Source organism: Tamandua tetradactyla, chromosome 16, assembly GCF_023851605.1.
Source record: "Tamandua tetradactyla isolate mTamTet1 chromosome 16, mTamTet1.pri, whole genome shotgun sequence".
Lineage (NCBI taxonomy): Eukaryota > Metazoa > Chordata > Mammalia > Pilosa > Myrmecophagidae > Tamandua > Tamandua tetradactyla.
Genome location: NC_135342.1, coordinates 35,364,735 through 35,436,823, shown reverse-complemented (window position 1 = coordinate 35,436,823; position 72,089 = coordinate 35,364,735). Strand labels below are relative to the sequence as shown.

The following is a 72,089-nucleotide window of genomic DNA, read 5'->3' as shown; positions in this document are numbered from 1 at the left end:
TGAGTCACTCTGATGTTTCAGACTTTGGATATTGTCAGAAAGTGAAGAGGTGGCAAGACAAGGTTTTGTAGAATTCAAGTAATTACCTTATATACGTTAACGTCTTTAATGCAAAATAATGCAATGTGATATTATTGTGCTTATTTTGTGTTATTGATAATAACTATTCAATTATGGACCTTACTAATAATATTAATTCATGATTCCTTACAGATAATGTGGCTGGTATTGGGGCATCCACTTAAAACTGGGGTAAGGCCCCTCTCAGTAGCCACACGTGTAGACTCAATTGGAAGTCAAGCACAAAGAGCTGTGTGCTGAGCTCTATTTCAATGTAGCATCAAGTCTGGATCTTGTTTCTCCCAGGCCCTAACCCTAACCCTAACCCTAACCCTAACCTTAAAATGATCAGATATCCAAGGGGACAATTGTTGGTTGAAGCGGTGACCATGGGGAGGGGATGCTTCTCTGTCCACATAGTTGAACTGCTTGGCTACCCTGGGTACTTAAATAGTGGCTGCCTTCTTTCCAAAGATATAAGAATTTATTTCAGGATATGAGACAAAGAGTTTATACAGTATCCCGAGAATCACCAAGGTAAAAGTTGTCCATAAACATAAGTCAATCACATCAGTTTCCATGACGTGCTGTGAGGGTGCTCTCTTGGAAGAAGGATGGGCTCTGAACTGGGTTGCTACTCTCCATACTCTACAAGGTGACCCCACAGTACAACTGTATACAGAGCCCTCAAGAAGGTTTTAGCAGAAGAGCCTCAGGGGACCCAGAAGGCCTGGGGAAGAGGCAGTCCAAAGACTCCTGGAGTGTGAGGCAAGAGGACTCAGCGTGTGTTCTCTGGCCTGCCCAGAATTCATTTCCCCTTTCCTGGTCACACAGCACATGTATGTCCTTGGAGAAACACCTCTTCCCTTCTGGTAATCCTCGTGCTTGGATGGGCTGGCATCATTCCAGGCTTGAGGAGAGCAATTCAGAGAATTAAACTTATGTCCCCAAGTCACTGACAGGGTATGCTCTCATCTCAAGAGCTTTTCCTTTAGTGCCCTGTTCTCAGTCAACAGTCCCAGAGGAATAAGAATAAAACATGCTAATTTATACTAAGGCATTAATGACTGAAGACTGAAAGACAATGGAAAGTATTTAATAGCCATAGTGCATGAATTTTTTCATCAGATCATGTCCCAGTTTCACCTCTTCATATCTATATGACCTTGAACAAATTCTTTAACTTCTTTTAGCCCTAGTCCATCCCCTTGCAAAGGATGTTAGTAACATCTACCTCTTCCCTCCTTCTGTGGTTTAGATTATTTATTTGTGAAGATTTCAGCGGAGAGGATGGGGTGGATGAGAGAAGACCTTCATGCATCCGTGAGCACTTGGTGTCTGTGGCAATGCCTGCCAATCCAGGCTGTAAGTAGGCAGTCCTAAACCTGCCGGTGTCACCCAGGGCTCTCATCAGAGTCACTGTTAACATGCTCCTTCCCTGCATGGTGGTCTTTTGAACTTCCTGATCAGTGGAGAAGACCAGTGCTTGAACCAGTACCTGGCAGCCATGGGAAAAGGATTTGATGCAGTAGAGAGAACACTGGACTAGGCGCCCGAGGCCCTGACTGAGCTCCTGCCTCTACCTACATATCCCTGGTTGGCTGTGGCTAGGCCATTCCTCTCTCTGGCTCACTTTCCCCTCACATGGCAATGGAGAATATAAATTCTGCCATTTTTGTAAACTGCAGAGTTTTCACCATAGTCAAGTCAAGGTTGCTGCAGGTCCAGGCTGTGTTTCCCACATGTGGAGACCTACATTTACCATGGTCGGCTTCCAGAGTAATTCATCCAAGAGCACCTGGTGTTAATTCAGGAGTTTGCTGGAATGTGGAAGCTGTGAAGAGAGGTTATCCACTGAGAGCAGATGGTGAAATTTTCCAGAAATCTGAAAAGATCTGAACATTTCCTAGATCTGCAGCATAAGTGGGGGAAGAAGGAGAGAACACCTTTGTCTACATTTAACCTTTCTTTTAGGTTTCACAGAGGGATACTTATTGAATATTATCAGGCCTTCATGAAAGCATGCACATATTAACTTACGTGCATGTATGCAAAGATATACACATGCATTTTCATGCAAACACATGTGGACACATGTAGGTTTGTGCATACACAAGCTCACCTAAGCTACTGGAAGACTTGCTCTCAGAATACAATGGCCTTGCGTACTCCTGTCCACTCCTTGGCTCTCTCTCCTAGATTCTGGGTATCTTTCACCATCTCTCACATTTATCTATCTACAGCTTCAGGCTGCACTGAAGTAGGGATATGTATCAGTTAGTTCTTGCTGTATAACAAGTAACCCCAACATTTAGTAGCTTAAATAAGAACTAATCACCTAGTTTCCAAATCTATGAGCCAGCAATTCATGCTGGGCTCAGATGGACAGTTCTTTGAGACTTGGCGAAGATCACTCTTGTGTCTGCAGTCAGCCACCAGGTCATCTGAAGGCCAGCTGGTGTGTATGATGGCCTCAGCAGGGCTGGCACACCTCATTCTACATGGACCTCAGCCTCCAGCAGACTGGCCTGAACTGGCTGATACAGGATTTGCAGGGCTTTAAGAGGATCAGAGCAGAAGCATGCCAGACCTTTTGAGGCCTGGGTTCAGGACTGTCATATTATTTCTTTTGCTGCATTCTAGATGCCAAAATAAGTCACATGACAAGCCTAGATTCCCAAGGTAAAAAAATTGACTCCAATGATGGATGGAAAGAATGCAAAGTTGCATTGGAAAAGGGGCGTGGATAGCGAAAAAGCAATATATATATAGCCATTTTTGCAAACAATCACAGAATATGTGGTAAAGACTGGGTTTGGGGAATTTTGGGGTGTTCAGATGAAACAAGGCAGGGCCTGGCATTGCCACATCTCCACACCCTCAACCTCCTCCCCTTTGTTACTACAATTACTGCTGTTTCCCCCAAAACATAAGAAAAGCAGTTTGCTCTGTTATGTTCTTCACTGACAGTTGAAAATACTTTTTTACCCATTTATGGGTGCAAATTAATGAGATGACAACAGACTGAAACCAATGACAACTGCTAATCTGTAAGCAAAAACAAGGGATGAGGAGCCGATAGCAGTACAGCTGTTTTATTTTAATTGAGGAATGATTTTATGTTAGAAACACTCAATATTCACAGCAAATTAAAAATAATGAAGTGAATTGATATCAATGATATATATATTTTTTGCTTACTATCCCTTTGTAAATCTATTTCTTCACACAAATTGACAGGTCTAATTGATACATACGCTATTATTCCTCATTAGTAGGCTGAATAAAATAATTCTTGATTAAATTTATTGCAATTTACCAATCCAGCATAATGTTTGCAAGCTATAAAAGTCAATCAACAGGGAACCAGGGGGAAGCCAATGACATTATCACATTTCATGTAACACATAAGCGGCCTCCCCACCCTGGTGAGGGGAAGGCTATCAGAGGATCCCAAGCGGGCAACACACCATAAAGGGGGAGTCCCCACCCAACTCTGGTTTGCACAGACAATAGCAGGGGTTTAGAAACCACCTCTCCCTGGCCTCCAGGGCTGGGGTCAAGCCATCCCTGATCTTCTCAGCCAGTCCACACCAGCAGCCAGCCAGGCCTTCAGGCAGCAATGACTTTGAGCTGCAGTAACACCCAGGAACCCAGGGCTGGCAACAATTCCTGTTACCCACACACACACCTCCCAGAGGGAAGTCAGAAAGCAGGCTTCATAGAGGGAAGACTGTATGACCCTCAAGAGCTTGCCTGCCCAAGCCATCCTTCCCAGGGCATCAGTCAGGGGAGGCCCTGAGTCCAGCTCTCCTCCCAATGTAGTAAGATCTCCACGGAGCATCCACACTTCCCAGTGTCTCAGATATTTCAAACTGGCAGCACTGCATACTGTCTCCAATCCCACGGACATGTTCTATTAGGCCACATGTGGGATTAAAAAAATTAATTAATTAATGCCAGCATTTGGTAAGTTGGAGTTTTCACATAAAGCCCCTGAAGTTTCTGAACCATGCCCCTCAAACTAATGCCATCTTGCCCTAACATTCATTGAGGGGAAAAACGTCAATCTAGTCATAAATATTTCTTAGTCACTTAATATAAAATGCGGTTGTGGGCACAGTGATGGGTAGAAGATTTATCTGAGACACAATCCCTGTCCTTCAGGGAACTTATAATCTATTTAGGGAGATGTCTCATTATTGGCAATAAATTGTGAAATTATTTCAGACAATGATAAAGGAGCTCAGAGAGAGGAAGGTTAGTGAAGGTGGGAATAATCAAAGAAGGTCTCTGGAAAAGAGAAGGCTTTATCTGGGCCCTAAAAAATGAGTAAAATGAGACCCTCCACCCCATCCCACACGCCTGGCATCCTCTGTGCCTCTCCGTCTCCCTCAGCTCCCTCAGCTTTCCTCCCAACCACTAATGGAAGGATGGTCTCTTGTAGTTCTGACAGGCAATAATGGACAACTTGATGGAAGCTACAGGAGATAGATTTGGGTTCAGTATGGAGGAGGAGGAACTTTCCCAGAGTCAGAACTATTTTTAAAGGCAAAAAATGAGACTTTTCCATCATAAGGGGGCTAGGACACGTCTGGTGTCATCTATGAGGGGATCGTGCAGAGAAGATCCAAATGCGCCTGAGGTTTCCTCTCTCTGGTTCTGGGATTCAGGGGTTTCAAGAGGTGCAGAAGGAGCTGAGCTCATCTCAGCAGGTAAACCATGTAAGGCAGACTCCAGGGAATGTCCCGGGGCAGAGAGGAGCTGAGGTGTTGCTCCAGGAGCTTCCCCACATAAGATACCTTGTGCATTAACAAGTGCACCCAAAGGCAGAGTGTGGCAAGGGCTCTGGGTCTCAAAGCGAAGAGAACCACTCTGCTGGAGATCCCCAAGATGAACATGGGCGTGTGCTGTGAACACTGTCAGAGCTGGGAAAGAGCCTGGCCAGCTCCAGTCCAAATCACTCTTCATGTTCCAGTGCTCCGAGTCCAACTGCTGACAGTCAATTCTGTCAGCAAGTTCCAGGTACAAAACCCTGCAGGCCAGGCCCTGTGCCAAACACATATTGTCTTGTTCAATAACAACCACCACCATTGGAACTGCTATCTCAGCCCCCTAACCTTTCTTCTGCCTTGTGTCCCCAGTCCCAGGGAGAGCCTCAATCATAGGCCTTCAAACTGCTCATCTGAGAGACACCCCCAACTTCCTCTTGTCCATAAAGGGTTCTTAAAGCCCTCAGTAGTTCAGGAGTTCATCTGCTGCCTTCCATTCCTACCGCCATGGGCTTACTTCAGGTCACTTTCCTTTCCTGCCCACAAGTACCATGTGAGCCAGTGACTCCTTCTGTTCTATTCATTATTGCTGCCTCAGCACCCAACAAAATGCCTAATACACCATAGTAATAACAACAATAATAGTATAACTCCTTACAGGGACTGACATTTGTGATAAATTTTCAGATGCATAATCTCATGTAACAATTCTCTTGGGGATATTGTTTTATCATGATTTACATACAAGGAAACTTGCCTGTTGTGAGGAATTGTGTCTCCCAAAAAGATATGCTCGAGTCCTAATGCCAGGTCCTGTGAATCTGATATTATTTCCAAACTTGCATCTAGTTATTTGTCTTCAAAGAGATAATTATTCAAGATGAGGCCAAACTGCAGGGAGGTGGGCCTTAATCCAATACGCTGGTGTCCTTATAAGAAAAAGAAATTTAGACACAGAGACAGACAGACTGGAGGGAAGATAGTCAAGTGAAGACAGGGCCTGAGATTTCAGTGCTGCATCTGCAAGCCAAGAAACACCAAGGATTGCCAACAAATACCAGAATCTAGATGAGGCAAGGCAGGATTCTCTCCTATAGTTCAGAGAAGCATAGCCCCATCAATACCTTAATTTCAGACTTCCAGCCTTCAGAATTGTGAGATAAAAAGTTTCTGTCATTTGAAGTCTCCTCATGTGAGGTACTTTGTTATGGTACTCCTAGGACTCTGAGTAAGTAAGTCCCAGAGCCAGGATTTGAAACTAGATCTAATCCATCTGCCCTTCTTCCCAGCCTGGTTTCCTAATCATCAGGTTGTGTTGTCTCAGTAGGAGCTTAATGAATGTTTGTTGAATCGATGAGTGGATTAGTGTAGCATCTAGTTATTCCTCTTGCCTCCAGCCCTGATCCTTCCAAATAATTCTCCAGGCTGGGCCACCAAGGTAGGTCTTAAGGCATGAATCTGTTTTGTCTCCCCTGTTGAAAATCTTCACTACTCCTCAGGGTAAAGTCCAACCCCTGCATCTAGCTCACAAACATCCAACCCCTTCCTCCCTCTTCCTCTTCCTCTTCCGCCAGCCATCCTGAGTTATGTGAGATAGCAAGAGCCTGATATCAAGGCATCTTTGTTTTAATGAGTTGATTCAATAGAGTTATTAATAAACACAGACAAGCTGTACATAGTTTAAGTGGGCTTCGGGTATCAAAGATGAGAAAAACTCATGAATGTTGATGAGGCCATATCTAGACTCACCTGGAGGGCTTATTAAACACACATGGCTGGGCCCCTCCCCATGGTTTCTGACTCAGTAGGTCTGCGGGGTGGGGGTGGGGGTGGGGGGTGGGAGGGTGGGGCTGTGTTGGGAGGTGGTTGAGCAGTTCTGAACATTTTCTTTACTACTAAGTTCCCCGGTAATGCAGATACTGCTGGACCAGGAACCACACTTTGAGAGAGCCATGTTCTAGACGGTTCTGAAAGGGTCCAGCAAAGAAGGTTTGTGCTCAGTAAGACTAGAATGAAATGCAAAAAGAAAAGTGAAAACCCAAGTTTCTGTCCTGTCTCAAGTTTGTAATTCACAAATCCAAAGACAAAGTCTGCTATCTGAACAAAAATCACCAGGGCACCTAGACCCAACCCAAAGTTGAAATGCATGTGAATTCCAGCCTCTCACTGCTGCCATACTGGCTCTCAAGGACAGGCTGATATGGAGTGGTCACATTCGGCCAGGCATCCAAGCACCATGCACAGGTGCTTCTGAGTCAGCCGGGCCATGCTGCCTGACTGGCAGTCCAAACAAGGCCTGACCCCTCCTTGCTGATGGGAGAAGCTCCAGGCAAACCAGTAGCATTCTCCAAACAGCACATACAGCGAGGAAACAAACAGATTCAGCTCTGAAATTTGATACCCGTTCCAGACACAAGTAGCAACAAACTTAGCGACAAAGCTGTCAAAATATGTTCCACAGACTCATTGGCAAGAGATCTGGACACACGAAAGAAATTCAGCAAAACCAAATCAGTTGCCAAACTGGGAGGTTTGACAGCGAGTTCGAGAATACATTTAGATCAAAACAGGAACACGTCCAAAGGAGTGAGTGTCTCCATAAATTATTATGGAATGATTAGAAATAATTAGTCAGTGATTTCAAAATATTACATATATTTTTCAGTGGTTTTGAGGGGACGTGTTATATAACGTGGGATTTTGTTTTTACATGGGGTTTCTCTATTTTTCTTACTGCTCTCCAGCAGTTTTTAAAAATGGGGGCCACAGATGTAATATTCCACCATGCAAATCACTGTGGCTTAAAGAAATATGTTTTTAGGCTCTAGGATTTCTTTGCAAAGCTTCTAATGGAAGGAAAATGGCAGGGGGAGATTTAGACTCCTTTCTTGGGTCTCATTTGTGGAATTTTGCCTCTAATGTTTGTTCCTGAGTTAGAGTTTTTGGATGAATGGACTTAAAGGATTTACATTTCAGAAGGTCTTTAGAGGTTGTAGGGAATGAGGGCCATGCCCAATCACACAGGGAACTCGGAATACTTCCTAGAGTCAGGCCAGGACCCAAGTATCCTGATGCTCAGTCCACTCTCTTTAGTCAGAAGACGACAAGAACCAGAAGCTCCCATGGCTTTCCTGAAGATTCTCATTCTGGGGCTGGGGGTGGGTGTGGGCTGCATGGAGCCTACATAAGAGCTTCTCTCTGGCCAGCATGGAAGAGAAGCTCTTATCTAGGCATTACAGGCTCTGCTCCTTCAGTCAGTCCCAGAGCATCCGGCCAGACCTGAAACAGCCCCCTCAAACCTGGGCACCCCAAAAGCTAGTGATGTTCCTTCAAGCCTTCGAATCCAGGGAAGGCAGGTCTGGAAAGGCCCACTGTCCTCACGGAGCAGAGGCGTGCTGGAAGCCCTGCTCTGGCCTCGTTCCCAGAGCAGGGAGAATATTCCAGCTGCCCATGGAGCCCCACAGGACATGAGGAATGGACTAAAATGCCCGCTGGTCTCATTGCCTGTAGTATTTTCCACTTTCTCTCTAGGAGGTAAGACTTAACATCCAGCTAAGGGGTATTAATTTTAAGTTGCTATAAAATCCAATAATGATATTTATCAATTTGTTTTAATTACGGAGCACAGCTAAGCATATGTATGAGTTAGCCTAAAAAGCCAGCATGCACACCTGCTGTGAGGAGAGCTTTCCAAAATGCGACGTGAGGAAAATATTTGAATTCCATTTCCCTGTTCGAACATCCCATTTGGAAGGGGGAAAAAAGAAGAAGAAGAAGAGAGAGGAAAAGGTAAAACTTCAACCCAGAGCCAGGCCTTTACAGTTAGTCCTTTTACAAGATGATCCTGAGCTATGTTGCTTGTCTCTGAGGAAGGAACCAGCATATAAAATGGTAGTGCATTTGCATTACTTCCAATCCATCATTCTCCGGGTGTGCAGGAAAAACCAGGGGACCCGCTGCAACAAAGCTCAGCCTTCGTGTTGACAGATTCTTATTTAAGTGAGTATGAATACAACAATTCCACAAATAATTTGTCAAGTGTGCGGCTGAACTGGCTGTGAACCCTGATAAATCCCGACTCTCCTCCCGCTACAAAAGCAGCGTGTTCCATGTGCGGATGCCGAGGAACAGGCGCGAAGATTTAACCATCGATGCTGCTGTATTTCTCTCTTCGTTGTGGTTTAACAAAAACGAAACAAAACAAATGCAAAACAACGTGGAAGGGCAGCTTTTCTCCTCGGTGCTAAGGAGCCACGGTGGCGGTGCCTCGCATGGGTCCAGGTGGGTCACCTTCAACCTCGGGTTACCCCAGGTCCTGGCATCACAGGCCGCAGTGTCCGGCTGGTGTCAGCAGGCCTGCGGTTCAAGAGGAACCTAGAGGATGCGGCGACAAGCCTCTTTAACAAAACGTGAATCTAATCATCTTTGAAGACTGCAATATACACCTAAATGTCTCTTGCAGATGTAATTTAGTATGCATTATTAATTTATTTTTCATAAAGCTCCCAGCTCCTGAGAGGGTGAGTGAGAACCCAGAGCCACCCGGATGATAAGGCTCGTTTGTCAGAGGATGGCTGGCGCAGGCATAAAAACAATTTTCCTTCCTAAAACCCCAACCAGGAGAATGCATGGGCTCTTCTTTGGGAAAGAGGCTTCTTGCAAACTAGATCATTCCAGGCGTTTTAATAAAGTGCCGACCTCTAATGGGACATGAACACTCCCGCACCATTTGCAAAGTGAAGCAGTAACTTACCAAGCCGGATGGCCAGGCTTCAGGACGGACGCCTATTTGTCAATTATACTGAAACTTTTGACTCTGGGATACTAATGCCTCTAGAAATAATTAAGAAATAATTAACTCATTCTAACACAAAATGCTAATTATTTATTGTTTATAAAGCAATTTTAAATAATGCAAAAGCTCATGCAGTTGGGCCATCATGATTTTCCAGTCATTAACTTAACCAGGATTTGCATTTTGGGACTCTAGCCAGTGACTTACACACAGTCCTTAAGTCATTTTTCAAACACCCTGTCCTATCCTAATCTATTCATCATTAATCACATTTGGTCACTTTACATAGAGAACACTATTCAGATGAAAGATAAAAGAAATACATTAATAAAACTAAGGCAAGTTGGAATACTTCAAAACATAAGGTAGGGGATGAATATGGTTAGCAAAGCAATTTATACCTCGTGCACTTAGTGTTAAAGGGGGTTGGTGGGCTGTTGCTTATTATTTAAAAGGGATTATAGGGAGGAGTAAGCTTTTATCTCATCTGACACCCTTGTTCACAGTTGTGGAAATGACAGTATGCATCTGAGCTGGTCCCTGGAGCAGCTCTACTCTCCAGACAGTTGGGGGGCAGGGGGTGTCAACAGAGCCTAGAGAAATCCAGGCACATCTCCCATCTAAGTCATCACCTCTGGTGACTACAAGCTGGCCTGGCAGAGGCACCACCCCAAGAGCATTTGAGGTGCCTCCCTAAGGGACTGATTCAGCCCACACTCAGGGCTGATGCTCGGGTTTTCTTGGGGGTCACAGGGCAGTCTTGACCTGGCCCCATTCAATGCTCTGAGCACATTCCTGCTGTATCATGTCCAGGCTATATCTTCTGGAACATAGGATGTGACCCTCTCTGGGCTCCTAGACATTCTGTGCAACATCCACTTCCTGGGTCCAAGATCAGAAACCACAAGATTGCCTCCCAGACCATTGGAGGAGATGAGAAAAGAGTGGAGAAAGGGAATGCCAGAGAAAAGCTGACAGAGGGAGGAGGTGGGAAGGGAAGCTGCTTACTGTCATCTTCCGTTCTGAGCCAGCTTTGCCCAAGGCCTCTTTTCCAAGCTCACCAATCGTCATGTCCTGGCCCAATCTGGTCAAATAAGAATGGTCTTTCTCAAGGATTTCCACTTCCTTAGGTGGTAGGAAGGGAGATGGGATTGTGGCCAGGGCATGGGCTCTTAGGGGGACAGAGGGCCAAGCTGGCATCTTCAGAGGAGGGAGGTTGAGTCCCTGGCTGGGCCATATAGCTGGAAGGTGAGACAGAAGAAAACCAGGTGGAGCTAAGGCTAGGGTCGGCCAACAGCTCTGGGGGATACGTTGAAGGTCGGTTTGGGGCATGCTGGGGCCAAAAGGAGCCAATGTATTCTGTAGGTTGAACTCAAGACTCATAGGGTAGATAGGAGTCAAGTTGGAGAGAATTTTGTAAATCGGATGAAAACGTTTTAAACATACTTTTTTTATATACAACAGAAAAAGAAATAAAATTATAACAGAGGAAAAAAGATACTTTTTAAGGCCATGCGAGCCATGGGCAGTTTCACGGAAAAAGAAGAGTGGCACACAGAGCATGCATGTTCCAAGGTTATACTAAAATGCAGTGTCTTGCGTTAACGATCCTCAACAAAATTAGCAGGGATGTGCCGTTGGCTCTGAGAATTTGGGGACAGCGTCTGTTGCATTCACTGCTGTGTTCTCAACATCTACAACAGCACCCAGCACACAGTAGGTCTCCACAAATGGCTGACCCCTGATGTAATGATGAATAAAACTAAATGCAATGCTAATAAAGGCTTAACAATGCTAAGCATTTATGCTTAGCCATTGATATGGGCCAACCCATATCAGAGGGTTTGAATCTGTGCATCTCAGACAGGCAGAGGAACCCTGAAATAAATAGCCTAGATGGCTGTTTGGTACACTTTGGGCCATCACCTTTATTATTTGACATACATCATGTTCCTGAGCACTCCAATGTGCCAAGCGCCCTCTGAGGCAAGGCCCGTGCCCTGCTGAGAGGGGTCAGGCCACCTGTCAATCGCTAAGGAGGCCACCTGAAGTCTGTCCCCCTACTCCATCCCACTGGAGAGAGGCTGAGGGGCAGCCACCTAGGCAAGGAGAAGGAGGACAGAGGGTGCAGGGGCATGAGGGCCAGTATCACCCAGCCAAGCAGCATGCCTTGAGACAACTGTGCCAGTCCTACTCTTTAAGAGGTGATCACTGTTATGAGGCAGGAGGGCAGGGAGAAGAGTAAGTAGGGGATAGGGAGGTGGATGGCCTGGGAAAAGGAAGTCCAGCCCTGGTGGGGCCCAATGACCCAGCAGAACAACAGACAGACAGACCTTCTCAAGGGTCTCACCTTTGGTGGCCAAAGTGTGCTGGTCAGCTCAGCTCCTCTGGTCCTCAGGAAACACTGAGGCAAAGGGTCCTGGATCCCACCCTTGCTCCAGGTGCCACCCAACTTGGCTAGGGGCAAATGTCCCATTGGAGCTCCCAGAGTGTGGAGAAACAGGGGAACTGGAGATTTAAGTGGCATGCCCCTTTTTGTTGGATCTACCATGCCACTGAAATTCGAAAACAATATCATCTTATGCTTGCTTTTCAGAACAGCAAGGTGTGTGGTGCTGAGACCAGCCACCGGGTGTGAGCAGATCTCACTCTGTAGGTGCACTGTTGTCATTAACTGGTTCGGACCCAGGTCAAATTAATAGAGTAATTTCGTGGGTGCTTTTCAAGCATCTTCCTAAATTTTTTTTTTCTTCTCCTCGTGTAACAAAACTCCTACCAAAAGAAACTGGTCTCTGAAGTCCCAGTCGAAAAGTAGTAATGTTCTATCCACACATTAATGATTCCAAAATTCTCCATTATGAACAATATTTATCAAAAACAGCCCACTATCAGATGAAAGATGTGCCTTATCTTTTCTTGTCAACTAAAACATTATTCACTGAAAGTTTCTTTCATATCGGTTTCAGGAGTTTCAGTGTCATTTTAAATTGCAAATCAATCATATATCTCGCAGCCCTAGTTCTGTAGGAGAGATTAACGCTCTGGCTAAAATTGTTTACAAAGCCATTTGTAAACCTTCTGTGGATGCAGATGAGGCAAGTTTGCCAGTTTAACATTGTTGATCCCAGAGAAAGCCTTAAGCAATGACTTCAGAGGGCAAAAAAATTTGTTCATTTATCATTATTGTCATGGGCTTTCGCAAATGATAACAATTTGTCTTCATCCTATTTTTAGACAATGAGCCACAATAGAGTCCAGAAAGCCATTTTGCCAGATGGGAGAAGGTGCTTTCATTGCAAAATGTTGTCTTTTCTTTCCCTGCCCTACAAAATTGGCTTAAGTGAGAACCAAGGATATGTTTTAATGTCAGGATTCCCAGAAGACATAATGACATACAATAAAGGCACTGCCAGCCCCAGGAAGGATGTGGCTCAAACACATCGAAATAGTGACTTTGGGGATAGATACAAGCATGGTAAAAGCCCGGAAGATAGTTATGGATTTTAGCATGCTTTTTCTTATTCCTTATTAATATTCCTCTTTTTAAAATGAAACACTGCAATAGGAAGCCCAATTACTTCTCATTAAGATGAATAAAAATGTTAGAATAAACTGGACATAAAATAAACATTTAAGGTGATATATGGTTAATTCCACCGAGCTCTAACTACTAATCAGAAACTCTCTATGAAAGAGAAGATAAGAAAATCCAGTTTTCATTAGACATTCCAGATTCTGTTGAATAGCATCAAGCTCCTTGCTTGTCTACCTCAGCTGGCATCCGGCTGCATCCTCACAAGGAGTGGTCCTCTCGTTTCCGTGTGTCGGAATGTGCAGGTCTTTGCTAGCCACCCCTTCCCCATGCAGGTCCCTGCCAGCCACCCCTTCCCCATGCAGGTCCCTGCCAGCCACCCCTTCCCCATGCAGGTCCCTGCCAGCCACCCCTTCCCCAAACAACCTTTCCCACCACCCTGCTCAGGTCAACAGGCCACCTCCTGGGCCTCCAACTGCTTTGCAAATCTATCATTGATAGACACTTTACAGTCAGTCTTCAACATAAAGGAATATTTCACCTGTTTCCCTTCTATTGAGGGCAATAAACAGACAAGCCTCACATGGATCCCACAGTAAAAAATCACCAGGAGTGTAAGTCGGGGTCATTTTTGGTTTGGTCAAGGTGTCGGGGAGAAAGATGGGAGTGCATGAAACGTTATATTCTGAAAGCCTTTATCATGGAACTGATATTTTTTCAAATACTGCTGTTGACTCTCTGGACATAAGCTGAAGAAGGGTGAATTGGTCTGAAAATGCCTTCTGAAAGAACTAGCCTGCACATATACACACTCTCTCACACACACACACACACACGCACATGCACACGTCTTGTAGGTTCTTGAGAGAAAAGGATCTTGTTCGGAGAGCTCGGACCCAGATGGGGGTGTCAGGACATGCAGATAGTAGGCTATCAAGAAAGATGGCCTCTGAGCCTGGTCACCCCAGGGAGACAGGGATGCTGTGGCTGGCCAGTGGAGGCTGCTTGCCTTCTCTGACCCAGCACACTGGGAAATGGCCCAGGTTTTGTACCTTTTCATGCTGGAACCAACTGAATGATAACCACCACTCCTGCCCTGCCAATAGGAGGCTCCTGTTCCACCTGCCATTTTCATAAAAACATACAAGCTGACCTTTTCAGTGTCAGGTCCAACACTGATTTCTCGTTTTTAAACCTAATTGCAGCCCCCACCCCACCCCACCTATTTTCACAACACATAGTGCCCCCCACTTCTGCACACTTGGCCCATTCTCATCTCCCTGATGTTCCTCCAATGCTCCAGCTTACACCCCATTCCAGGGAGCTTTCTCAAACAGCTCCCCAGCTATAGGAATTTCCCTTGTCCCAATTTCCAGCTGCCCTGCTGGTTAGCGCCACCCTCCAATTGTAACAGGGGCAGCTTTATTTCCCAGTGGTTACTGTTTTTGATGCAGTAACCAGTGTTCTTCTCTTCCTGCTTCCCTTTGATTCCCACCCACCCACCCCTACCTCTCCAGCTCATGCCCCCATAGGCTCATTGTCTTGGGAGAAGAGATGGAATTAACAGAGAACAATATATTATCTCATGATTTTCAAATCTCAAAAGTCTAAGCCTAGAAGAGAAGAGAATAAGAATGGAGTCCAGGAAGATTACATGTTGATTCACTATAAGGCATCGTGTTTCAGAGGTTGAGAAGGGAGAAGAGAGCACTTAGATGCTCGTAGATCCCCAACAAGGGCCTGGCACTCTGCCATCTCTGGGGTTGAACCCCAGCAGGACGATCAGAACACCCCCAGGCAGCCCGCTCACTCCGGATGGAGAGATGACAACAGGGCACCACAACCACTTCCATCCCCAATGGCACCTTGTCACTCCAGAAGGCTTCAGAGAAAGCTGGAAAGGCCCCAACTTGGCTAAGATTGTTTTCATCAACCCTGACAAAATGAGGGCTTGTGTTAGAAATGTAGTTGAGTGATAGGAAAAGAATTGTAAGGTTGGTTTTTTTTTGTTTGTTTTTTTTTTTTTTTTTTTGCATACTTGAGCTTGGGCACTGAGGCTCAGAACTGCTTTATTCTATAACCCCCCAACCCTGCCTGCCAGAGACCCTGATGCCAGTCACTATGCCATGCACTATCTTGACACTCCTCTATCTCACTCAGACTTCACACTCAATGGGCATAAGAAGCAGATCTGTTGTGGACTTATTAAACCATGGGGCAGAAAGACAGCAAATTCATTCACTTGTTCAACCAATATTTATTGAGTGCCTACTGTGTGCTGGGCACTGTTTTAAGCAGCTGTGATTTGAGAGTCAAGAAAACAGGTGCAAATCCCTTCCCAAGAGAGTCTATATTCCAAGGGAAGAAGGCAAACTGTCAAGGAGGGAAATGGGCTCAGTGTGAGCTCTGCCTCCTCAGTGGAGGGAAGACTTCTCTCCATGATTCTTTCTTTGTGTCTCCTGCTTTCAACAGATTTACCCATGCCACACCAGCCCATCACCCCCAGTCATAAACACCACGGTCAACTTCAGGAACCAAGCCTCCCCATTAAAGCTGGCAAACTGTGGCCCTTCCTAAAAATAAAACAGGGTTAGTATATAGGAAATGCAGCAAGTCAGGGGCCTGCTCTGCCTGCACGTGATCATTGTACATAAGTTCTGTGGATCTTTTTTCCTTCATGCTTCCTCAACCAGTTAGTATAAAACTGAGGAGAATGGACTACATGACAGATTGCTCTACAGAACTTGCTTTTAAGCAATACGTGGATGACCTCCCCACTCACCCCCACTGCCCAAGCCTGAGGATGCAGGCACAGAGGTACATGTGCACACCCATTGCTTTTGGCCACCCAGCTCCACTCACCTCCTCCTGGAAATTGAACCAGACTTATAGCCATGGTTCCTCCTCTCCCTCCTGCAGCTTACATGCTTCAAGAGATCTCGACACCTTGTTTTCCAGCTCTAAATGTGGGACATGCAGCTCTGAGCTACGTAAAGCAGTATCATCCCATCCACCTGACCAAAGGGATTTGTTCATGGGTAGGTACATGACCTTAGTTGGTCCAATCAGACTGAAGCTCTGGAGACATGTTCTTCCCTGTTCAGCATGACTGAGGGGCCATGAAGCCTGAGAGTTGCTGGCAGGCAGCCATGCTTGAATCACAAGCTGCTGAGAGTGGAATTGTTGTGGTTCTCAAATAAACCTACTCATTCTTTGTCCTGCCTCCCTTCAAAGGATGGAGCTTCACCCCTTTGCCTTGAATGGTCTGGGATTATTGACCTGCTTCTAATGACTAGGATGTGGTGGAAGACATGTCATGTAACTTCCAAAGCTTGGTCATAAAATGGGTAGCTTCCACTGGGTGTTATCTCTCTCTTTCTTTCTCTCCATTTTTTTTGTCTGAGGGAAGCCAGCCACCATGTTGGGAGGACGCCCATGTGGGGAAGAACCACGATGTCTCACTGACAGTAGGCACCAACGCCTGCTAGGCATGTGAGTGAGCTTCTTTGCAGCAGATCTTCCAGGTCCAAAGGCTTCTTTGGACTATCAGCTGATATTTTCACTACCAACTCATGAATGACCTCAAGTCAAAATCACCCAGCTAGCCCATACTTACTCATAATCATTGTGAGATAATAAGTATTTTGTTGTTGTTTTAAGCCACTACATTTTTATGTAACTTGCTGAATCACTAAAACCAAGACAAAATCATTAAATTGCTGGATCAATCCTCACCTGATGCGTAAATATCTCTAAACCTTTCTGTTATGAGTTAAATAAAATTTTATGGTTTAATTAAGTGTAGTTGGATTTTTTGTTATTGCCATCAAAACCATCTTGGCAGAGTATCCCTAATCCTTCTTCCTAGTCTCAGACTTCTGAAAGGAGCCAAAAATGTGGATGTACTTGCCTTTTTTCACTTAAGCTTACGAATCCCCATTCCAGCTTCTCCTGCTTGTAGCCGTGGTATTTACATTAATGGAAGCAGAAGCTGTTGCAATCTTCGTGCAGAGAATTCATTCTCTTGCTTAAGGATGTAATAAATGGAGATGGGAAGGTAGTTTACACTTGAATATACAAACAGTCTATAGGTAATAACCCTTAAATGTAACATCTCTGAAGATATCGGTTGTTACTTGCCTGTCCAAAGCAGCCAAAGAGAAGGCGTGAGGGGAGATGTTAATTCTTACTTGATGGTGGGCCTCTTTGCATTCTTAAAACCCAAATCAAAAGAGAGAGACTTATGCACTGATTATAGCACTTTAGTTGTTGAAAACTCAGATGCACTCTTTCTGTAACTTTTTGGGCCTCTTTGCATTCTTAAAACCCAAATCAAAAGAAAGAGACTTATGCACTGATTATAGCACTTTAGTGGTTGAAAACTCAGATGCACTCTTTCTGTAACTTTTGGATGTAGCCTCTTCCAATTCATAAAGAGTGAGCAAGTCTTTCTTTTAAAGGAGTGAAAACATGATTTTTTTTGTAGGACAAAATGGAACAATCCCAGCAAGAAAGGATAAAACTCCTTCTGGTTGCTAATATTCAGACTGATCTAGAAGGAACGAAAGGTAGACAGTGGGTTCTAGAAGTCATGAAATAAAAAACAAAAGAAGGAACAGGATGAAGTGCATCTCCTAGACCCTTTAGTACATTGTCTACTATAAACTAAACCAAGACTGGCAGATAACAACCATTGCATGTCCTGTGTCAGGTTTGGGCATTGACTCATTGCATATACAGGGCCATGAGAAATCTTACAGATCTGCTGTCTATTCATAACTGATAGGAATGATTAGTAAATTATACCTTTATTAGTGCTTCTATACCACTTTCCTGCACTTTTTAGAATGGCACTGTTTGGATTATTTGCCCCTTATTCTGGAAAAACTTTAGGTTCACTACCATGAATTTTTGCAGCTATTCTTAAGGGTGATTCTATGTTTCATAATAACTTTTGGGGAGGTTAGGATTAATGTTTAATTTTGGAGTCATAAGATCTTGATATGGATCCACCTTTCCTCTTAACTCCTTCTTATGTCTTCCCAGGCAGGTTATTGAGTCTCTCTGAACATCAGCCTTTTCATCTGCAATATTAATAATTTTATTGGTAATGATATAAACAGTGTGCACTTTATAGCACTATGTTTCAGACGTTGTTCTCAGAATTTCCATTTCTCAACTTGTTTAACCATATCATCTAATGTAATTCACTAATCCTAACCTTTGGTACATATGGGAGACTGTAAATGCAATACCTACTTTCAATTAGAAATGAAAATATTAAAATTAATGATTAATAAACACAGCAAAAAAAATCTCTTGTAACATGTCTCACATATCAAGGTGACTCCAATCTAACAAATATTTTTTATGCTCTTACTCTGTGACCAATTTCTTTCAAGTACATACACACACAGTGAAAAAGCCTGCTTCTGGGCGGGCCGCGGTGGCTCAGCGGGCAAGAGTGCTTGCCTGCCGTGCCGGAGGACCTCGGTTCGATTCCCGGCCCCAGCCCATGTAAAAAACAAACAAACAAACAAAATATAATAAAACAAGAAAATGTTTAAAGATGTTTCCCTTTCTTCCTTCCATCCTTCCTTCCTTCTCTGTCTTTCCTTCCTTTCCTCCCTCTCTCTTTAAAAAAAAAAAAAAAAAAAAAAGCCTGCTTCTTAGAAATCAAGGTATACATTACCTTTCTATAATGTCCATTTATATCCTGACCACCTGGCATCACTGGGGACACCAGAGAGACACGGTACTTCAAAGACAAATGCCACCTTAGTTGGGCAGGCCTCTCTTTACCATTTACCATTTAAACATTTACCTAGCTCAAAGCAGTCAATATTGTTTATAAGCAGGGAAAAAAAAAATAAGGTCCCAAAACAACATCTCTAGGTTATTGGTGTGTGCTGGGTACAGCTGTGTTCACATGGGTATAGGGCTACGAGCAGTGATCAGCCACATTAGACACAGGGCTGAGGGTCACATGCACATCAACCAACCCGCATCAGTATGAAGGACCATCCAGTGCAGCCCCATTTAACCACAACCTCACATCATCGCCCATAGCAGTAGGACCCCCAAGTTCATGGGGATGGCCTGGGCTCTGTCCACCCATGCCCAAGTTCTCAGTCAGGACACAGATAGGTGTCTTGCTCCTGCTGATTCAGCTTATGCAAAAAAACTGAGGAAATGCCATGAAATATGCTGCCCTGTCTCCAAATTAAGACCAGTCTCCAAAGAATTGTGATGAACCCCTATAGAGTCAACTTGACTCAGGAGGAAGAGACCTGCATTCAAATGCCAGCTCTACAACAGCAATATAACATCTCCGAGCTGTTTTTCTTGTTGAGATAATACCTATATAGTCCCTGAAACAGTACGCTCTCAACAAATGGCAGAAGAAGCAATAAAGAAATAACAGTCTTTGCCTCTCATTCCTTATCTCTTCCTCTGAGCTCCAAATTTATGAAAAAGACTAACCACTCAGTAATTCTACTGGGTGTCCCACAGAATCACTGAACTCAATATGATAAATCAAAATCACCAGCTATCTACTCCTTAAAATTGCACAACAAGGGTGCACGAGTGGTTCAGTGGTAGAATGCTCGCCTTTCACATTGGAGACCCGGGTTCGATTCCCAGACTGTGCATTCCCCCCAAAAAAATTGCAGAACCAGAAACTGGGGTCATCTCAAAGCTTCCCTTCACACCTATTCAATAACTCCATTAAATCCTTCATTGGGTGTCAGGTTTGAACTTTGCTTCAAAAGGCAGAATTCCTCCCATTCTCCTCCCCAAAATAAACAAAAGCAAAATAGAGAACAGAAAAACATATTTATAAATTTTCAGGGAAATTCAAAAGCAAATATACATGTAAGTTTGTCAAAACAGCTGAGATTAGAAGGAAGCCACAGGAGAGGAAATGAAAAGAAATGCAAAGAAAGCCTGGAGGAATCAGTGGTGAGATTTCTCAGGAAGAACCAACAAAGATATTTCTTAAAGGAAAAAGACAACCTCAAGTTAAAAACTGTCCCTTTTTTTGAGCAGTGGATTCAAGAAATAGAGCAATCAGGGCTGTGCTAGAAGTCGCCTTTGTCCTGATTTGGGACAAATTGTGGTATAAGTGATGCCTGGTTGCAGGAAGCAATCTGCCTCTGAGGCAAATGAGAAGGGGAGCCTTTGGTTTTTGAAATCTGACCCTTAGCCTTCTCTATTGCCCCCCAGCTCCACCCTGCAACTTAAGCTAATACCTAGTAAAGGAAAATCAAATACATCCAATTATGAGTAGTAAAAAGGAGCAATCACAGATACTATGCAAAGATACTAGAAGGAAAAATTGGAAAAGGGTAGCAAAATTTACCCAAATGAAAAGCACTGGCTAGTAGTTATGTTTCTATAGAGCAGATAAAAACTATGGCCAAAATGCCATCATAACGTAAAAAAAACGTGGGGGAAACAATTACATTTCTGAAGGAAGACCACAAAGAAGAAACTACCGTCTCATACTTGCTAACTCTGTTAAAGGATGTTATTCAAAGATGAAAACTCTAGTGATAAAACCATATGCATATATATATATATAAGTACTGAGGTATACACTAACATAATATTACAAACTAAAATAGGCTTGTGGAAAAGAGACAAAGTGAGGGAAAGAAAAAGGAAATGTGGTATTGATCATGGTAGGGAATGAAGAAAATATTGTCTAAAGAAATAAGACATAAGAATTAATATGTAATTATACTTCTATATAATTACAAGAGTCATGTCTAGAACAAAACACAAACCTTAAATATCAGGAAAAGCACTTAAAATAACCAAAGCAAAGAAAATGCATCATACAAGAGAGGACTTAAAGAAAAACAACTAAAAACCCAATATACGCTATTTCAGTGTCATGTCAAAAATAAGTGAGCTCAGCTGATCAATCAGAAAGATTTTCAGGTTGGTCCACAATGCAAAGCTTATTCTGTGCTATTCAAGAGACACACAGCCAAGTTACTCAGAAAAGTGGGAAATAAAAGGGTATTCAAAGACATGCTACAAAGATGTAAGCAAAAGGAAGCAGAGTCTGTACTGCTCCTAAAAAGGTAGAATCCAAGATAATAGCAGAAAGTGAGACATTGAAAGGTACTTTCTAGTGTAACGGAAGAAATTCACCATGATGATATAACAGTTTTGATACCCATGCTTCAGTTTACACAGGAGTAACAATAATAAAGCAGGAATTACAGAAGATTGAGGAATAGCAAGCAGTAACACAGGAAGGAGGAGATAATTCATCACACTCAGCCACTCAGACCATGACAGACAAGTGGACAAAAAACTAGCGACCCTAGATAACATCATAAGACAGACCATATTAAGTCATACAAACTTGTGCCTTGAAAATAGTTCATTATTCCCTTTTTAAATGTCCATAAAATCACTGATCATATTGCAGACCACACAGAAAACCTCAATGAATTCCAAAAGAAAGATAGAGTATAGATGATATTCTCTGATCACCATGTAAAAAAAAAAAAGTAAATGATAAAATCAGAAAAAAAGTCCTTTGTGCTTGAAAATTGAAAACAAGCAAGAATCACTTTTAGCCATACACTTCGGTTAGAGGAATCACAACCCCAAATTTTCAAGAATTTCTAAAAAAAAAATGTGAAAAGTGTATTTCAGAACTTAAGGACACAGCTGAAAAAGCATGCAGAGAAAAAAAGCATAAACTCAAAAAGCTATGTCAATAAAAAATAATGAAAACAAATGAATAAGCATCTGACTCAGAAAGTTAGAAACAAAACAAACAAAAATGAGAACAGAAGTTAATAAGTTAGGAAACTAGAAACCCACTAAACTAAAGAATAAATCCAAAGGCTCTTTCTTTGAGGCAGGGCAGGAGGAAGACACAACAATACAATAGATATTTCATTAACCTAATCAGAAAACTATGAAGAAGAAAATGCAAGAAAATATAAGAAATGGAAAATATAAATAAATTGTTGAAAAAAATGCAGAAAGACATCAAAAAGCTTTTGATAAAAAGGACCCAAAACAGGACCATGTCTGCGGAAATTTTATTAAACTTTTAAAAATTAGATGATCCAATAATATTTGAACATAGTGCTCTGGAGCGTTTAAAAAGAAGGAAATTTTCCAAAATCTTTTATTGATATAAATAAAACATTATGCCCAAACCTGGCATAGATTGGTAAAAACTATAGCCTAACCTTACTTATGCATATTGATTCAAAAATCAGATAAGAATTATCAGTATTCATCAGAACATTAAAAAATACACCATGACTAGGTGGGATTTATTTCAGGAATTTGAGAGTGGGGAAATACTAGGAAATCTACAAAATGGCCCTACTATTAGATGTAAGGAGAAAAATTATATCATCTTATAAACCCAAGGAAAAAATAATTGTTAAACTATAACAATTCTTAATTAAAAACACAAGAGTTTGATAATCAAATTCTCCTAGAAATTAGATTTTTTTAAAAAAGACAATGACAAGGTAAAAGTGGGGAGCAAGAGAGTTCACAGAAAAGGAAATAGAAATGATTCAAGCATAAGAAAAAAGCTCAACTTCACTCTAACAAGGGAAACTCAATTAAAACTACTCCAAGTTGCCATTTTTCACCTATTGGATTGGCAAAAAGCCAAACATTTGATAACACACCCTGCTAGTGAGGTTGTGGGGAAACCAGCACCATATATTGCTGGTGGGAACATGGATTGGTACAATATCTGTGAAGGGCAAATCACACCATCTATCAAAATTACATATGTAGATAGCTTTTGACACATCGACTATACATTTGGGAATTTATTCTCCAGTTACACTTGTATGTATGTAAAATGATGTCTGTGCAAGATTATTCATTAGCACTGCTTATAAAAGCAGAAATGATAAAATATCTCTATGTCCATCTATAGGGAAATGGTTCAAAAAGTTATACTCCATCCATACAATAGAATACCACGAAGCAATAAAAATATGAGGACACTTTCTAAACATGGATATAGAAAGATTGCTGATATATGTCATTACGTTAAAAAAAAAACTGGCAAACTGAGCATATTAAGCTGCCTTCTATGTAAAAATTAAGAACATATATTTGAGTTAGTTTGCATGTGCATAAATAAATTCTAGAAGGATACAAAAATACTGTTGATGGTAGTACACTTGAGGCTGGGGAAACTGGACAGGAGAGAGAATTCTTACTGAGTTCTTCGCACGTTTGCTTTTATAAAAGCATCTGAAGTGATTCATTATTCAAATCCTTATTTTAAGAAAGAAGTTGGGAAAATATGTAAGTCTCACCAATTCTACCTACTAATTATGACTTAGATTTTGGCTGTCTTTCCGCTGTGATATCATGGCTTTGGTACGGGCTTCCAACTTCTTTTGCTTAAATCACTTCAATTTGCCGCTGAACTGATCTTTCAGGCTCTAATCTCTTCCTTCTCTGAACTGTCAACCTTCTGCAGTAGGAGGACCAGGTGCCTTGACTATTGACGTCACTTGTTTACTTAAAGGTAGTTCCCTATAGTCTTAAGAAACAGTCCTCAAATATTGACCCCAGCATATTTTTCCAGGTTGGTCACCACCCTTAATCCCTACAACAAACAGCCCATTCCAACTACACAAACTAGACTGTAGCTACATTGGGCCACTTAATAGTCTCTGGTCACCTTTGTGCATATAGTGTTCCCTCTGTGAAAAGCACCAAGATGCCCCTCCTCTGCCTGACGAGTTACTCATCCATTCATCCACAAGAAGACTCAGACCCATTAATATTTCTGTGCTAGGGTGGGAGAGAGTGTCTCCCTTCTGTAGGGTCCTACACACTTCTGCTGGAGAGGTTATCAACTTGTACTGAAATTCTCTGCTCAGATATATAAGTCCCCAAGAAGACCAGGAGAGACCCAGGGACGGCGGCAGTGTATTATATTCACCTTTGCATACCATCACATACCTGGCCCAGATTATGCATGCAATAAATGTACTCTGAATGGGGAAATCCTAGGAATCCTTCAGATAGAAAGTCTTTCCTCTCAAGAACAATCCCATATCCTATTCCTTAAGATGGTAAATATTGCGCACCGTTTTTTTGTTCATCTGCCCAATCAATTCTACCCGTTAGAATGCTTTCTTCTAGGACTTAATTGAAAGTTGTAAATGAATGGCCACTAAGGCTTTGGTAAATATGCTAAACCATTCATTTGTCAATAAATATCGATGACCCCCTAGGTGGCAGACACCAGGTGCTGGAGATATAGAGATGAGAAGAAGGACAGACATCTTTTCCTCCCCTCAATGAGCTTATCATAGAACACTACATCTCCAGACCCATCACTCCAGTACATTTTAGTCTTGCGGTCACCCTTTCACTGTCCCCCTGTCCTCTCAACTTTGCCTGGTAGTTTTGCTGAGGATTCCATGTGTCTGTTAATGTTCCACACTAGAGAACCAATTCTCTTAAGTAAATAAAGCACAAGAAGTTTATGAAATATATTGTTCGGGAAGAAAAGCAATGCTCATTTTTATGTTTTATTTTCGAGTTGGTTATTGCTAGGGTAGAGAAGTGCTATTGATTTTTGCATGTTGATCTTGAATCCAGCAATCTCACTGAACTCTATTATTAGTTCTAATAGTCTCTGTGTTGATTCCTCTGGTTACTCTGGGTAGATGATCGTATCATTTGCAGATAATGTTGTTTTATCTCTTCCCTTCCAATCCTTAAAATTCTGATTTCTTCTCATTCCCTCATGGAATTGGCCATGACCTCCTAAATAAGGTTTCAAAAACAAGCCCCATAAAGCAACAAAAAAGTGGATTAATTTTATTATATTGAAAATCAAGAATTTCTGCTCTAAAGTACCATGAACAAAGTTACTACATGATAGAACGGAGAAGATATTTGCAATATCTAAAACAACAAAGGTTTATTGTTTCTAAAATTTATAAAGAATTTCTGCTTATCAATAAGGAGAAACTATCAACCCAGTGGAAAGACCGTCAAAACATATAAAAATTTATAGATGGCAAAAATCTAATGCCAGCAAGCACATTGAAGAAATGCTTAAAAATAATTAATAATCAGAGAAATGCAAATTGAAACAATGATGCATTTATGTATATGAGGCTGGCTGAATTAGAAAACTGGGAAATGCCAAATGTTGGAGGGGATGTGGGGATATAAGAAATAATTCACTGTTTGAAGGAAAGTCTTTGGTTTAGCAATTCTGGAGAGCAACCAGGAAGCTCTTATAATATATATGCATCTGCCACAGGATATGTACCCCCCAAACTTCCACACATGTCCATAAAATGGACATGCATTAGGATGTTCTTGCTAGCATTGTTTGAGGTTTTGAGGAGGTGGAGCCTTGGCTTGTCCATCACCAAGTTACTGGCTAGATGAAATGTGGTGGGTGCAAACCATGGGTCTCTGGGCAGTTATCAGAAGCAACAGTCTGGATGTGCAAATATCAATGTGGGTGGTTCTTAAAATATATATAGTGGTGAGTGAGAGAAGGTCAAGAAGAGAATATGATGAACATTCAGGATCACTTACATAAAATTGTGCACCCACAGAAATCCAGAGTACACATTTTGCGAGGACATAGATGAGCGACAAAGACAAGTACAGGTCAAGTACATCAAAATATCTGCCTGGGGGGCAGGAAGTGAAGATAAAGAGAATGAATAAGTCGAACAAGAGCTCACAGAGCAAGAATGGTAAAGCTCCTGTATGGACGAGTGAGAATAACTCTGCACCTGAAATTAAATAAATAAACAAACAAACAAACAAAAGAAGTGAATGCTTTTATTTGCTGGAGGACAGAGGCTTCCAGAGAGAAAAGACAGAAGTCAGACTATTGTCTCGAAAGGGTCATATGGAGCTTCTGGGCCATCCAGATGTTCATCTCAAAAACGTTCAGCATCTGAAAAATCCCAGAAGAAGCAGCACGACCCACCCCTTCCCACCTGGTACCAAAAGGACGCAGTCCCAATGAAGCAGGCAGGGAGGAGGATGGGAAGCCACTCACCCCACCTACCACCCTTGAACCTCTGCCTACCTCCTGTGGCCTTGAGCACGAGCAGGGGAGGAATCAGAGAAAAGGAGCCTTGCCTACCAGTCTGGCCAGACTCCAGGACCCCTTGGGACAAACAGACCTGAGAGCCGAGATCCCAGTCCCATACCATCACATGCTGGAACCACCTGGTTCTCAAAGCTCTGACATATAGGAAATAAATATTTGCCTTCAGAAGTCCATTCGTCAGGCACCTAATACAGCCAGCTCTTGCTCTGTGGCTTTTCCAGTTGCATCATTCGACTCTGCTGCAGAAGCAGGGTTGCCCTCATGTCATTTGTGGTCCTCCAGAAAGCTAGGGGCAGCAGGAGCCGGACCCTGATGGAAACCATGGTTTTATTAATGTCTGTCAAGAAACCTCACAGTGTAATGAGCAGACAGGGATTATTTATTGGCCTGGCGTCTTGAATTTATTCTCTAACCATTACGGATTGTTACATATCATTAAATTCCCAGTGAAGTTAAGCAGACTGCTGCTCTGTTCAGGTTGGATGGGTTGGGGGAGATATCCCTGTCTTTGGGCAATTTTGTCAGCAGTAGCTAGAAAGGAAAGGAAAGTTGGTGACAATGCAGGGAGTGGGTTTGTCTGGGTCCTCTCTACTGAGTTTGGGATCAGGGGCTGATAATGGATTCAGAATAAGACCCTCTAAACACCACAGAAAGCATGGTGTGAGCAACATAATTTAGGGGAGTTCTTTTGCTTAGTCAGTCCCAGGCAAGTTCCAAGGGAGTCCAAGTGCAGCTGAAGGGAACAGGTTTGGTGCCCAAAGCTAAGTGATTATGCGTTATCATTAGGCAAAGACTCAGCCCCAGAGGTGGATCCTGACTGCTCCTACCTGTGACACTCACTGGAATAGGACAGGGAGCTGGGGGGCAGTCAACCTGCCTGCAGGCTTGTGCAGCATGCAGGGGCCATGATGCCAGGGCAGGCTGGGCCACGGACAAGCTTAGGAGCAAACCACCATGCTGGATGGGGGTAAAATCCTAAAATTCATGATTTCTTCAAATATGTACCTTCATAAGAATTTTGAAAGAAATTCATGTTAAAAGCTAGGCAAGCAACCCAAATCCAAAACCCACTCATAAGCACTGAGTGGAAGGAGCAACTATTTTTTGCTGTCACAGGCCCACGACTGTCAACTTCAAGAGGCAACTACCAAGCTTTCAAAGCACACAGGAGGAAATCTGCATGGTTTTCATGGATCCCCACACCCCCCGCCCCAGGGCCAAAGTGTCCCGGGGCAGAGAAAGATGAAGCACCTATCATGGCTTCCAGATTCCCACAATTCGGGGGCCAGGGGGCGGGGGTCTTCTCTGCAGTGGTCCGTGAAATGCAATCAGAAGACAGCCACCCCAAAGGGAATCAAATGTTTGGGGCATCTTGTTCTGTAGGAGAATGAATGAAAAATGTGTCTTTAAACTTGCCCTGAAACGCACTTGCATGAATAGCCTACAGTTGAGCTGTTCTTAAGATGTAGTATAATTCCCCTGGGCAGGAGAATATGGCTGCTCATCCTGCAAGTTTTCCCTCCCCATTTTCCTCCCTCACTCCCAGTGCATTGTCTATACCTCAAAGCTCCCAAATATCAAATATATTTCATGCACAGATGCAATAATTAGAAAGACATTGCCTGAGTGGCCTGAAAGGAATGGTGACACCCCTGAAATGCCAAACTCGTATGCAGGGCTTGACTTTGACTCCTGAAGAATCAAAGTCAATATATGTCTGGGCACCAAATCAGAGAGAACTGTCAACTCTTTCAACCTGTCAGTTGTGTGGTACCGAAATTTCTTTGTTAAAACAGTATCCAATTTCAAGTATAAAAGAAGGCAATGAATAATACAGATATTTCATGGAGTTTGAAGTACCAAGAGTTTAAACCTATCACTTTTATTTTATCATTCACCTCTGAAAAGTCCAAAGCATTTCTCATGAGCATTTTTATGCAGAATTTCACAATAGATTGGGTAGACACTATTCTCATTTTATGGGGGAAAAAAAATGAATGGACTATTTCTGACTCCTATTCTCTTTCCGCTATGGATCCCTCCTGAAACCCAATAGTAACGGCCACATTTTGAAAAGCCACGTCCACATGTTCCCAGCCTGCTCTGGATCTTCCAAAACTAAAAGGCAAATATATGCCCATAGGCAGGTGAAGGAAAGGGCTGGCTGTCTTATGCCCGGAGGAGGCCCTGGCAGACCAGAAGGCTCTCGGACCCTTAGAAGGCTAGCTGATCCAATCTTTGCCATGCAATAACATGGGCCTCAGTGCTGCCTGATAATCTGATTTTAAAAGAGAAGATGCAATTTTTTGTGAGTGTGTGAAAGTTATTGATTTTTAAATATCAGCTTGTTTTTTAAAAAATATTCACTTCAAGCCAAATAAATCACATATGTGAGCCAGACATTGCCCAAGGCAGCTGGTTTATAACCACAGTCCAAAGATATCACCATTGATAGCAATTTCTCTCTATGTTTAAGGTAGAGGAAAACAACAATAACAAAAAACACACTTATTTTTAAACCAAAAATGACTGTAGTAGCCACACCTGCCTGCTGGGGGCAGGGTGCATTGCTTTTATCCAGTCTGGAATATTTTCTAAGCAAAACGTGGTGACCAGCCTGGACGTTGAACCTCACCCATTCCAATCCCTAGACATGGTCTGGAAGGAGAGAGTTGATTTTCTTTGCTTAGAGAAGGTGCCCAAATGTTCAAATAAATACCATCTATTCCTATCTCACCATCTTCAGTAAATGTGTACCACCCATTTGCAAGCAGAGCTTGGGGATGAAGGAGAAGGGGTGATGTTCCATGCCTGGAAGGATGCTGTTACGGAAACGAGCAGCCTCAAGGGCCAAGTTTCCAGATGCGTCAATAAGTCTGTATGAAGGTGACATGGAAGAAATGAGACGAGAGTCATGCCGAAATTCCCCAGAGGTAGTGGAAAGATTTCTGGGCTTCCCATAGTATGTGGGCCTGAAGTAGAGGTATTTTCATTTAAACTTTAAAGGTCAGCTTCCAGGACTTAGGGACATGTTTCATAGGCAGTCAATAATCTTTGATTCCCCAAAATTCAAAGCACATACTGTGATTGCTCAACAGTGGCCATGAGGAGATTCCCAGAACCCCTGCTGAGATCCCTGGGCCTACCCACTCAAGAAAAGCAGGTGTGGGGCTCACAGCAAAGGTCTGCAATGCAGAAGCCTGTGACCTCACTGCACTCAATCACCAAATGACAAGGACTTGTTCCTGATCTATCCACTTCTCAGTTCCACCAGAAGAGTTCCCTGGGAGATACCGTGTGGGTGTCACCTCGTGAGCATAGAACAAAGCCTGGGCGGCTACGGGCAGGGCATTTGCTCCTTCCCTGGACCCCTGGGAATGCTGCCTGCACACCCAATCCTGGTAGTGGTGGAGGTGGCCTCGGGTAGACAGACATGCCCACAGGACCCCTCAGAACATGTCCAGACACTAAAGCAGCTACCGTGTTTGTCAAACACAACAGCAGAGAGGAACTGTTCTGTGGCTTACCTTAGAAGTAACTTTTTCTTCTCTGGAGACTGGAAGGCCTCTGCCTACACCCATTCCCACTCTCCCTTCCCCCAGAATCTACATAGACGCAATCTGGCAAAAGTTATTTATTTATTTATTTTAGCTCAGATTTAAGGAAAGTGACATCACCAGGCCTGGTCTAGGAACCCTGTTATTCTCAGGTCCTTCTAGGAACATCCCCTTGTCTACTTTCCATGGATTTTCAAGCCACTTCATGAGTCCCCATGGAGAGGTGCATTTCCCTTACATCTGTTATTTAGTGAATTAGTGGTAGGCCTTGTTTTTCTAAAAAGTAAAACTGCCAAGGGGGACCCATGGCCTGATAACGTTGTCTCACATACCCAGATCAGTTTATTTGGTTACAGCAAAATTTACTGTAACCCCAAGCAATTGCTAGAACTATTGAGCCACTTGGAAGATAATTGATGCTTGAGCTTAGTTTTGCATATTTAAGCTGGATAGAAGGGTGTCAGCAAGATCTCAACCTCTAGACATGGAAACAGCAGTAGAGCAGCTGACAAGCTTTATCATAACACATGTGCACATAAAGCATTTCTAACTGGCCTCTGTCTTTGGCAATGCCTTGGCGACATCCCCATCCCACCCCAAATGGGCCCTATGGTAGAGGAGGAAGGGGATCCCTGTCAAAATGAAAGGGTCTCCCACAGGCACAGGAGATGGAGCACAGGGAAGGCTTCTCATCCATGTCATAGAGCATCTTGACAATGACCTGAACGAAAAGCTGGTGGAATAGTGGGGTTAGCTTCTTTGGTACAGGGAAGGGCACGGTGAGCTCTCTCTGCTCTGTGCCCTGATGAGACAACATCTGGAGCATCCTGCACACATCTGGGCACATATGGAAACCAAACTGACAATTAACATATGGAGAAGGAATTTCAACCTCAGAAGAAGTCTCAAGACTGCTCACTTTTTCCCTTGGCTTATAATTTTTTAAGACTATTTTTATTACACAAGTATTTGAATACATATACTACAGTAACCAACTAGGGAAAATACAGATAAGTAGAAGAGAAGAACAAAATGAAAAGAGGTACACATCCCTTCAAATTCTTACTTATTGAATCACATTATAAATTGTTTATAAAATGAAAATCATATGATTTCACAATCTATTTTTTCAATGAACAATACATAGTCACATTATTATATATAAAAACATTTTCAATATACATATCTACTGTGTCCATAAAGTACATGTATGAAATTACTTTTAATGGCCACATGGTATTCTTGTACTGACACTTACTAATGAGTGAAGGTTGATTTGTATTTTTCATGATTATAAACGAGGCTGGATATGATAATAACTGGGGAGATTTAACCTAAGAAGACACATTTTCTGCCTTATCTCTTCTAATCCTAATAACTCTCATAAGGAGATAATGTTAATTTCTCTATGTTAGAGATGAACAAAATGATTTGAAGAGAATTTAAGTAACTAACTAGCTGTGACATTCTGGGCAAGGAACAGAGCTGGAATTTAAACCCAGGTCTGTCTGATGCCACAGCCAAAACTCATAATTATCACAATCTAATGCTGTCTACACATATCTATTGAATTTTTTTCCCGACTACTTCTTTAGGATAAATTCCTGGAAGTATACTTGCTGGCACAAAGGAAATTAAAAAAAATTTTAAACTAGGAAACAGGAAAAATAGGTCCCTGTGTTCAAATATCTGCAGGCTCATCAGATGGCTGCCAGATCAGTTACATTTGGGGCTAACCTACAAGGCCCGGCTAGTACAGAGATTGAGGGTGATGACATGGAGCAGGAAGAACTTTTTAACAATCCCATGTGCTCCAAGGTGGAATTGCCTCCTGGTGAGGTGGTGAATGCCCCATCTCCAAAAGCATCCCAGCAAAGTTTGGGGAGGTCCCTGGCAGAGGGAGGGTCAGGTAAAGCCAGGCCTGGGAAGGTGACTGAAGGAGATGCCGGTGCCCTCTCTGAATCTCCTGTTCATCCAGCTGTGCGGTGCTGCTGTTATGATATGACATCTGGGGAGTCTTTGTTTATGTGCCACGCTTAATAAATCAGTGTTTCAAAACTGGTTATGGAAAAGGGAAATCATCTTTGATCTCTAAAATGTAAGGGAGTAGGTGGTAGAGGAGGAAATCTCGAACCCATATATGGAAATACATTCAGTAGGGGCAGACGAGGATTCTGTTTCCGATTATGACCCTCCATTCCCTGGCAGTGGCCATTCTTGCCTCGCCTGAGCCTTCGGCCCATTCTTGTTTTATTTGTGGGAGCTGTTATCATTTTGATAACATAAAATGCATATTTACCTGAAGAAAGCTGTGACACATGTACCAAAAGAGACCCAGACTGCTTAGCTTAAGTTGGCCTTTTTTCTCCATCTAGTCTAATAGGTTTTTTTTTTTTTTTCATTTTGTCACTCAAAATGAGTGTCTGATGTACTAGCATAAATTGTTAAAAGCAGTTTTAGGTAAAGGAAGAGAAAGTAAAGTGGAGTTTTGTTTTTTTTTTCCACAAAAGCCAACCTCAATTTATGTCAAAGAGGGTTAAAAGACCCTGGGATTAAAGCAATAAACTTGCTGCTGTCAAAGCTAAAACCCGCTAACAATTTAGTGCCAAACGCATGTTGTTCAATATCATTTCATATTATATTATGTCACAAAGAGCTGACGGTTCTGCATCACCCTGACAAGGCTGATTTACTCTGAAGAATTCATCGACATTTTGCACAGTCAAAGCTAACTTCATTCTGTTTGGATGGACGGTGGGAAATATCTCTGTACTCGAGTTTGAATATTAGTCTGAAAATCCATCTCAGATTAAAAATTCAGAACCATTGGTCCACAGCTTTGCAAAATCAGGTCCTTAAAAGGCAGGTATAGACTTTTCATTGTTCTCGTTGAGAAGGTACGTAGGCCGAAGACTCTTTAAAAAATCAACAGAGGTTAAATTTGATGTTCTGTGGCATCCCTTAAAGTGTGTGAAATGTTAGAGAACCTTCTTGAGACTAGTTATCAAACACTTTAAAAAATCCTTAAGAGATACGAATCACCTTGTTTTCATAATCATGTGCACACACGATTTCCTTTATTCACTGTCTTTCTTACCAATAAAATGCATAGGGGCAGTGGGCACGTATCAGGATGCCTCCTGGCTCAAATGTGATAGGAAAATAGATACATAGGAGACAAGCTCAGTGAGACAAAAAAGATTTTTCTTGGGGCAATTAAAATGTGGAAAATGTGGCCCCAAATTATTGGATCTGTGCCCTGAAGAGCTGGGCGCAAATCAAGCTGTTTTTAAAATAAAAAAACACATATAGCCTGACTTATATAAATGTTCATCAGACATGAAATATGTATGTATTGAAATACTTAAACTTGAGAGACTTTACAACAAAATATTAGGAGTGATTATCTCAGGATAACATCAGTAAAGGTAATGAGTGATTTTGAGTTTCATCATTATTTTCAAAATTTTCTAAAATGCACGTCTTGCTTTTGCTTAGAAAAATAAATCATAAAAGTTATTATAAACTACACTGAAGGAATTTACATCCAAAGCAATGGGGGAATGTGGTTTGTAACGTATGATTCTGTTCTTTAAATCAGAGTAAGAAATCCCTAACTTAACAGGGTTCTAAATTGAAGTTTTCAAACCTTCAGTTCTCTGAGATACGGCTTGTACTGTGGCCAACGCTATGATGTACAGGAAGGGGAATGAATAAACTGGCCTCGTGTTGCTTCCCATTTACATTGCTTCCCAGATGCTATGTCTCAGGACTGCTGTGTGCGTTCTGACTGATGGCTTGATTGACAAGCTAGAAGAAGGCAGACCTCCACCACCAAAGGATGCTGAGAGACCTTGCCAGGTGGTCAGAACAATGCCAGATGACAGTCAGAACTGACTGGACGTGTGTGTGTGTGTGTGTGTGTGTGTGTGTGTGTTGTCTCTTCTACAACTTGGAAGGGAGACTGCTCCCAGCATTGCCCACCTCCTTCATTTCCCTGACTGGTCCTCCAGGCCAGCTGTCTCTCACCAGAGCTCCTGCCACTGCCTCGTTATTCACAAGGGTGCACGCTGCAGAGGCCACTTTCTACCAACAGCATTTGGCTTATTCTGTTCATCATAAGCAAAATTATTAACAATTATTCCCCAACTGTTAAGTCTATAAAAGGTGTTATGTGTGCATAGAACTCTAGGTTCCTCGAGTCACAGAATGATTTTAGGCAGGGCCAAGGGAAGCAGCAGCTTGCTCTGTTGGAAAGCTAACCTGGCCGTGGTTTGGAGATGGGCGGGTCGTAGGTGGACAGCAGGACACCAGCGAGAAGGATGCAGTGGATATCGCATGGCACGGTTCTCTCTCACTGAACCCCGGCCTATGGACACCCTCCTCAGCCTTCCAGGGACAAGTGCAGGCTCTGCATGTTCAGTAAGAGAGCAGTTCACCCAGGCTTTATCATGAGACCAATTCTCAGGGAATGATGCCAAGCCCATCTCCTGGAAGAATGCAGCACTCCTGATGCATCCATGTCAAGAGTCCCGTAACACTCCCAGAGTACCTTCAGGAAACCTGCACGAAAAGCCTCAGAACGTCTGCTCCTTCCCTTCCCAACAACCCCGACCTCCCCCACAGAGCATACAGCATTTTTTATCCCTTGGCCATTTACCTTTCTTTCATGTGCCCAGTGTGAACATCTAGTCTTTTATATATATATAAAAGCTAAATTGACGTATAATACATACTCTAAAGTTTACCCATTTAGTGTGTAAAATTCAGTGGCTTTTCATATATTCACAAATTGGCCAATTATCACCACAATCGAATTTAGAGCATTCCGTTTAGAAAATTTAAAGCAGGCGCTCCTTATTTTCTTCACCAGCCTCCTCACCCCAAACCCAAGCAACCACTAATCTACTTTGTTCCTATAGATTTTCCTATTATGGATATTTCATATAAATCGTACAATTGTTATCTCTCGTGACTGGCTTCTTTCAAGGTTCACCCACATTGTAGCACACATCGCTTCTTCATTCCTTCTTATCGCCAGATAATATTCCGTTTTATAGATATACCCCATTTGTTGACTCATCATTTGACAGACTTTGGGGTTATGTTTATTTTTCATCTTTTGTGATTGATGAAATCGATCTGCTGCTATATACATCCATATCTGTGTGGGGTTTTTTTGGGGGGGGGTGGACATATGTTTTATTACTCTCGGGTAGATACGTAGGAGTGGAGCCTCCGGCCTATATGGTAACTCTATGTTTTAACAATTTGAAGAACTTCCAGAGTATTTTCTAAAGTGGCCATGCCATTTTATTTTCCAATCACCAATTTCTCCACATCTTCACCAACACTTTTTATTATTATCTGTATTTTTTCTTATAACCATCCTAATGGATGTGAAGTGAAATCTTATTGTAATTCTTATTTTCATTTCCCCAATGAGGAATACGTTGAGCATCTTTTTATGTGCTCATCAGCCATTTGTATATCTTCTTCAGAGAAATATCTACTCAGATACTTTGCCCATTTTTTACTGGGTTATTTATCTTTTCATTATTGAGCTATGCAAGTTCTTCATATATTTTGTATATTACTCCTTGATAAGCTATATGATCCACAAGTATTGTCTTCCATTTGCTTTTCATCTTGACTATTGCAGCAGCCTTCTACTGGTCTCCTTCCTTCTGTTCCATTGCAATAGCCAGATCAATCTTTCAAAATATAATTCACGTCCTACTGCTCCCCTGTAATATGATCATTTAAAAATGCTACTCTGATCCACTCATTCCCCTGCTTTACAAAAATAGTTACAAAAAAATCAAGTCTTTCTCTGGCTTCCCATCACTATTGGAATAAAGTCCAGAATCCTTCCCCTGGCCACTTCTCTTCCCATCACTCCCTGTGCACTCACCATCCCTCAACCACAGCGACCTGCCTCCAAAATCCCCACTCTTCTCCATGCCCTTTACCCTTCGCCTTCCGGAAGACTCCCCTGGGACAACTTCCTTGAACTTTTATCAAGTTAAATGCTGCCTCCTCACAGGTGCCTCAGTCTAAATTAGATACCCCTTGATACAAAAAGGCCAGTGCTCATCAAAGTCATTGAACATGGGTTGACAGGAACCACTGATCGGCATCTGGTAGACTAGAAGTTGCAAAAGCTTGGGGCCATGTGCTTTGTTTCCAGCGCCCAGCAGAGCACCTGCTGAGGAAAGTCGGAGAATGGGGGTCACCATCCCATGGACAGCCACCTTGACTCCCATGGATGAGCCATCTTCCCAAAGGATGGCAAGCCAGAGAAGGTGTTTTTAAAAAGAACATTCATTATGTTTCTGTCCTGTTCCACATGATCTGGACACCATTTCTCTCAACAGGCTTGGAAATAAAATTTACAGTTTCCCCCGAAGTCCATGCTGATTTTTGGTGTTGAAGAAACTGTCACCAAAACCATGCTACAATTCATCAGTACTCAATCAGGCTATTTTTTTTTTAATCAAAGGGCAAAGGGGCATGCTTCCCAGAGTTTGGGTGAAATCCATTCCCTTTTTTATTTTATGTTATTTTTATTTTAAAGATGACTTTCTAAAAGGCCTTCAAAGTATGCTGTAACCACCTTTGCTAAATTAATGTTCTTGTGAGTTTTCACCTTGGATCTGACAGGGAATCAGAGCTGGAGGGATATCAGCGATCATCCCGGTCCTAGGAGGGGAAATACTTCCAGAGGGTGACTGAGATTGGGACAGACATTTTGTGACATAGCTGACACTGCAGCAAGACTGTGGACCCACTACTTGCACTTCTTCTTTCGTGTCTCATTGTGGCAGATGGCCTATTTTTGTAGCTCTTTTCACATTCACCTTTTTGCTTGGTAACTAGATGTCAGTTTTCCAGTTTGCAGTTCTGGGAAACCGTCTTTTCCAGTTCTCTTGGTCCTTCTCATTAGGCCATCCCATCCCTACCTCAAAGGTAGACTGTGTGCCCCTATTTAAGCCAGCCAGCAATTCATATTCCTCTGCCCACAGTGATTAGTTTAGAATTAGACATGTGACCCAATGAGACCCAGTGAGATGCAAAAGGGTTGTTTGGGGGAATACTGGGTCAGAGGCTCTCCTGCTTCCCCAGGCTATACTTGAAGGTGGTTGAAGATGCTGGAGCTGCTGGAGCCATTCTGTGAACAGAGCAGAGAGAGGACAGGGGCAGGTGTGAGAACTTCAAGTCAGCCCTGAGGCAGCTGGACCTGTCAATTTAGTTATGAATGTTGATGAATTTCCTTTAGTTTAGATTCCTGCCACTTGCACAGAAAGGGTGCTGGACCCCATCCTTCGTAGCACCTCCCTTCCAGGACCGTGACAGGCTTCAGGGCATGTAGTCATAAGCATATGGAGGGCTCTCTACAAAAAAGGCACCAATTCTCATGCTCCTCGTCACTTACCTGCAGCCATTTGGTAATGTAGCCACCTGTGTCCCTCAGCTGGGATGCTCTTGGTGTTTGGGGTGAATTGATTGTGCCTCCTGTGGGGCTCTTCCATGTACTGTAATGTATCTAGCAATTATGGCCTCCCTGGCTTTCTCACCGTGACAGAAATTATCCCCACCCCACCCTCACATTCAATGGGACCACTGGAACATGACCCTGTATCCCCTCTCTTACCCTGCCCTCCTGAGCCCTGCCTGGAATTCATGGGGAGAGAGATTGCTGCTGGCCACAGCTGCCTCCATCCCCTGCTGTCCTCCCTGAGGTTTCACTTCCTCCACCTGGGGACACTGCCCTAGGCAGTTCAAAGGAAGACACATTCACTTGTGTCCCCTCCCCACAGCCACAAAACGAGGCTTTCACTCTCCCAGCAACAGCCACCTGACAGCGCTGCCCAGGCAGCCGGTCTCCATCTCCTGCTGGAGGCTTTCCAACCACTTAACACAGTTTTTCAATTTCCACTGCTTATGCACATACATCTCCATGCCTGCGGATGGATTGCCATGGGAACTTTCCTCTCCAAAATTCTGATGGACGGCATTTTTACCTTAGAATGATGTTGAAGTTAAAATGATCTTCACCAATATTCATTATGCGGTAATGGTGTAGAGCCCCAGATCAAAAATTCATGGCAGGCACACGCTGCAACGTTCTCCTCCTTGCAGGTGTGTACAGCAAATCTAGGGTTCCATGTATATGTATGCATACATACCCACCACGTAGCTGTTTTACACAGCCTAAGCGTACATACACACTCAAGCACAGGCACGCCCAGCATGTCATATCCTCACCCCCGCCCCCAGCCCCAGCTCAGCCCGGTGGCACTGAAATAGCTAACAATTCCAGGAACAGGGCCAGGGTAACGGGATTTGTCGGCCAAGAGGTGGGTACAGGGGCAGGGGTTTAGTTTCTCCCATTCTACTACCAGCTAAGAGCTAATGTGTCCATTCCATGGCTCGTTTCAATGGCACAGCATGACTCAGGCAGGGAGCACACATGGCCTCCAAGGGCCTGCCGGGCCTGCGGAGGCAAGTTGGGAGGATGGAGGGTCAAAGCCAAATCTGGGCAGGACACAAAGCCCAAGAGCACAGGCCCAAGCCAGGACTGAGTGACAAGCTCCTCACAGCCCATCCCCCAGCCCTAGGTTATCCGTCTTTAGGCCAAGAACATTTGTTGAAATCAAAAAGGCTCTTCCCCTGCCAAGGCAAAGATCCTGACTCCTCATTCCCACAGGTAGCAAGAGAAGAGGGGCTTCTCCACTGTCTCCCAAACCTCGTCACCCCCTCCTCTGCCTTCTCTGGACCTCTCTTCTTTGTTTCTTCTCATACCTACCCAGCCTCTATAACAATCCCAAGAAATGGCTTCATTTCTTCTTTTCCTCTCCTCATGCCCAGAACCTGGTTTTATTTTATCATTACAGTGCCTAGGAACTCCAATTCAGTATTAAATAGAAGTGGATGGAGAGCCAGAGACAAAGTCCCTTCTTTCTGAACACCTTTGAGCCATTATCATCCATCATCCCCTGTTGCTGTGTAGCCACCATGGTCCATGGAAAGAAGGCAAAACACCTGTTTGCAACGCTGTGGGAACATTTGGTTTCAATTTGTTGAGAGAGAGAGAGAGAGAGAGAGAGAGAGAGAGAGAGAGAGACTTGTTTCCCTTTTCTTCCTCCCTTCTTTTGACCCACAGGAAAGAGGATCTTAAATCCCCACACTTTGCCACTACATAAATCTTCTGCCTCTAATTGTGTCTCTGGAGTCACAAAGGAAATACTACCTGATGTCCCACGGCTTAGTTCATCACCACAACTGCTTTCTGCCATGTCTGCTCTATCACAAGTGCAATTCCTTTAAGGACCCAGAGTTGGTTCCTATGGGAGAAGGAGGGTGTTGAAAATCTGAGCTCAGTCTTCTTGTGTATCTTTTTTGGGGGGGTTGGGGGTTACAGAATACAAGACATATCTGCCCTCCCCCGTTCCTAAACATTCCTCAGGAAGGAGTTCTCCGATTCCCCTGGTGGCTGCCTGGATGGGTGTCCGAGTACCACTGTCAGAGCATGGACCTCAGACAGATGGCACGGATGGTGAGGCAGTCCCCTCCTGAGGTTCCTGCTGCTGAGGTGCAAGAGGAAGGACAGAGCGACCCCGGAGTTGGACAACTGCAGGTCCCCATTCACTAAGGACACCCCTGGGGGAACCCACTCTTACCATGAGCTTACAACTTGAAGATCCGCCATCCTTGGCAGGTGTGCCTGTTTGATCTTTCAAGGACAGAGCAGAGGCCAAACTGCATTCCAGAAGTATTGAGGATCCAGTTGAGGGCATGTAATTAGTCTGAAGGAGTGGAAAAGTGAAAGGGTAGAAGAGCATCTTGTGGGGTGATGGGGCAGTCCTGGGAACTATAAGCACTTAGAGGAAGACTCCCTGTGTGGAGAGGGGAAGTGGGGGCAAAGAAACTCAGATTTTGCAGTCCAGGTATGGGGACAGCCCACTTCCCCATCTGTCACCCCGTAGCCCTACTTCCAAGCAGAGCACCCTTGGGTGTAATGAAAGCATGCTGCATGAGCACAGAGGGAGAAACAAAGCTGAAAACCACAAAATCTGACTCAAGATGAATCTGTGGCAGCTTGCATACACCCCCCAACCGGAATAACGGGGTTTGAAAATGAGGGGTTGGACTAGGGTTCTTACATAAAATACAGAGCATCCAGTTAAATTTGAGATTCAGATACATAAGGAATCATTCTTCAAAGAAATATGTCCCAAATATTTCATGGGATATATTTATACACTAAAGATTTATTCCTTGTGCATCTGAAACTCAATTTTAATCGGGCATCTCATTTCTTCTTTTTCTTTTTCTAATTCTTGCCAGATTTATGTTGGACAAAATGTCCAACGCTTCCTTTAGTTCTGCTATTCTTGGCTTTGTCTCCTATTCCCAAGGGGAGCTGCAGGAGAGGGCCCCATGGCCTTGGGAAAGGGTGCATGGAGGCTGAATGAGAAGACTTCTCCAGGAAGGGGCTGTTAAAACCTGTGAAGCCAAGTGTTTCAAGGTTGGTTAAAATACCCGGTTTATTGGCAGTGATGCTGGCCTGTTAAATGTGGACATCACAACCAGCTGGAGAGACGGGACCACCGAGCTCCCAGGGAGCAACTGGGAAAACATGAATTCATCTTTAAAAAGATAAAATTCTGTGTAATCTGTCTTGGTAACCCCAGAAACTGACACGCATGCTTTAAAAAAGGCTAATACTCTCTGTGACAAATTGTATTCTTTTTTTTTTTTTTTTTTTTGGTCTAAACCACTAATTATTTTACCTGTATGAAATTCCTCTATTATTTTCACTGCTGGAAAATCACAGGGTGGTAAGTGCTGCTAGAACCTGTCACAGACAAGGCGCAAACAATGCCACACAACAAAACCTCATACAGCGCAGCGCACACAATAGTGGCTGGCCAGGTAAAGCAAAACATCAACACTCGAGCATTAACCGAAGGTAGCCTGCAAGGAGGAGTGTCGCAAGTGAGCTTGAGGACGGAATTCCTAACAGCCCTGGATAATTAGCAGTTAGGATCCGACCAGGAGCACCTCCTCTCCCCAGTGCCTTGGATTGCAAGGGTCGTGTTGCTCACAGTCCTGCACATCTAGCACTTCACAGTTTGCAAATTCTTCACAAAATTCATTGGCTCAACCAGTTCTCCCCCAAATCTCGAAAATAGCACCAAACCCAGCTATTTCTGCAGGAACAGACTCTTGGAGAGATGAGATTTTTGGCTAATGGTACTAAGATTTGGGGCAGGAGAAGTGGAGACTCTCTATATAAATAGTGACCCCATCTAAAAAAAAAAAAAAAGGTTTTTGGAGTATAGAGTCTAGTTGGGAAGATATCCACTTACCAAATTACCATACTAATGAATATTTTATAGAGTTAAAGAAAAGGACTTGGATTTATGAAAGCATATAGCAAGAGAAACTGACTTAGATGTGAGGAATCAGGGGAGGCTCCCTTGAGGAGGTGACACTGGAACTGTGACCCAAGTTACATAGGATGTGAGAAAAATGCCTTCCAGGTAGAAGGCAGAAGCCTGACCAGGGAAAGACTGGTGACTCACTCAGAGAATCAAATGAGCCAACTGTGGCGGATGCTGAGAAAGCAAGGAAAAGAAAGGGGCAAGCAAAGAGGGACAACCATCAGGGCCAAATCACACAGGGTCTCATAAGCCATGCTAAGGGATTGGGAAGTCTCAGAAGGGTGTTTAACAAGGGAGTGATGTTCCCTTTTGTCACAGTTCTATGTAATGCTGTCTTCTCTGCCTCTCCACCATGGTACAGGCTCCAGAGCCCCACTTCATTCCAGGGAGTTTTCATTTTGTGGGTCACTATTTTATCGTAGTCTCCATCCCTTTGACCCCAAATCTTAGTACCTCCATTAAATCACGAACCTCTCCAAGAGTCATTTCCAGGAGAATAGCACAGATTCGTTTAAATTTACATATTTGGGGGAAGATAGGATGAGACAGTGAATGCATAAATGACTATAAACTGTAAAGTGCTAACCAGGTGTGGAGGATGTTGCAATTTGACTATGCATTGAACCCTGTGAACCAAGATACTGAGGAGAGGACCTGATCCTGGTCAGTTCCTGACTGCTAATCATCAGTCCCCCTCTACAAGACCTTAGGACTTTCTTGGATCATCAAAAGAAGGTGTAACATCAAGAGGGGGTCAGATGTGGCTTAGAAAAGCCTCCACCCAAAGAGTGTCCCTCCTGTTGGTGGTCAAAATGCCACAGTGACTTTTATGGGATGGAGGCCATCAGTGAATGCCAGTAACAGGACAACAGGTGTGGTCCCACCTCAAGGTGGGACAACTTTGGTCCTTCTTTGGATGGGGGCTGGAGGGTCTCTTGCTCCCTATTCCTGGGCCCTAAAAATCTGGTACCTTTGTCCCAAGCCCCAGCAACCTCTTTCTCTTGTCACATCACCTTCATCTCTACCCATCTTCTCAATTTCTATAATTCTTTCCAGTTTGGAATGGGAGGAATTTTTCTTTTATTTATAGGTATCCTCCTAAATCTGCTGTCTCGGTATATAAATCCTTTCCATCCCTCTAAGAACTAACTTTAGATTCTCAACAGCTAGAACTCATTTTTGTTCTCTGCACTTGGCCACACTATCCTACCTGTGACTTTCTTTCCCTAAGTCATTGAACATACAAATCTTGGCTGACTAAATGGGCAAAGACCAGGGGGCAGAAGGAAATAGTTATTTGTCACAGTAAGATTTTCCATTGGCGAAATCACACTGGTCCTGGTGTGGAGAAAGGTAGAATGAGATTAGGTCAGTTGGTAGTTACTGCCTAGACCAAGGGAAAACACATGATTGCTTGGGCCTTGGTGATTGTGCAGGACCTGAAAAGAGCAGTCCAGATTCCATATAAATTGGGAGGTGAAATACTGAGATTAGGTGATATTTTGGATTTGGAGACTAGAGAGAGACAGATGTCAGGGAGAACTTAACAGTTCTTTTACATATTTCTTTCATCACCGGAAATGGGAAAATTTAGAGAACAGTCAGATTTGGGAAGAAAGATCATAAGTTTGATCTTGAACACTTGATCTTGAGTCTGAGATCCCTTTGAAACATTTAAGAAAAAGTGTAATGAGCCAGAAATATGGCTCAGTGGAAAGATGTTCACTCTAGGTAAAAATGAGGAAGTTGCTGATGTGTAGCTGTTAAGAGGTACCATAAAGAGATTCCCTAAGGAAAAAGAAGGGGTAGGACCAAACCCTGGGTGACTCTAGCATTTAACGGTTGGATAGAAGAGGCTGAACCTGCATAGAGACAGAAAATGAATTGATCGAGTGGAAGAAGGAGAACAGAGGGTGTGCCACGCAGAATCCAAGGGAAGAGATGGTTTCAATGATGATGCAGTAGCTGCCAGTGTCCAAAGCTGCTAAGGGTGAAGGGAATGAGGGTTTAAGAACAGTAATTGGATTTAGGGGCACAGAGGTCATTGATGACCTAATAATGCTATTGAGGGAGTGATGTGGGCAGATAACAGAACTTACAACCTGCATGCAAATGGGAGGTGAGGAAATAGAAAAAAAAAAAGCATATGGACCATTCTTTACCAATGTAGAGACCATTCTTTCTAGCAGTTTGGCTGTGGTGGAGAGAAGGATGATAGGATAGCAGCTGGAGGAGATATGGAATCCGGGAAGGTGTACCTAGTGGCTTGCTGACTTGTTAGATTTAGGATGACAATTTGACTATGTTCACAAATCAGCAGAAATGTCCCTGTGTGGAAAGATCAGTTACATATAGATGAAAAAGAAAAGGGATGATATATAGCACTGGGTTCCTGGAAAGGCAGGAGGGGTAGGATCTAAAGCTCAGTTGGCAGTGGTGGGGAGAATTCACCTCAGTGAAAGAGACCCTCCTCTATCCAGGGGTAGAGGAAGGAAGCCAGAAGGGATTAGTGCAGGAGTAGAATGTTTGGGGCTTGGCACCTGGAAGTGGTCTGGGAAGCTGCCATTTTTTGGGTGGAGTAAGCCAAATATTTGACTGGGATAGGTATGTTTTGAAACAAGTCTCTAAGAGTGCCAAAAGAAAGTTCATTTGAGAAACTTAGTAGAAGAAATGGACGATTTGAGAGACCCTTTGGGATTGGTGATCGTGGGTTTAGAGCGGAAATAGAGAAGCCTGTGATCCAAGAGCAGGTGGGTTGAATTGATCGCCATCTGTTTACCTGCCAGATAGAAGTATATGTACTTTCCTGACCCTTGGACATGTACCAGGCTAAATAAGATGACAGTTTTATAAATGGTTACACACAGCTAGTTCGTCTCCCCAACTGAAATGCCCACTCTTTTAGAACATCTCTGTCATTTGTCGCGTTTCTCTTCTACTGTCTTCCTTTCCAGTTTCAGACAGAGAGTAGGCCAGGGGTGTTCCAACAAAATATGAGGTAGAAATGGTAAAATATTGTGAAAGTTTTGAAGTGTACAAGGCAAACTAAATATTTAAATTGTTACTGTATCACTAGAGAAATTTAAAATGGATGTTGATATTAGCGCTTTTTGAGGGTTTTATTTTTTTCAAATTGCATCTTATTATTCTCTCATTTGCTCCTAAAATCACTGAGGTAGGTATGATTAGCTCCATTTTCAGTCCAGAAAATGGGGTGGGGTGTGGAGTGGGGCAGGAAGGGCCAGTTTAAAGTCAGAGAGTATCAGAACCAAAGGAGGAATCCAGGTATTAGGACACCGAGAAGGGAGCTCATCACATCACTGCCCAAAGATGCCACAACTGGAGAATAGCCAGTGTGAATTAATTCTCTTCAGGGATGATAAAAAAAGGATGAATCTCCAGACTCACATTCTGGATGCAGAACATAGCTTTTGAATTTCCAGGACTCTTCTCAGCACAAGCAGTCACACCTCTAAAATCAACGGGTACAAAGGGCAGCCACTAACTACAGAGAACCAGTTTCACCTGCTCCCCTACCTCCTTCCAGGAGAAAAACTGCTTTAGGTTGCTTTTGTCCAAAGTCGTTTCATCATCTAATTGCTGTTGGGATGACCGTGTTGGAAAAAAACCCTGCTTCGGGGAAAGAACATTTTGCTTCACATGTAGAAGCCAGAACTACATGGTCAATGCCTGGCCTGGCCACAGCCTATGAATCTAAAATTAATCTCAGGGAATTTGACATGGGTCGGAGTAATCCAGTAAATATGTCACATTTTTTTCTGGGGACAACCGTGAGTTAAACGCGTCATGCACACTTCCCCCGTGCACTTGCCACGTGCATTCATGTTTTGGCTACATTGGGAAAGAAAGAAATATCCAAATAACTTTCAAGAGGGGAAAAAAGGATACTAAATAGTAAAACCACCATCAGATGAAGAGGAATAAAGTACCAAGGACCTGACAAGGCTGCTTTTTAGAGACGAGTTAGGAAGAAGGTAGCCACTTGGAAATTGGCGTATTTGATATTGCATGGGGAAAACAAGTCTTGTTTGCCCTTAAAGAAACTCTTTTGTATCAACGTGAAAACAAGTCTTGTTTGCCTTTAAAGAAACTCTTTTGTATCAACATGAATCTATGAATCCACATGTGCTTTAGAAGATGCCCTTGAGTTTCGGGGGAAAATTAGTTATGGGCATTCTAAGCTGGAATATGACTGAGTCTATTTCATTTCTTAAATGTCTAAGAAATAGCAAGAGGATCTATTAAGCTAAAGGACCCATGTTAATGCAACATTAAAGAACTTGATTAGAGCCCAGCACTCAGGGAAATCATTTTCAGCTTCGCACATGCTACATTGCACATGTAATATGTTGTGTTTGATGTTATTTGTCATTTATTAAATGTGTATGCTAATATGAAGTGTTCCATTTCCTGACTGGAATGTGGAAAAAAAAAAAGTTCAATCTTACTTCACATTCATGCCCAAGAAACCTGATTTCCAACCCTTCCATGAACCAAGGCGGAGAATCAAAGTCTCGTTCCCTAAAATCCTGTTTATTGCATGTCTACTGCAACTGAGGTATTGGGCTGTAAAGTATGTCAGGGAGACCATAACTTAATAAGAGTCAGCCTCTGGCCTCCAGAGGCTTAAAGTTTATTGGAGAGAAAAAGACTCGCAGAGCAAATTAACTACAACATGTCAAATACAATAATAAAGGCATACCAAATGCACCAAGAGGCAATAGAGATTCTTGATGACGGGGTTTGGAGACTTGTGGAGTGGGCAGCACATAAACTGGGAGTGTGGAGCAGTGATTCTGATTTACCAAAAGAAGAAAACTGGGGAGAATGGTCCTCAACATTTTAAAAAAGTAACAGATTGCTAGAGTGAGTTTCTTCTGGACTTGGTGTCATCTGGGCACAAACTTCTCGGTATTAGAATACCAAGATGAGGGTGTACAGGTAGTTTAGTGGTTAGAATGCCTGCCTTTCATGTGGGAGACCCCGGTTCGATTCCCGGACCGTGCACCCCCCCAAAAAAAAAGTATACCAAGATGAGTGGGAAAATGAAGAATTTGCAATAAAATAAAATGTATTCCACACCTCCTGAACCCCTTCATGCATCTGGAGAATGTTATCAAAAGGTTTGGGAGAAGAGAGTGAAAGGTTCATAAAGAGATTTTCTTTGGAAATAGCTGTTTTCCTAAATAAATCCCGTTACACCCGTCCCCTGTCCCCCCTCTCTTATGAATACATAGAGAAACCAGAAGCCTGCTGTCATTTTCAACCAGGAGTGAAGGGAAAATTACCCCCACTGAGCAGAGTTTAAAGGTATGGTAGTTAACAAATAAGGAGACCTTTTGATTATGTCACAAGTCATGCTCGTTTAATATACCAGCTAACAAAACAAGAAAAGACTTTTATTGACATTAAAATTCTGGTGTAACATTTCACTCTATGGTTTATTTAACAACTTCCCTATAGAATTAATCTATTTAGGCTTTTTCTTTTTTTCTATTTACAAATGATGTTTCGATTAATATGTTTGTTTATGTCTTCTAGACTAATTTACTAACATCTCTCTGTGATAGATTATGAGAAGTGAAATATCATGGGCAAAGTTTGTTCTTAGCCTTCCAAATGGATTAAGTCTCTTTTCAACTGTACATATCCTTTTCGATTTTTTTTCTGTTGAATTGCTTGGATTTTCTTAATGATTTAAATAATTCTTATATTTTGGAGGATTATCCTATGATATGTATGGCAAATCTTTTCTCCCAATGTCACCTTTAACTTGTGATGTTTCCTGATAATACATATTTTTCTAAATTTGGTCATCTCAAATATATCCATTTTTTCTGTTTTTTTAATGAGTATTAAAGTTAATTTTGTAATACCTTTTGACAGTTGAAAGTTCTCTCTTGCTCTCTCTCTCTGTTTCTGTCTCTCTCTGTCAGGTTTTAATAGATCTTAACTGCATTTCGTGAATTTTCTAAATTAAATATCTACCATGTAGGACCAGTTCTCCTAATTTCTTTAACACACCTTTCCTTTCCACTAATTTCAAGCATCAGTATGTCAACTTGTAATTCCAATATATATATATGGGTCTATGTCTGGAGTTTTAGTATATTCCACCTATGTATTTTGATATTCTAATGCAACACCTCACTTCTTTAATAAATTGAGCTTCGTAAGTCTGATATCAGATAGGAAAAGTCCATTCTTTTTATCATTTTTCTTGGTTACTATAGGTATATAGGAAAGCTTTTGACTTTAGTACATTAAATTTGTATCCAGCCACTTTGTTGAAATCTTTTATGAACATTAATAGATTGTTGACTGGTTACCTTGATTGTTGATAGATTCTCTTGGATTTTTAAAGTAGGTAAGCACTCCATCTTCAAGTAAGGACTGTTTTGTTTCTTTCAACCTTATCTTCTCCTATTTTTCCTTTATTAATTAGCTAAGACATCCAGTAAAGTATTAAATATGGCAAACATTTTTGTGTGTCCTAACCTTAATGGAATGCTTATGGTTAACCAATACTTTAGTTATTTTCTGTATTTTGTGATATCCCTTCTATCGGTAGTTTACTATTTTTATCTTGATATGATGCTAAATTTTAAAATTTCTTTAGATAGCTATTAAATAAGTGGTTTTACTACTTTACTATTAATGTAGTAAACTTCATTAATAGATTTTGCCATGTGGAAACTCACAAATTGACATTTCCAGCCCTGAATTTTCCCTTGATCTCCAGACTTCAATAACCAACTGTTTCTTGACAGCTCCACATGAATGTACAATAAGTTTGTCAAGCTTTTAAGATGGCTGAAACCCAACTTTTAAATTTCTTACCCAAAACTCTTTTTCCCTCTGTAATTCCAGTCACTATAAATGGCAACTCTATCCATCCAGTTACTCAGGGCAAAACAAAAGAAACTTGGTACCTTTCTTTCTCTACTACATCATACTCAGTCCATTAGTAAAGCCTGTCCCAGCTTGCAAAATTTATCTGGAGTCGTAACAACATCACTGCTCTCTCTCTTGTCCAAACCACCAGCAGTTCTCACCTGAGGGACTGCAATCACTTCCGGCTGGTTTTGTATTTCTTTTTTCTTTTTTTTTTTTTAAATGCAATTGTATTGAGATATATCCAAAGTATATAATGAACGGTTCACAGTACCATCATATAGTTGTGCATTCATCATCACTGTTAATTTCAAACATTATTACTCCAAAAACAATAAAAATAAGAATAAACATAAAAATACAAGTAAAAAAGAACACCCTAAACATCCCATATCCCCCACCCCCTAATATTTATTTTTTGTCCTTATCTTCTTATTTATTCATCTGTCCATACACTGGATAAAGGGAATGTCTTTTTTTTTTTTTTACACATGCAGGCACCAGGAATCGAACCTGGGTCCTCTGGCATGGCAAGCGTTCTTGCCTGCTGAGCCACCGTGGCCCACCTGCTGGTTTTATATTTCTACTCTGGCTCCTTCATTCTGTTCCCAAACCAGTGGCCATAGTGGTTCTCATAGAGTCTACTCAAAATGTTCACTCACTTCCCATCACACTTAACATTCTTTCCATGGCCTACAAAGTGCAACGCAGTCGGGACCATGACAGCTGCCGCCTTCTCCTACCACCACTTTCCCCTGGCTCCCTGAACTTCTGGCACATCAGCCACCTTTCAATTCCTTCATCTTACCCAGCACACCCCCAATCCAGGGCCTCTGCATTTGCTGCTGCCCTACATGGAAAACTCTTCCCTCACTTCATTCAGGTCTTGGCTGAAATATGACTCTATCAGAGAAGTCTTCTTTAACCGCTCAGTCTTAGCTGGCTCATATTCATTGCTCTCTTTCCCTTGATCCTGCTTTGATTTGCATCATCACCTGACAGGATACATTTTTAATCTATATTTTCCATTGCTTCTATCTTGAGTAATAACGAAAATTCCATAATAGCATAATCTGTGTCTGTTTTATCCTCTGCTCTATTCCCACTGACTAGAACAATCAAAATATATCCAGACTTTGCCAAATGTCTCTGGGGGAAGAGAGGGGCAACAAAATCATCCCCATTTAAGAACAACTGCATTAAATTCTTATATTAGTAAAGAAAAGTCACAAATCTGTAATCTAACTGGCAACCTTAAAAACCAGGAAAAGAAAGGAAATTACACCCAAAAGAAGAGAAGAAAAATAAAGATCTGAATGGCATTGAAAAGAAACAACATCATCAGAAAAACAATAGGAAAAAGCCATGAATCCAAAAATTGATTCTTTGACAAAAAAAGAACAATAAAAGAAATGAACCTCTAGCAACACCGAACAAGAAAAAAAAAGAGAGAGAAGATGTAAATGACCAATATTGGGAAAGGAGTATCACTACAAACTTGAAAATAATGCTGAAGTGAGTGGCTACATTATTCTTATTGTTGTTGTTATTATTATTTAAAAAATAGATTTCAGAACAAATAATGTTATTAGGGATAAAGAGGGATTGAGAAGACATAACAATCCCAAACATTTATGTACATAATAATCAAGTTTCAAAATACAAAATTAAACACTGACAACCTGAAAAGAGAAACAGACAGATCCAAAATTGTAGTTGGGAATTTTAACCCTCTGGTCTCAGTACTTGATAGAACAAGGAGACAGAAAATTAGTAACAACTTAGAATACATGAACAGCACTATCAACCACTTGGCTTGACATTTTTTAGACACTCTCTCCGACATCAGAATACACGGATTTTTCAACCACTCTGAGAGTTATCACTAAGACAGACCACATGATGGATCACAAGAGAGCTTCTTATTAAACTTTTAGGTAGTTTAAAAGTATTGAAATAAGACAGCGTAGGCTCTATGACTTCAGCAGAGTTAAATTAATAATTAATAATTCTGCTATAAAATGGAAATAATTTCTGGGGAATCCCCAAATATGTGGAAACTAATAAAACATTCTTCTATAACCCATGGGTCAAAGCAAAAGTTATGAGAAAGTTAGAAAATATTTTAACTGAATGGAAATCAAATTACAACATATGAAAATGTGTGAGATACAGTTAAAGGAGTGCTTTGAAGGAACTTTATAGCATTCAGAGGAAAGTTCTAAAATCAATGCTCTAAGTTCTCACCTTAAAAATTTAGGAAAAGAAAAGCAAATTAAAGTGAGAGTAAGGAGAAGAAAAGAATGAATAAAGATAGAGCCAAAAGAACTCAATGAATAATCAACAATAAAGAAAACATGATGAAACCCAAAGCTTATTTTTGGAAAAAATCAATAAATTTGGTAAAGGTCTAGATACATTGATCACAAAAACAAAAGATTAACAAAAAAAAAAAGATTAATAACTGGAGGAAGGAAAGAGGGAACACCACGACATACTTCCAGGCATTAAAAGAATAATAAGGGAATACTACCAATAACTTTATGAAAGATATAAAGTAATATCCATTAAAAACATCAAACCTATAATTAAAATCCTAAACAAAGAAAACTCCAGGCTCATGGGCTCCTCTGGTGAATTCTTTTAAACATTTAAGAAAGAATACCAATCCTACACTAATTTTTTACAGAAATTAGAAGAGGAGGAAACAAAACCAACTCATTTTTTAGGCCAACGCTACTCAGATACCAAAACCAAACAAAAATAATACAAGAAAAGAACACTAGAGACCATTTAGAATTTAAAATCCTTAGCAAAATATTAGCAAATTGAACCCAGCAGTATGTAAAAATTATGAAATACCGTGACCAAATGGATTTATCCTGCTGTAGGTAAGAATTTGTAGAGGGGCCCTTTTCTGGTGATGATAATACACTTTATGCAACACCTCCCCTCCCTTGGGCCTTATACCTGCCCCAGCCAGGCAACTTTTTTGTCCTCCCTTTGACTGAGGGTTGTTGCAGCTCAGCCCCACCTGGGTCACTCCCAAATCCCCAACTTGATTTTTGCACTTTTGCACAGCAGTAAGGTTACATTAATACTTCCTAACCTGTGCATAAATGGTCCTTAAAGGTTCAAGGACAGCCTTTTTCAAGAAAGCAATAGCTTATATTCCACAATGTATTTAATCAGAGCTGTCCTTGTTCTCTGCCCCACATCAATACACTCTGCCTCCATCCTCTTTTAACTTTATTTCTCCTCAAAAAAAAAAACATGCACAAGGCAAAAAGTTTACAAAATTAAAGAGCTCAAAGAAAAAAATAACTCATGGTCCTAACAACCAGAGGTAACCACTGATTATATTTTGTGTGTAATGCTGTTGAAAGAAATTTTAATTTTTATGCAATCATATTTATCTTATGTTCTGACTTTTATATTATGCTTGCAAGGCCTTTGATACCACCGACAGATGAAGTACTCATTTGTTTTTGCTAATAAACAAGTATATAAGAACCATTTATTTCATAAATAACCTTACCTGTGTCATACATTGTGCCACATAATAAACCGTTTTATTTATTTTTATTTCTGATTCTTACTATTCTCTTCCACTGACCTATTTTTGTGCCATTTGTTTTTTTGTATGCTGTATGGTGAGATCACGGTTCATTCTTTATCCATGTGAGTATCCTGTTATTGCAGCACTATTTGTTGAATTTTTGTTTGTTTCCTTGTTTTTAGAGGGAAGTGCATGGGCCCGGAACCTGGGTCTCCTGCAAGGCACAGGTAAGAATTCTACCACTGAATACCCTAGCATCCCCTGTGCCATTTTTGGTTTTTTGCCTCTTCCTCATTTCTTTTTTCTTTGTTTTTGCATGGGCATGCATCAGAAATTGAACCCAGGTCTTCTGCATGGCACTGAGCCACCATCACACCTCCCCTGTGCCATCTGTTTTAAAACACTGTGACTTACAATATGTTATAATATTTGGTGGTACAAGATTACTCTAACTATTCTTTTGCTCATTTAACATGTTTATTCTTCTGGATGAAAAATATGAAAAAAATTCAAGTTTCAGAAAGTAATTGGGAAGGCTGAATGGGATTGCATTGCATTTATAGATTCAATTGAGGAAGAAATAGAGTTTTCCAATCATGTATCCCCATTTTTTAAGTGTTCATTCATTTTTCTCAGTTATATTTTGCATTTTTACTTCCTTATAGATACTCCATACTTTAAAAAATTATTCCTATTCAATATTTTTATTTAATAATTGTGTTTGTTTATAATACTTTGAAAGTCAACTAAAATTGATCAAAAAGACCTATCACTGGCTGTACCACAATACACAGTCATTCCCAGACAGTGAAAGAGAGCAATTATTCTCTGTGGAACTCAGAACTTTCTCAATCTCCTGGGATTTCACAATCTCTCTTATATGGGGTCTTTTTGCTTCATAGCATTGCGAAGTTGACTTCTATTATATTAACTGCTTTATACCAAGAGCCATAGAGAGATACCTGCACTTAGCCAATGGAAGTTGCAAAGTGCTACAGCTCTTTGTGGACTAATTTCCAAGCTACTGACACAGTATCATATTTTACATGGATTTTCTTCACATCAATATTAAATGCTATGGACTATTGATTATCCGTCTTTTGTAAATGATGAAACTGAGGTTTATAGGGGTTATGTTGTTTTCCCAACCCAAGTGGTAGAAGAATCTGACTCAAGAACCCATTCACTTAAAACCCCCTTTCAAAATAAAGAATGCAAAGCCTAAAGTGGACTTTCCCCACACCATCCCTCTTCAGCAGTGTTAGGGAGCCAGAGCTGCTTCAGTGCCCTCTCATGCCTCTTCAATATCTTCACTCTCTTTCCCTCCATAAGCTCTAAGCCTCCCCCCAGAGATGTAGATGAGAAGTCTATATGGCTAAAGACTAAGATAATGAAGATGGTAACACCTCCCTGGAGTCACAAAAGTCCCTATCGCGGGCGGGCCGTGGTGGCTCAGCGGGCAAAGTGCTTGCCTGCTATGCCGGAGGACCTCGGTTCGATTCCCGGCCCCAGCCCATGTAACAAAAACGGAGAAACGGAATGCAATAAAACAAGAGGATGTTTAAAAATGTCTCCCTTTCTTCCTTCCTTCCTTCCTTCTATCCTTCCTTCCTTCTCTCTGTCTTTCCTTTAAAAAAAAAAAAAAAAAAAAAAAAAAAAAAAGTCCCTATCGCCTCTTTCATTAATAATTAATTCTTTAAAGATGACTTTTTTTGACAGATCTGTTCTTATACTGTATCTGTTAGGACTCAAACCCAGAACTCTTTGTGTGTAAGCATTTGGCTACACTTCCTTTCACAGATGAAGCTGTTCTCTTTCCCAATATTCATGCCCTTATTTCTTTTTCTTGCCTAATTGCATGAGTTATATCTCCAATTGATACCAAATAATAATCTGACAGATGTTATTCTTTATTACTCTCAGACTTAGACATGATTTCAATGTTTTACAATTATATATGAGTTTGGTGAATAAAACAAAGCATGCTTTTATACATTTCAGAATTTAATTATTTAAACAGAAATGTTTTTAAATTTTATCAATTGCCTTTTCAGTAGTTGAAGAAATAATATTTTCCTTTCCTCCCATCTTATTAATGCAATTAAATTTATTAATATATTTCCTAATATTAAGTCCCTTTGTTTTCTAATAATAAAAAGTGTCTTTGGCTGTGGAGCATTTTTATTACAATACTGAATTCGATGCTAGTATTTTAACGTTTAATAATTTAAGTCAATATTCATAAGTGAGATGACCTCTGGTTTTAATTTTTTACTTTTGTGGTCTAAAGTTTGGTTTTAATATCAAAATTTGCTAGCTTTCTTAAATAAATTATAGAGCACTTAACATAGATACATTCTGCTCATTAACTTTTTAAAAGAACGTGCCCATGTTTGAATCTTGTGCATTTTTAGAGGAAAGGCTTCTATGGGTTGTTTATTTATCTTTCATTTCTTTTTAACATTGAGTGTATTTAGGGCTATGAATTCTGCCTAAGTGTTGCTTTGGCTGCACCTCATGAGTTTGAATTTGTACTGATACCATTATATTAATTTATTAAATAGTCAGAAATTAGAGAACATTGGACCTTTTGGTAGCTATTTCTTCTCCAAATTATACAGCATAGTTAAAGTTTTGGCAGGATCCACATAATTGCATCCATTTTCTTAATTAGAAGTGTCTACATTCAGTCAGAACGATTTCTAGAATAAATTCCTCAAACTTTGTGACATACACCTTTAAACTCTGATAGTCCTCTGATCATTTTTTTTTAACATGGGCAGGCACTGGGAATCGAACCCAGGTCCTCTGGCATGGCAGGCAAGCATTCTTGCCTGCTGAGCCACCATGGCCTGCCCTCCTCTGATCATTTTATTGATCTACTAGAAGAGAGAATCAGAAGACTATATCTAAATCATCATGGATTCTAAGACTCTTCCTTAGAGGCAACTTTTGACAGTGCCCAATGTGTTTGTTGATATGACATCCCAATTAGGCTACTCTTCGACTGAGTCTCAACTCAACCCCCATTTCCTTGGTGAAAACTTCCTTAGTACCCACTATGAGTTCAGTTTCTCCTAGTATACCCTCCCTCACATCCCAAAAATCTTTATGATATTCATTACACTCATTATCATTTGATAATCTGCCTTTCCCTCTAGAGTGTAAACTCCATGGGATACAGTACTACATCTATATTGTCTGCTACCACATCTCCAAGGCACTTGGATATACTTGGTTTTTAGTGGCCTCTCAGACAGTATCATTACCTGATTCCTCAAGGGCAGGGATCTTTCCATCTCTTATTTCAGTTCCCTCCGTGGAGTTCTGGAAGCACACCAGGTCTCAATAAATACCACATTTCAGAACAGGACATGGAGTGATTCGTTTTCCATTTTCCAGTGACTCCAATCTGTTTCAGCGGTCTTTGGAAACTGGGCTTTCATTTTCTGTTCTTTAGAACACAAGACTCAATGCTAAAACTTAGCTAACCTCGGCCTTTGACAATAATATTTTAATGATAATTCAGGCATATAAATATTTAATTTGTTTTTAAGTAATTCCCAGGAAATTTATTTCCCTTGTTTCCTTGAGTTCTCCTCAATTTTCACATAGCTCTTTGAAACAAGAATTTTTCCTTAGAGCTAAGCCTATTCCTACTTGTTGCAATATCAGGATGTTGCTTTTTACCTTCTCCCTAGATACTTGCAGCTATTCCTGCAGTAATTACCTCTTGGCCTGCTGCAATTCTTCCTGACAGTGAGACAGACGGAAACACAGACAATATGCTCAACTCTAAACTCAAGGAAATATTCTTTTCTCTCACAAACAATTCTTTGTAAAGGCCAGAGGATCAAAGACAAATGCTGCATCACAAAAACGTTTCCTGAAGCCATATCATCTCCCTTTCCCACTCCCACCTCTGAACATTCAAAAGCCAAGTAGGCAATTGCCTACATGGCAAGGGGAATTTCTGGCAGACTTCTTACTCCAAGATCAATTCTCTTCTCTCCAAGGTCAATTCCAGGCCTTGCTATTGTATCTAAGTCCTTGATTTACAGTCCTTAAAACTTCCATCATTATGTCCATATTAACTATCATGGCATTGTAAGACACATTAGCTCCTGACAGCTTATCCTGATTTAGCAAAGTTCTCAGTGGATGGCACTTGAATAATAAATTTTGAAGAGGAAGAGCAGAACATATCTGGAGCTTAGAATGCTCTATTCTGAGGTAGAACAGGTGTCTTGGTGGGAGAATATATGTCACCATGAAGTATAAAGAAACCAATTTCTTGGAAATAGAATGGGGGTCCATACAGAGTAATTGAATGCCCAAAATTGACACAGATGACCTGGAAGAGTCAAAATCTCTGAAGGATGTTTACATGGAGGTATTTATCGTGTTCTAAGGTTGAGATAGCTGCCCAACTGTGCATTAAGACATTTTATAAGGCAATGCCTTCCTAGTCTCTGAAAGTCTAGTGAACATCTGAAATGGTTTGGTCCTGAAGAGTTCTGCACTGGCAATGAAATAGACAAGGAACTCATTGATATTCCTTCTGACCCAATTATTTCTGAATGACTGTGTCCAGGATGACCCAAATATTAAGAAAACATCACTCACCAAAATGATTTGGAGAGAACCTTTTAGAGTATGTGGTGACCATCAGTAAGTTCCTTCCTTGGCATCCATTTCCCCCTTGTTCTTTCCCAACAACCCATCATTTCTACTTGGGTTCTTATGGTTCTAATGAAATCTATTCCAACCCAGCTCCAGGGACAGAGCACACGACCCTAGCTGACACATTCAGGATGTTCCCCTGCCCTAACCAAAGCAATTGTTTTAATGATTGGAACTAATTTTATAGTCCATCCCATCAGGAAATGGGAGAAGAAAGTAGCCCTGAAAACCAGTGGCAACCACTGGTTGCCATCACAACAGAAGCCCAACAAGGGATAAACCCAATCTGTAGAAGGCAGAGGCAAGAGTTCTTGAGCAATGTCCTTGAGCCTCTAGATCAAGCCTGGGTTGAGTCCTGCCTAACCCCTGGATAATATACCAAAAACTTAGTTTAAAAATACATCTTCTTCAATTTCAAGCCAGGTGGAATGGGTTTCTCCACCTGTGCTTGCATGTGTTCTAACTGATGAATATTTCTCGGATTCCATGGGTTCCCATACTAAGTCATTACATGATTTTGCTGGACATTTATTTCAGAGTTTGATCAGGGACCTCCTCTCTCCTGAGAAATGCAGGCAGACAGACCTAGTGTGTGAGCACTGCTTGGTGGCAGGAACCATGCCTTGCACCAGAAAACTTCTCCTGTAGGTAAGCAGAGGGCCTGGAGATGGCAGACCCAGCTTCCTGGGAACTGATCATGTACCTCTGCCCACCACCTCATCTGGCCACCAGCAACCCTGTCATTTCCCTGCCACTGTACTAGCTCACATAAGGCTCTGGTTAAGATTACAAGCAGATGCTCTGGCACAATTCAGAGACCCCATGAAAGGAAAGCAGTCAGATTTTCCTGTAAGTGACAGCCATCATTTCTGAAAGGCAGGATAATTGCAGGTTTACTCCTTCACCATACAAGCTATCTGAAGGTAAAACAATGGTGCACAGTGATGTGCCCACCTCAAGGACAGAAGGGAGTGAAGGGAACAGAAGGACTCCATCTCTTTATTTTAATAAAGAATGGATTTTCCCATAGTTGAGATTTGACAACAGCTTCCCCTAATCTTTTTCCCCATAATTCAATCAAAGGTGCAGACGGAAGTACTCAGCTGGCATCTTCAATTTTTTGGCCCCTTCTGAATCTTTCCTCTCTCACTCTGTTAACTGAAGAGAAAGGCTCACTGCCCCTGACAAGCATGCCTCCTCCTCTTTTCTCCATACCACTGAACTCCTGTGAAGTTCACCTTCTCTCTCCCTGTACAACCTTTTCTGGGCTATTCAGAAATGGTGGAGCAATTATTCCCAATGAACTCACTTTGCCAAGAAGCCACTCTCAAGAGGTTATGCCTAACTTTCTCTCCTTCTGAGATGCAACAGGCCTATCACAGAACCATGCACCCCAACTAGTGGTCATGCACGAAGGAGCAAAGTACCCAATTGAACTATTTTTGAGGAAGACACAGTCTTGGAATGGCTGCGGAAAAATAAAACCCTACCATTTCCATCCTTTCCGGTCGGTAATAAAACTCTCATTTCTAAGTCCTGAACCCCAGGCACTGTTTGCCAGAATAGCCCTGTGCTCCCCATTGTTGCCAGCCATCACTCCAGGAATCTGGAATTTTCTTCAGGAAGTTTCCTCTCTTCATCTTTCACCACACGTTGCCTCCAAATCTCAAAGGCCAGAAAAACAAATACCATCTTATTGGCTTTTCCCTAAGAGTTGAAATAGCAAAAATTAAGAGAAGCAGTACACCACAGGGAAGGGATTTGGGCTCCTTTGTAGCAAATGGATGGGCTAATTTTTCTACCTGGGGCTGTGGAAAATGAGTTCCCTAGTAAACAAATCTCTGCTGTCATACAGAGGCAGTCCTTTGCTTGCTTTCTCTCATCAACAAAGAACAATTGAAGCCCTGTCCCTTCTTTCCTCCTGATGGAGCTTTAACCCTGACTTCTCACTCCTGTCAGAAAATTTCAGTGAAAGTTAGAGCTACAGATTGCACAGCTGACCACACACCTTGACTCCAAGCTCTCCTCTGGGGCACACCGGGCATTTAGAATGAGAAGGTAAGTTCTGGAAGCCTCCTATATTCTGGCTTCCCATTCTGGCTCCAGCAGCAGAGCTTGGGTTCTTTCTCTATTAGCTAGAGACCCCCTTGACTCCCCATGTGCACCTGCTCCTTGCTTGGGGCCAAGAATACTGACCATTGGTGTGCTTATGAAGGCCTCTCTTCCTTCCAATGCTTTCCTCCCCAAAAGTCTGGGCCATGTTCTGGTGCCTCACAGAGAGGCAAAAACTTGACTGGATTTGAAGAAAGGAGCTGCCCACCTCCACAATCTCATTCAGTGAGGCTTCCTTCCTAGCCACCATGCCTTCTCAACTTTCAGTCTTCCTGTATCTCCCAATATCCCTTGATCAGATATGCTGGACTTTCTCTAGATGGGCCTAGAGCCAGAGGCTCTCCTTGCCGGGCTGCCATACCTGTGTCTCTCCATTTATGTGCCTTGGGCCCCCCTTTAGCCATGGCTGAAATGTCTACTTCTGAGGATCTCAGATACCTAAGTTGTATGTGTCTCATCATGTTCCATACGGGCAGAAAGTACCACCTTGGATCATCCAGAATGGACTTATTTTGAAAAATCAAAGGGATGGTCCAAGTGTGCCCTACCCCTCAACCTGGTTTTTGAGAAATGTCTTCCCTTAAAGGAGTCAGATCATGTGATAATGCCAGGAAGGCCTCTCAGGCTACCAAAGACCCATAGTAGGTCATGTGTAAAAGCAGCAGGGCATTCCAGAGTGGCAGCCTGGGGGCTGGAGACTTCAGACTCTCTAAATGAATCCATCCCAAGTACTTCTTTCTTTATGCTTAACCACACTTATGCTTCAGAGGAAATTGGGTCCATATGCACCAATTTCTTTAATCCCCAGGCAACCACATGTTTTCTACCAGGCCTGTTTAATTGCCCGTGAAACCTCAGAGTTGTCTGTAACATGGAGGGCGCCCAGAAGAACTGTCACCATCACTGCTACAAACCATACTTTGGCCTGGCCAGCCACCTTACTAGGCATGTGGGTGGACAGGCTGACCTGGTTGGCCAAGGACATGCTGTGAGTAGTGTTGGCTCACATGTGTGTCCTGCTGGCATCTAGTCCACAATAAGATGGGTCATCATCGGCTGCAATTACTGCTTCCAGACCTTATTTGTAAAGGTGAAGTTACTATATATGCTGGGACTAGGAAACCGAAGACCTGGTGTCAGATCCAGCTGTGAAGTCACCCAACCTCCCTAATCTCAGCTTGTCCCTTCCTCAAATGGGGTAAGTTATTCCTGCCTCATCTACTTCAACAGAACATTCAGATGAAGAGGGTAAAAGGGATTTATGAATGTGAAGCATGTAGCACATGGAAAGCTGAATAGGAGAAGGCATACTTCCATCTGTGCCAATGAGGGTAGAAGCTAACTTGGTTCCCTGCCTGTCTCTCCCCCTAAGACCTACTGGTCAGGAGAGTTGTAGCCATCATTTGATATAACAACCACTACCATTTCATTTACAGTCTACTTGCCGCTTTCACCCACATTATCTCATTTTTTTTCTTTACAACACACAAGGGAAGGCAGAACTGATTGAAATTCCCACTGAAGAGTTTCATGGGGACTCAGTGATGTGCTCAAGACCCTGCAGTCTGTAAGGCATGTCACCTCTGAAGCCAGGCACACATAGCCTACTCCTTCCACTCCGCTTTTGGTCTCCATGCAGCCCAAGCCTCACCTCGGAGACAGCAAGGTGCCCAGCTACTTCAGTTGATGCCACACGTGCTTCATTAACTCAAGCATCCCACCTCACTCACTGCTGCAGATCAATGCTCTGGCCCCTTCAATTCTTGGAAGGCACAACCAGTCCATTGTGGTTTTGTGACCAACTCAAGTGTTGGATGCCTGGTTCAGGGCTGGTGGGTCCCTCCAGCCAGCTCTGCGGCTGTGAGCAGACATTCCTAGCCATTCCTCAGGGATCAGCAGGCTGGTGTCAATTGGACCCTTACTGTAAGGGCATATATCACACAAATATAGTCCAATAACTACAGCAACACAGATTCAAGCAAAAATTCAAGGGATTAACCAGACAAGGGCCAAGGACATCGTATCTGTCTTGACTAAGTGACCAGTTCTGGTGCCCTTATTGCATCCCTCATGGTTGGCAATGACTGCAGCTGCTTCCCCCCCACAAGCTCTTTTTCACATCTCACAGGAGAAGGGGATGCTTCTCTCCCAGAAGCCTCAAGTCAGGCTTTACTGGTCCAGTTGAGTCAAGTGATCACCTTGAAACAATCACTCTGCTGGGCAGGGCCTGGGGACTAGGGCAGAGCAATGTGCTGCAGCCTAAGTCATGGGCTCCACCTGTGGTTCAGACTGGGAGGAGATCAAATCCATCCAAACAGGTGGACTGAAGGTGGAGGAGGGAGATTCCCCTGGAAGAACTAAAATGTGAGTTGGTATAGGGCAGGCACCCAAAAATCCAATATCCACTACACGGTTCTTCAATATTCATGCAAGCTTGATGCTCCCTGCTCCCTTTGAGGGACAAGCAAACTCTCATCCTTCCTCTAAAGTTGGGATTGGCAAACTTTTTCCTATATATACATATTTTATTATTTATTTTAGGCTTTGCAGGGCACAAGGCCTCTGCTACAATTACTCAATTCCATCATTGTAGCATGACAATACAGAAATTAATGAGTGTGGCTGTGTTCCAATGAAACTTCATTTAGGAAATTTGAACTTCATATGATTTTCACGCATCACAAAGTATTATTTTTCCTTCGAGTGTTTCAACCATTCGAAAATTAAAACTCTAGTCTTAACTCCCAGGCTATACAAGAAAACAAAACAACCCAGACAAAAAACAAACAAATGGAGGCTTAATTCTGGTTTATGGTCCCTGGTATGCCTATCCCTGCTGTAAAAAGATGATTATCAGGAGACAGGAAGGAAGTAGAGGGCTGTTACACTGTCAAAGGGCCCAGGGTCTTGGTGAAATTTGGTGTCTAAGGAATATGAATAAGAAACAGCTCTAAGAAATCTTTGGAACAAAGTGAAATCCTCAGGTTTGGTTACTGATTTACCTATACTCTCTCATACTAATTTACAGAGAGAAGTCTATTAATCATTCTGGGTGCAGAAAGGAAATCGCATCCTCAGCGTAAACATAAATTATCAGCCTAAAACTCAAATTCCTTCAGAGGGATGGGACAAGTTAAAAGTTTTGAATAGCTCAAACAGAACAAATGGATGAGAGGAGATAATGCATCTTTTGAAATACAAACCTGAAAAGATGTTATGCTCAATTACACTGACAAAAGATTTGGGATCCAGCAATATCCTCCGTGGAATTCTGCAGCTAAACAGGAATGCTAAATCACAGAGTCTAACTTAAGCAAGAGTAATATAGCATGAGCCACATTACACGCGCATCCGCTGGGAGTTTGAATCTGCTCTGATGTTTACAAAATGCCTTTCTCCAACTGTATAAGAAAATGGGCTTGTCTGCTAAGAACCCCTGCATCTACAAGCTGCCAAGTTCCAGATTGAGCATTGGGGTATCCTGGAAAGAGATGGAGGTCAAGAGAGGTCATGGTGAGGCTTGAGATGTTAAGGGGCAGAGTTTGGACCCCTCATAAAGGGAGCCCCAGTTCCAAGCAAACAATGCTAAAGATCCTGGGGGAAAAAATGAGGGGGGTGACCAGGAAGAAAGGGAATGATTTTGGCTGGGAAGTCCTTCTACCACCCTGGCACAGACAAGGTGAGCCATGGCACTTTGTTCATGTCATGCCCCTCCACCCAGTAAAGAGTCCTCCCTGACCACCTCCCATGCCCCTCCCCAGCTCCTAGAGCTAATAGGAGATTTCATAGGCCCGTGAAATGTCTAACTTGCTCCCTTTATTGCTTATCTTTTTCTGGGTGCAAGTTCTGCCCTCCTCTGAATTTCTGAAGGGGCAGGTCCTATCACTTGTACTTCTTGGTATTCCTCAGCAGAGCTGATGCACAGTAGGTATCTGTTTAATCCCCAGGAGGGGATGACCCAATAAGAACAGGTTTGTTAGGCCACCAGAAGAATAGAAAAGGGTGGCTGGAGCCTGGAAGCTAGCGCTGCCACTGCCACACGTTCATGGAAGGCAGGCTGAGATTCCAGGTGAATTGTTGGTCTTTGCCATGACAAGTATGAAAGGCTGACCCTTGAAATTTGTACCCTAAGTATCCTGGGAGCCAGACAGATAGGTAAAGGGAAACAAAGAAAAAGAGGATTATGAAAAAAATGTAAACATGGTCCTGCTTCAAACCAAATTATGCTTCCTAATGCCCCAGCTCCAAGTCCAAACTCAAAAACCTTGGCTGGGGGTGTGGGTGTGCAGGGCAGACAGACACCCAGCTGGTATAAGGGGAGCAGGTGCCTGCCTCTCACTCCTTGAGGCTCAATGATCCAAGAACCCTGGAGGTGGATCCCCAGACCTGCCTCTTTAGAAAGCAGGCTGCACCTTCCTCACAACAACTCCCCATATGGTTGCAGGAGAGCACCCAGGTTTCAGAGAAGTCCCACCACACCCATGAGTGCGGACAAAGCAATGTAGATGGGACAAGGAGGGGGAAAGCAGAAGCTGCTTCCCTATCCTGAGCTCAGGAAACTCAGGGGGAAGGGAAAGGCATTTCTCCCCAACCCAGCAAGACCTCTGGGGGGGATCACAGGAAATCAGATGCTTTCCCCCAGGCCTTGGTCCATGGGATGGGTGGAAGAAGTGCTAATCTCTAGGTGCTGGGAGAGAGGACACCAACCAATAGCTTCTTAGCCATCTGCTGAGGAAATACCAGGGTAAATTAAAACGAGAGTGGATTTGTGACTTCTGTCTTTTCCAAAAAGATAGTGTTGGCAGGTTTATGAGAAAACCATTCCCAAACACCTTGAATTTATATGGCATGCTTATTTCAAAAGCTCTTCCACATCTGTTAGCTCTTTGAAGCCCCTGGAGGCAGGTGGGGCTGGGAAGGAGAGCTGGGTGCAGGAGGGGAGACACAGAGAGTCTGGGCAGCTTGCCGAAGACTGCAGGTCTCCCAAGGGAGGGGTCAGAGTGACACCAGCACCCTGACCTCTCACACATACTCCAGAGGCTTCTCGTCCTCAGAGAGCTCCGGCCAAGGGCAGTATGTAACACAGCTGGAAGTGAAGCAACCACTTAAGAGCTGGGCAGTCAAGTCGGAGCTGAGGATACACACACGCGTGCAGGCACACATACACGCGCCTGGCCCTGCACCTATGCACATTGTAAATTCACCAAGGTTTAGAGGTAAAGGAATAATGATTCCTCAAACAGAAATACCAGAGGCTGATTGACAAGGAGGCCCCTCATAATCAGTGCTGCCGTAAACTATACTAATTATGGTGTCAATTGGTAACATTATAAAGGTTGAAGCTACATAATGAAAAAAGAACATACACACTGGCAGCGCTAGTTCAGCAAATGTAATTACAGGGTGACATTATTGGCAAATAGTATTTTATGAGGTATTCACGGGATCGTGGCATAAACACATTCCGAAGTTATAGGCTCCACAGAGGTGGCTGAACCCAGAACTGGCCAAAATCTCTTGGAGGAGGCCCTGAAGATGATTCTCCCAGCTGAGCCACCTCTTGGCTTCTCCAGACGGACCACCACCTTGCACTCTTGTTTCTGCTTTGTACATAATATCCTTGTTCCTGGTCCATCCAAGCTCTTCAGTCCTCAAAGCACAGTGGAGGTCCTGGTCTGCCGTGAATGTGACATGGAAAGCAGACACCCACCCATGCACTCATGCAATTTTTATCAATGGTTAACAAGAGTCATAGAACTCTGTGCCAGGCAGTGTTCTAGAAGCTTAGGACACAGTCGTGAGTGAGACTGCTGTCATTGTGCTCACAATCCGTGGCAGTCTCAGGCTGAATAGACTTCTTATGTTTGGGCTGACTTCTTCCAGGGTCAGATTTATCAAAGGTCCAAGAGGAAGCCGCCAGGTTTCTCAGAACATAGCTTTGTAAGGGTCAGAGCTTACCTCTACCATTCTCTACAGATCAGGCAAGTCACTGAGGCCATCTCAGATTCAAAAGCAGGGAAGTTAGACTCAATAGAGGGAGCAGCAAAGAATAATCACCCATTTTTAAACTACTACACTCAAGCCTCAGAAACACAGCCTCTACCAAAGTCCTGCTTAGCCTCTTGACAGCTTAATAAACATTTTTCGTGCACAGTCAAATTGTCTTCATTGTCTCTTAATCAAAGGAATTAGCCCCTGTTTACTGAGGGCCTACCATGCATGCACAGCCTCTTTGTACCACATATAATGTACAGTGCTCACAGCCTTTTCTCCAGGAACTTGCAGACAAGAGAAGATGCTGCACACTTCCAATTGTAACAGTTGAACTAATTTTTAAAGTGAAATCTGACAGGAAGCCCAAGTCTATTAAAGAGATCAAAGTAGAATTCTTCTGACTCAACTGAGAGCCCCAAGCCACCTCTGCAGAAGCCCTAGCTCAGTGACTCACCATGCACCAGGGAGCTGGGGAAGTGAAATAGCCCCTCTCCATATAAGAAGTTTTTCTGATGATAAGATATGGACTGGTCTTTATGGGATAAGTAGCGTCTTAATGAAAATTTTGTTTTATTGTAAATCTATGTCAAATTGCCTTAAAGAGAAGGGGAAGAAAGGGAGCAAGATAGTTCTAGGGCTGGAGAAGGCTTCAGATAGGGCTGGATCCAGGGGCTCACATGATGTCCTATGTTAATTAACACGTAATATATTAGTTAGCACAGGATTGGTTCTCTCCAGTTTTCACCCATACTGACTTTATTCCTAGGAACATTTTTTATATACCCTTGTGACAGTAAGGCAGCCACCAGCAGATCCAAGTTTACTTCTGCACAACTGTTTCCACAAAATCCAATCCAACGGACCTGACTTGGGTCTGGTGCCTAAATCTGCAGTCAGAGTGGTTAGTTGATGTTCTATTACTACTGTCAAAATTCAAGGACTTGTATGCACCCTGGAGCCTGGGGTCGGTTGGTAAGATCACTTGTTCTGAGAGTGCAAGAGCAGTGGCACCCAAAGACAACTAGAGTCCTCTTACCAAAAGAAAACAGCCTGCAAGCTGGGCAGGCACCTACTCAGAAAGGAAGGGGCATCAAAGAACTGGGAGACAAGGGGCCATGTCTTGAAAAACTTGGCAATGACTGGTCTCACCCCACAAGGTAATTACAGAGGTCTGCTCTCTCGGTCATGGCCATTAATACATGGTCTTCTTACAAATGTGGTCCCTGTGTCCCTGGGAGGTCACTCAAGAGGTCAGGACCTTGCTTTGGAGCCTGGGCCTCACTCTGCCCTCTGTTCTGTGCCTGTCACTTAGGGCTCATACACCAAGATGTCCTCTGAGCTTGAAGAGTCCTTCAGTGAGTGTTTTGACCTCAAATAAAGCCAGAAAAAAGGAAGACAAGGCTGCCATGTGGCATTATGAAACATTGCCATTACGTTGAATGCCTCCATAACAAAGAATACCATCTTTATTATCACCAATAAAGGCATCAGGCTTTAGACTTTATTTTTCCATATAAAATAAATACACGCTAGAGTATAAGATTATAGCTGCACCATTATTTTCAAAAACTATTTAATTTAAGTGCAGCCTAACTGACCCATGCTGGAAAATCTGGAAACAGTGAGGGACCACCCCACTCTCAGAACACTTGCCCCACTGACTACAACAGCCCACAAGGTAGGCTTCTCTGAGAAACCTCTGGGTTTCATCACTGTTTAATGAATTGTTGCACTCTTTATAGGATAAACAATAAATTGCACATGATTTATCATATTACCCAATAAATCATGTGACAAATCATTAGGCAGAGTGATAAAATCAAGTGTTTTAGAAATAAGTTAATCTATGATGCCAATGTGTAAACTAAACAGTTGCTTAAAAACCCTATTTACTAATCATTTTTACATAAAGAAAGATTAATGATGATGTAGATGACATGTGTACTTATTCCTATAAACATCAGACAGTCGGGTGCCCCATTGGCCTTATAGTTTTAGCAAAGGCTCCCCCAAAGCCTCCCTTCTGTGGCATAATTGGGTTTGCCTCCTTCCTGCCTGCATTTGCCTTGACTGGGAAAGGAGGCTGGGGAAGTGAGGGCAAAAGAGAAAGAAATGGTTAATTAAGAGCATGTCACTGGAGGGGTCTGGTGGAGAGGCTGTTCTCACCATAAATTCTGTAATACGCTAATTAACACTTTCATTAGGGCTTGGAGACAGGTTCCGATGCTGCCCGCTTCCCCAGTCTCTGTCCGACCCGGCGCTCTTTCTCACTTGTGACAACTATGTTTATAGCTTCTCTGCCCATCGAGCCGGCTGGCACATCGAATTACCCTCAAGAGTACATGGGCATCACGTCACATTTGCGTGCCCAATATCATACGTGACGAGCTGTGCCACCGCCAGGGCCTTTAAAGCACATCCCACAGGCGGCCGGCCCCTGGAATGCATAGGCAGATATTAAGCTAAATCTTTTTGGAGTCAAGCTTGCTTCACATCAGTTACACGAACATATTGGTTCCTTTAAAAGAACAAATGCTTTGTGAGTAAGGAAACGACTCCATGACTGAAACCTGAGAAACCCTTCCTTCTGAGGGTTTTTCTCTGAGCAGGATGAGGGGAGAAACTATTTGGTTTCCAGGATATGAGTCTCAAATTAAATTCATTATGTATTTGGAATATTTGTCTTCTTCATTTTCCAGAGCCATCTTGACAAATACCACACAATGGGCTGGCTTAAACAACAAGCGTTTATGGTCTCACGGTTTTGAAGTCTGGAAGTCCAAAGTCAAGATGTCAGCAAGGCCACCCTTTCTCCTCCATCACACAGTGCTTTCTCTCTCCTCTCTGGCTTCTTCTCACTGACTATACTCAAATTTCTTCTTTTCATAAGGCCGCCAGCCATACGGATTAAGACCCACTCTGATTCAATTTGGCCACACCTTCACTAATAAAAGTATCTTCTGAAGGTCATATTTACAAATGGGTTCACACTCTCAGGAACACAGTTTCCAACTTGAACATGTCCTCGTGCTGTACAAGATGCAATCCCCCCAAAAACATTCATAGGCGACGTAAAAGGAGAAAACAAGAAAATGAGAGAAGAGCTGTTTTCTCTCTTACATGAAAATCCTACCAATCTTCTCAGATGGTCCCTCTAACTTGGGATTCCTCCATCATGACAAATTGAACCCTTAAGCTGGATAAAGCAGAGACCAGGCCATTTTTATTTTTTGGCATGGGCAGGCACTGGGAACTGAGCCCGGGTCTCTGGCTGTTGAACCACCGTGGCCTGCCCCAGGCCATTTCTTGATCTTAGCAATGCAGATACAACTGAAGTCAGCTTAGAAGTTTTCTAAAACTCACTTTCTCTTTTTCAGAAGCTTGATGTCTATGTTAACTTGCTTGAGAAAGTGCTAATCAAGGTTTGAGAACCACCATACCTGATGGCCTGCAAATGAGCTGTGTGAGAAATTGGATTAAGGATGGAGATGAGAGAGGAGTTGAGGATGGCTCTGTATTATCACTCTTCTGAAAAACTCAAAAAAATGAGATGGATGAATTTTACTGACAACTTCAGCTTCAGTGAACTACCTGGAAAATATTGTTTCCAAGGCAGAAATCCAATAAATGTGCTTTTACATGTGGTTTAGTCCCCAGCCAACAGGCAGAAGGTAAGTTATTATCATAGGAATTCAAAGTACCATGCATAACTTTGAACATGGCTTTTTCCCAAACTTACTTCTGAAAAACCCCTCACTCAGAATGAAATGTGATTCATAGATTCAGAGGAACTGAACCCAATTTCCAAAGGAATACTGGAAAAATATTCACAATAAGTTACATGTCCAATACCCAGAAAAGAAATAGACTGAGTGACAATGAACTCCTCATCTTACTTTCCCTCCTTCCTATCCAAATCACCTTCAAATCCACCCTGGCTCATTTTTCAAAATACTGTCTGTATCGGTCAGGGTCAGTTGAGTTTTGCTTCAGAAACATACAAGATCAAAATTTTAGTAGTTTAAAATGAAGTTTTATTTCTTGCTCTTGCTAAGTCACTGTGGACTGGGGAAGCTCTTGTGGCAGCTCAGCAATCCAGCCGGCTTCAGTCTAAAAGGACCTCGATAGTATTATGTACTCCCTTATCACTGAGGAAGAAAGACTGCAGAAGCAAGCACTAGTTCTTAAATCCTTTCACCTGAATTGAGGCACCATATTTTATTGGCCAAAACTAATCACATGGCCAGAACTACTTCCAAGAAGGGGGAAGTTTAATCTACATCTACCCAAATGTAGGGAAGAACCAGATAGTGATGAAATTTCCTAATGTGGATCACATATCCAACTTTCCAGAGCACCCTTCTTTGCAACCATGCCATTCCTTCCATCAGCTTCCCTGCAGAAGCAAAAATGTAAAGAGTAGGGCTCATTTCCCAGTATCTTAAAATGAGCTACTCTCTTTGTTGCTGCAAGCTGAACTACTTTCATCTTTAGAACCATGGCACATATGCTTTGTCAGGGATGATGAAACGCACATTTGTGTAGTGTTTAACTCAACAAAGCGGCCATATAACCTAAATAAAGGTCAAGAGCATGGATCCTAGAGTCCAGAGTTCCTGTGCTGGAATCCCAGCTCTGCCACTATCTGGGTGGCCTTAGGCAAGTTAATTAACTCCTCTGCATCTCAGTTGGCTAATCTGCAACATGGGGCTGAGAAGGGTGTCTACTCACTGGTTGGTGAGAGGATTAATTAAGCTAATACATTTAAAGCACAATAAGAATGCCCAGCACTGAAATATCTTCTGTGACTGTCTCCAAGGGCTGCTCACAACCACTGTACCCTTTGGTCATTGTAATTTATTGGAGGGAAAAATCATACCCTCTGACTTCTCCATTCTTTCCCCCATTCCAAACAGAGGCCAGTGTTGTGCGTAGGATGTTGACTGCCCCAAAACTGAGAAAGACCTTTGGAAACTAAAATTGGGTGTAGGGGCTGGAAGGAAATTATTTGCTCTGCACATGGAAATGGGAAGATTTTAACATAATGTGGTAGGGACAGTCATACCTGCCAACTAATCCATGTTCCATCTCTCTTGTAGCTAAGTGAGTCTTTTGACTGGTAAAGGCCTCTGAGTTAGGAGCAGAAGTAACAAAGCCACTTTCAAGGCACAGGGTTTGCTTGAAGCTGCAGGGTTCCCCTGCACCCTCCTTGCTTCTGTCAGAATAACTGAGGTGATGCCATATTGAGAAGATGAAGTTGAATCACCCTGGATGATCATGCTCCTGAAGGCCCACAATGGAATTGCATGTGTAAGAACTGAAATTCTGTTGAGTTAACTTAACCACTGATATTTTGCTTGTTTGCTATTACAGTATATCCTAACCTAACCTGACTAATCCAAGGAGGATTTCTCCTGAAAGAAGAGAGCAAAGAACAGGGAAAGTACCAGACCCAAAGGGTGGAAGGGCAGAAGTCTCTTAAAAACAAGACTAGCTCATAAAAATTGTAAGCTGTTTTGCACTGATGTGATGTAAACTCCCTTTATCTCTCATTTTCTGTATTGTTTTATTTGGCTTTTATTTTATTTGTTAAATTCTTGCATGGGAGGAGCAATTAAAGAAAGAGACTGGGCTACGCATTTAAGTTTACACCAGAACAATGTAAAGAAAGAGCTACAAGTCACAACATGGAGTACTGAGGTAGAAAATTGGAGTTAGAAATACTTACGAAGTTGGAGTTAGATCTACTTAGTATGACATGGCGCAACTGCTCCAGATGTTTTTGAGAGGATATTAAACTTTTCACTGGATATAGAGAGGAACATTAGTCAATCTTATTATACTGTTAGGGTTAGGCTGACCCTCGCAAATAAAAACCTGAGTTAAGGATGGACAGTAATTCGTATTATCTCAAATTTACAAATGACAGAAAAACAAATAAGATTCCAAGGGACTGAATGGTTTTTACAAAATCACACAGAAAGTCGTGTGGTGAATTCAGGACAAGAATTCAGATCTTTTTCACCTAGTCTTTTCACCTAAGGCTCTTAACATTCATATTTAGGCAATTCTCAGTAGAGTCAAGGAAAGTGATAAAATCCAATGGTCAATTCTCTGTCATCACCTTTTTGACATATCTCTAGCATTTGATGCAGTTGATTATTCTTTATTCCTTGGAACGCTTTCTTCATTTGCTTTATACAACACAACACTCTCTTGGGTTTCTACCTACATCATTATAAAAATTAACCTCAGGATGCACGGGTAGTTTAGTGGTTAGAATGCCCACCTTCCATGCAGGAGACCTGGGTTCGATTCTCGGACCACGCACAAAAATTAACTTCAATTTTTCGCTCTTCTTTGATGAATCCTCCTCATTTCCTCAACCTCAATGTTGAAGGTGCTTTGGGGCTCAGTCCTCGGACCTCTTCTCTTATATCTATATATTCACTCCCTTGGTGAGGTTATCTTGTCTCACAGCTTTAATATCCATTTATATGTCGATAAATCCAACAAATGTATAACTCCACTCAAGAATTTTCCCTTGAATTCAGCATTATATATCCAATGGCCTACCTGGCATTGCCACTTAGATGTTAAATAAGCATCTCACACCTTTAATGTGTCCACAGTGAGCTCCTTACCTTCCACTCTTACCCAACCGACTCTTGCACAGTCTTCTACATCTCAGTCAAAAACTAAGAATCATCCCAACTATTCTCTTTCTCTCTCATCCCACACCCAGCCCAGAGGCAAATTGTGCTGGCTCAACAGGAACTCTCAGCCAACAACAGCAGCTACAGAATTTACTTATTTTTTTTTTCGTACTCTGTCTCCAGCCTACTGCAATATGAGTTTCAGAAGGACAAGGATTTTTTGCTAAATCCCCAGGTGTAGAGTAGCACATGGCACAGGTAGATGCTCTATAATTTTTGTGGAAGGAGTGACTATGCATCCTCAAGTCTCCTACACATTGACCCTCTGCTCTTTCCTTCTAGCTCCCATCTGGTTGTGTGACTTCCTCTTGCCATGATTTCTCACTCCAACTATATGCTTCAAATTGATGGCCTGGGGGACGGGCTGCCTGACTTCCCTGCTCACTCTTCTCCTTTCTTCTCAAGCCAGCACATCAGAGAATCCTCCCTGCCCATTCATCAAACTCAAGACCCTGATATTTTTTCCCAACTCACCAGGCTTATGTTCTGGTTTTCTAGAACTGGGGTTAGAACTTCAGGATCTAGTCATTTTTTTTTCCTTTTCCATGAACATTTTCCTGACTACTCTGATCCATGCTAACGGCCTTCATTTCTGAATTATTTTAGGCCATGACTAATAATAATAATAATGATAATAAAATAATATACCTCTCTCCTTAAATGACTGCAACAACAATATGAGGGAGATATTAGCATACCCTCTTTACTAACAAAGAAACTGAGGCCCAGAAAAGTTAGTCTACTGGTCCAAGTTACAAAGAGTTAATAAAGTAAAAATTCTAATGCAAGTTGGTCCAGACTTAAAATTTATGTCCTTAACTCTGTTGTACTTA

The 72,089-nt window shown here is 42.2% G+C and overlaps 2 long non-coding RNA genes across 2 annotated transcripts; one reads left to right on the top strand and one right to left on the bottom strand.

The window, feature by feature from the left end:
- Positions 1 to 36,236: 36,236 nt before the first annotated feature.
- Positions 36,237 to 43,260, bottom strand: LOC143659384 (uncharacterized). Its single transcript, XR_013163515.1, has 5 exons — positions 43,140 to 43,260; positions 40,624 to 40,653; positions 39,511 to 39,636; positions 39,081 to 39,174; positions 36,237 to 36,998 (listed from the first exon to the last, which is right to left on the bottom strand). It is a non-coding gene; the product is annotated as an uncharacterized LOC143659384 (long non-coding RNA).
- Positions 43,261 to 51,931: 8,671 nt separating this feature from the next.
- LOC143659383 (uncharacterized) lies at positions 51,932 to 70,050 on the top strand. Its single transcript, XR_013163514.1, has 3 exons — positions 51,932 to 51,978; positions 67,918 to 68,211; positions 69,914 to 70,050. It is a non-coding gene; the product is annotated as an uncharacterized LOC143659383 (long non-coding RNA).
- The last annotated feature ends 2,039 nt before the right edge of the window (positions 70,051 to 72,089 follow it).